Genomic DNA, 63018 nt, shown 5'->3' with positions numbered 1-63018 from the left:
ATTTTGGTATTATATATTAGTACTATATATTCAGTACTATTTGGTGCCAAATACACATTAAGAACTATACAAAGCTTCAAAACAAAGACAGCCTCTAGTATAATCCAAAGGCTTTGTATAGGAAATTTCCTGTTAACTAAACACACATTTTCCCACTAATTTAACTGAAACAACTGACAGACATGAAGTTGAAGCATAAGCAGGAGTTTTGCAGATCCAGGATTTGAGGATTTTTAAAGCCATGAATCAAGGCCCAGGGAAGTCAGTGGGAGGCTCCAACAAACCAATATTTTAGAAGTTAGGTTGAAAAGACAGTAAATTAGCAAAAAGATCCTGGCAACTGTGGCTGAGAAATGAAACTTGTAAGATATTCAATTACCTGAACACCTGGAAAAGGAAGAAAAGACTTTTTCTTGGAAAGACATAAAGTGCTCTGCAAGGCACTGAAAAAGAAGCTGTTCCCAGAGCACTGCTCAAGGATGCTCTCTGCAGTGTTACCTTCCCTTTAATACCGATATCATTACCTTCTTTGGTGTGTTACAAATAACTGAAAAACAGGGGTTTTGTTGTGGATTCTTTGTTTGTTTGTTTTAAACCCCTAGCAGAAGGAGTGCAGGTGCGTGTCGTGGCTTTCTGGGCAGCCCATCTCTCCCTGCCCGGGTGGGGATGACCTGCCCGGCAGTTCCTCATCCACCTACCGAGTCCCTCTAGTGGTGCCATCCCGCAAATTTCCCCTCCTACATTCCCAAATCAATGAAGAATAAAAGCAAATCTAACCGAACAAGTATTTTAATGCAGCCTTCCATTAGTGAGAATACTACAGCGTTGAGAAGTGCACATTTGTTTGGTCTCAGCAGCATCATGCTGCTGGAAAATCGTGTACCATGGGAAATGCTGTGCCTTCAGCTTAACTGGAGCTGAAAATGTTTTTATTTTCATTCACAGGACAGCAGAGCGGGGTCCTCAATTTTCAAGCAATTGTGAAACAAGCTAAAAATACAACATGTTTTTCAGCATGTGAAGTTTTATGCTTGGCTCTTTTTAGAAAGATAATTTAGGAAGGTTTTTGAGAAAATTAAATGTATTTCCATGGTGACCTTGTGAGGGACAAGCTCAGTATTATCAGTGTGCATATTGCAAATAGGGAGTTAGAGCCTGGGCCACCGTGTTCACAAATGGGAATGATATTTCTGCTTTTTTGAGACAATATAATGTTGGGGAGAAAAGAAAAGTGAAAGGTTGGAAATTAAATGAAAGCTGCTGAGAGTGAAATCAAAGAATTGAGAAAAGAAGGATGGTCCTTGAAGCAAGCACACCTGCAAGTGAAATGCTCAATACAGCATTGTCTTCATTTTAATTCTTCATGGGTTTGAGGTGAGGTTTTTTTGTTGTTTTGTTGGATGTTTTTTAAGCCATGTATTTAGGTAAATAGGAGAAACCACATTTGTTTGTAGAGGCTTTTTAAGCTTTCAGGGTTCAGAGCAGTCAGAGCAGATCTGAAAAATGCTTTGGCTGGCTCCAGACCCTGGAGTGGAGAGGCACAGTGCGCAGGCGGCAGCAGCCCGGCAGTGACCGAGTGACAGGGGACACATGATGGCTGTCCTGACCTGCTGTGGGCCAGGACAGCACTGCACAGCTGCTGGTGGAACCCTGCTGACAGCCAGGAAAATCCAGAGTGGTGGCAAAGGGTGTAGCAGGAGGACAGCACTGCCGCAGCAGCCAGGGCAGGGCTGGAAGCGCAGCGAGCAGGGCTGGTGCAGCTGCCGGTAAATGTGGGTGATCCCACTTTGTTCACTTCCCATTTGAACCAGGGAGGGATTGTCCATTCTGCACTGCTCTGCTTGGATCCTCAGGCACCTGAGTTGATGGACTGTGTTTCCCATTTCACACATTGCCAAGGAGCCACTGGGTAAAAGCACCTGATATTTCTCCTGGGTTAGGCACTTGTTTGATCAAAATTCAGCTTTATCTGGGAATTCATTACCTCAGTTAGTCTTAGGAATTGAGAGATGCATGTGGAGAAATCAAATTAATTTCCTTTCTTCCACCAGATTGTCAATCAAGGAATGAGAAGGAAAATGGTATAATTTTTCACTTTTTTTCCTAATACCCTGAGGTTAGAGGAGATTAAATATACTTTAACCCTGCACCCCCATGAAATGCTCTGCAGAGATACCTGACCAAAATCAGGTGAATGACAAATAAGTGAGTCTGCAGTGAAGTTTGACTTATAATAGATTTTTTCTAATCATATCTTCCTTTCAAGAGAAAGACCATTGGGAAGCCTAGAAAGGTAGTGGGCTAGAATAATAACCAAAAAAAGATCTGGATTCACAAAATATTCCTTTAATTTCAAAACATAAAGTGGAAAGCCATGATTGCCTGATGTTTGTGTTTATGCCTCTCCACGCAGAAGTGTGCTGACCAGGGATGGAAGGTTAGGGAATCAATACTGAGAACTGAAGTAGCTTTTAGATGCTCAGCTCCTGCTGTGCTTGGTCTAATTTGCAGTTTGTTTTAATCCCATTTTAAATGCTGCTGGAGGGGTCTGTTTTATCTCAGCAAGAAATCCAGGGAAGCTGGTAGTTGAAAATAATGGATCATCAGGAAATAAATGTGGGGATAATGTGTGCAGGGAAAACTTCAGCCATGAAACTTGCTTTGGAGGAGTGCAAGCCCACATCTCTGCTCATTTTTCACAATTAGAAATGAAACCCAAAACTACTATAGGAAATAATTCAGGGCAGAGCAGTGGTTCAATTTTTTTTTTTTTTTAGGCTGAAATCCCCAAAAGAACTGCCATAAATTTGTGTTAGCTGGCAGATAAAATTCATGCCCAAACTTTCAGAAGTGGTCACTGGGGGAGAGTCATGCTTCTGCCCTACATGCTGGATCTCACCTCTCACAGCGCTTTGAGAAGTCAGTCCAGCTGAGATGTCTAACTATAAAACATTCCTAGTCCATCCCAAAAATCCACAGCAGTTACTGTTTGTTCCTTTGGCAAACTGATGCTTGCAGCAAAATGCAGCAAAAGAGGTGAATGTTGAGCAGGAATCCCAGAGGGGAGGGAATGGCCCTAACCCTTCACAGAGGAGAAGGTTTTGGTCAGTGAAATGCCCTCTCACTCTGCTCCTTGACAGGAGTTTTATAGGGATTTTATAGGGATTCAGCAAAGACTGGGAAAATGTCAGCCAGTGGAAAATGGAAAGTGAACTGAGAAAGCTCGTGCAGCCTGACTCCATTCATTGCTATAGCAATAATTCCCCATGAAAGTGGAGCAAAGAAATGTTTTAGATGATAATGTAATTTTAAAATGCAATACTCCTCGCAAGAAAACTCTCTCATTTTAACTCTATCATTTTAACAGATCCACAGATCTGTGAAATCCCTCAATGACACTGATAAGCTGCTTTGGCTTCCTAAAGGATTTCTCAAGTGGGAATGAATTTAGCAACTCCTACCTTGCGGTTGCTGGTAAGAATCTAGATATATGAGTCCTTAAACAATAGAAGTTTTAAGAACATACTTTGATATGAGTGAATCCTCTGTCTTCTCTTATTTCTTCAGATTTCCAACCTCTCAAAAAGATAGAGATGCAAATGCAACTCAAAGTTGCTGTCTGTCCTTTGGATGCTAATTCCCTTTTGCACTTTTCAAAGTCCACTCCAAAGTGTTAAGGCAGGAGAAACATTCCCACAGGACTTATCCCAGCCAGAGCTATTCCATGTCAGGGCAGAGTAAAAAAGAGATTTCCTGAAATACATTTTTTTTTGCTGTTGGCAGAGTGCAGATACCTTCTTACAATAGCTGATGCTTTATGTCCATATATCCATCTCCAGCCAATCCATCTTCTTTGTTCCTGCACAAAGACAGGGCATAAGAGCTCTTTCTTCAGCCAATCCATCTTTGTTTCTTCACAAAGACAGGGCACAAGAGCTCTCTCCTGCCTGAAGGAGGTGAGGGCACTGGAGGGAGTTACATGCTGCTGGTCCTTGCAGGTGGCACAGGCCTGAGGATGAACAGCAGAGTGGTTTATTGGATTATGTCCCTCTGACCCATCCAGAAAGAATCCCTGGAGGCACATCAAGGGCTGCCTGCCTCCCCTCTGCATCTGCAAGGCATGATGAACAACAATTCTTCCATGCATTTTCTTCTACATGTTTGAAGAACACAGTCCAAGGAAACAGCATCTATTTGTGGGTACATTTTTTGTGTGAGTCACTGAGGTGTTAACCATACCTGTGATTCCCAACCTGCCAACCAACAGTGTAGTTTTACTTAAATTACCTTTGACTAGGAGAATTCGGGTACCTTGCAAAAGGAAAAACATGAAATATCTCTGTTACAGGCTGGTATTTTGGTATTAGCCTGTTTTTTTAAAGTAATTAAACAGAATCCTAGAAAGTATCTACTTTTGAAGTACATTAAAGCCTTAGAGTACTAATGAAGTATATTAGTACTCTAAGGCTTTAGAGTAGCCTTATTTCTACACCTACCTCATCTAAAAAACCACAGAAAATTCTGCTCTGCTCAACACAGATTAGGCTAGTTTTAGATTTAGATTTGTAAGGGAGAAAAACTAGGGATTTTAGATTCTTCATAGAACAAAATGGAAAAGAAATTGTTTTAATTTCTGTGGCCAGTGAAAAGAGAATTGAGAAAATAATTCCCTTTGGTTTAAAACTGAAAATTAGAGGGACTTTCTTTTCTTCTATTCAAAATGGGGGAAAATGTTGAGTAAAGGAGCCAAGTAAAAGTTTAGTTCCCCTGGAAAAAAAAGTTTTGATAAATTTTGGGGGAATTCTTATTATTTCTTAATATATCTGCATGATAGAATAATTTAGAAAGTAAATGTTGGGAATATATTTGAGTTTTCCCCTGGATTTCCCTTTGAACTGAAACTAATTGTTTAATCTAACCCAAATGCCCAAACTGTTTCATTCCTCTTGAGTCAGGATTTCTCAGAGAAGGAGCTGTCTGGGAAAAGCCTTCCTGAAGCCCAAGAAAATGGGAATTCTCAAGGGTAATGCCCACCTGGAGGCTGCCAGGAAGGACCATGTGTGTCCTCTGTATATGACAAGTATGAAGGTCCCATGGCACAGGGAGTCCAGGAGAGGAATCTGGAAGCAGTGAGGTATTTTTTTTTTTTCTTGAAGTCAAAAGATCCAACATTATAGGATACCATACATAATATAGTTCTTATAATACCTAAAAAATTCTTATAGACCTATATAATAGGATAGGTTATATAATAAAAAAAAAATCCAGTAATAACAAAATTATTCCCATAATTCATTTTAACTCTATCATTTTAACAGATCCACAGATCTGTGAAATCCCTCAATGACACTGATAAGCTGCTTTGGCTTCCTAAAGGATTTCTCAAGTGGGAATGAATTTAGCAACTCCTACCTTGCGGTTGCTGGTAAGAATCTAGATATATGAGTCCTTAAACAATAGAAGTTTTAAGAACATACTTTGATATGAGTGAATCCTTTGTCTTCTCTTATTTCTTCAGATTTCCAACCTCTCAAAAAGATAGAGATGCAAATGCAACTCAAAGTTGCTGTCTGTCCTTTGCATGCTAATTCCCTTTTGCACTTTTCAAAGTCCACTCCAAAGTGTTAAGGCAGGAGAAACATTCCCACAGGACTTATCCCAGCCAGAGCTATTCCATGTCAGGGCAGAGTAAAAAAGAGATTTCCTGAAATACATTTTTTTTTGCTGTTGGCAGAGTGCAGATACCTTCTTACAATAGCTGATGCTTTATGTCCATATATCCATCTCCAGCCAATCCATCTTCTTTGTTCCTGCACAAAGACAGGGCATAAGAGCTCTTTCTTCAGCCAATCCATCTTTGTTTCTTCACAAAGACAGGGCACAAGAGCTCTCTCCTGCCTGAAGGAGGTGAGGGCACTGGAGGGAGTTACATGCTGCTGGTCCTTGCAGGTGGCACAGGCCTGAGGATGAACAGCAGAGTGGTTTATTGGATTATGTCCCTCTGACCCATCCAGAAAGAATCCCTGGAGGCACATCAAGGGCTGCCTGCCTCCCCTCTGCATCTGCAAGGCATGATGAACAACAATTCTTCCATGCATTTTCTTCTACATGTTTGAAGAACACAGTCCAAGGAAACAGCATCTATTTGTGGGTACATTTTTTGTGTGAGTCACTGAGGTGTTAACCATACCTGTGATTCCCAACCTGCCAACCAACAGTGTAGTTTTACTTAAATTACCTTTGACTAGGAGAATTCGGGTACCTTGCAAAAGGAAAAACATGAAATATCTCTGTTACAGGCTGGTATTTTGGTATTAGCCTGTTTTTTTAAAGTAATTAAACAGAATCCTAGAAAGTATCTACTTTTGAAGTACATTAAAGCCTTAGAGTACTAATGAAGTATATTAGTACTCTAAGGCTTTAGAGTAGCCTTATTTCTACACCTACCTCATCTAAAAAACCACAGAAAATTCTGCTCTGCTCAACACAGATTAGGCTAGTTTTAGATTTAGATTTGTAAGGGAGAAAAACTAGGGATTTTAGATTCTTCATAGAACAAAATGGAAAAGAAATTGTTTTAATTTCTGTGGCCAGTGAAAAGAGAATTGAGAAAATAATTCCCTTTGGTTTAAAACTGAAAATTAGAGGGATTTTCTTTTCTTCTATTCAAAATGGGGGAAAATGTTGAGTAAAGGAGCCAAGTAAAAGTTTAGTTCCCCTGGAAAAAAAAGTTTTGATAAATTTTGGGGGAATTCTTATTATTTCTTAATATATCTGCATGATAGAATAATTTAGAAAGTAAATGTTGGGAATATATTTGAGTTTTCCCCTGGATTTCCCTTTGAACTGAAACTAATTGTTTAATCTAACCCAAATGCCCAAACTGTTTCATTCCTCTTGAGTCAGGATTTCTCAGAGAAGGAGCTGTCTGGGAAAAGCCTTCCTGAAGCCCAAGAAAATGGGAATTCTCAAGGGTAATGCCCACCTGGAGGCTGCCAGGAAGGACCATGTGTGTCCTCTGTATATGACAAGTATGAAGGTCCCATGGCAAAGGGAGTCCAGGAGAGGAATCTGGAAGCAGTGAGGTATTTTTTTTTTTCTTGAAGTCAAAAGATCCAACATTATAGGATACCATACATAATATAGTTCTTATAATACCTAAAAAATTCTTATAGACCTATATAATAGGATAGGTTATATAATAAAAAAAAAATCCAGTAATAACAAAATTATTCCCATAATATAGGATATCTGATGTCAGGATATTCCCAGCCTGAGGAATATATTTTTTTTTTTCTTGAAGTCAAAAGATCCAACATTATAGGATACCATACATAATATAGTTCTTATAATACCTAAAAAATTCTTATAGACCTATATAATAGGATAGGTTATATAATAAAAAAAAAATCCAGTAATAACAAAATTATTCCCATAATATAGGATATCTGATGTCAGGATATTCCCAGCCTGAGGAATATGAAACTATGGGTTGCAGGGTAATGAAATAATTATTTGCAGACCTCTGGTCACTTGTCATCATCTCTTTCTCTTCACTGTCAGTACTGTGATTTGTAAGGAGTATAAAGAGAGTGTGAGAGATTGCAACATCTGAGTCAGCTCAGCTCAGGCACAGCAACGTGATCCAGCCAGAAAGAGCAAATCTAAAGGTCACCTGTACCCTTCTGCATGTTCAGCTCTTCAGGTTTTTGCCTTTGTGAGTCACTGGCTGTTCCAAACTTCAGACTGAATAAAGCAAAATCATGACGTGAGCTACCACTTTGATTAGACCAGTTTCTTGAATAAGGGAAATATTCTTCCTAAATGGAAAAAACAAGTGTCTTGGCACGGGCAGGGATAGGTTTCATGAAGTGATGGTGGGAAGAGAGATAGCAAAAAATTTGTCAGCTTAGCACACAGGAGTATTAGCTGTATTTTTGTCAGAATAGCCAGCATCCTGCAGGCTATTTCACTGGTCCTCGGGGTGAAAGCCCAACAGTGGCTGCACACTTGGAGAAGGCATTCCAGGTGGAAGAGGTTATCACTCTCAGTCATGAGCATGATCATTGCCCAGTGCAGCCTCAGACAGACTTTTTCCTCATTGCAGAAATCCTTAAAGAAGAGAAAGGCCAGTACAAGCATGAAAACCCATCTAGTGGCACTAAGCCTTTCAGCAGCAGAATGTGCGCGCTGAATCTCTTTGATGTCCAGCACCAGGGTCCTTGGCAGCTTCTAGAAACAGCTGCCACATCAGAATCTCTCAGAAACAGACAGATCACTGTGGCTATGTCAAATGACACCCAACTTCCCACAGCTGATGGCCGCAGGGCAAACAGAGGGACTTGGGATCAGTGCATAACAAGAAGAGCTCTGTTGCTGCGGCTTCTCGAGCATCTCCTTGAGCTCCCTGAGTAGTTCAAGTGTTGAGTGGGATAAGCCCCTCCTCCTCATTGCAGGGCTTTCATCCTAAGGTGTAAGTTACACCTGTAAGCCAAGGGAAGGGAATCACAAGCTCCTACAGCCACGAGATTTACACACCTTGCCTCCCACATTGCTCTCAAGAAAAGGTCATCCTCCATCCACTAGGATGCCCTAGCCACTGTTTGTATGCATGAGCAGTCTTGGCAGTTCTGCCATGCTTTTTGGTGCTTTAGTACCACAGCAGGAGAGGCCAGGTGAGCAGTTTTTGAGGGCTGTATGTAACCCTCTTAATCTGTGCTGGGATTAGCTGCTTTAGAATGCTTTCTACTAAGTATGTAGCCAGCCTTTACAAGTAGAGCATACACTGCCCATATTTCTGGCCATTTAATTAATCAGTGCAATGAATGCAATTGAGACAGGTAATAAAAAGTCCTCTATTCAACCTTAAACTGGCACATAATTTTACTGTCAACAGTCTGTAGTACAGAAGGTTGTTTCTGAAAATCCTGGCTCTAAAAGTTACTGAGCTACTTACGAAAAAGCACTTAACTGCCAGTGAGTCAGCATTCAGAGGTCTGAAACTCATTTCCAGGAATTGTGTGATTTACAAGGCTTGACTTTCAAACTTGGCCACTGACACAGCAAGAGAAGAAATAAAAACATTCTGAAATAAACCCCCACATGCCTTTCAAATGCAAAGCACAATAAGAAAACTGTCAGTCTCTTGAGACATATCTGCACCTGTCATTTAAAATTAGAGGGTAGTGGAGAAATACTCTGTCTCAGTCATTTTCTCTTTGGAGTCACAGTTTCTTGACTGATGTCAAGTCCAAAGATACCACTGAAACAGAAAAAAGAAGCATTCTTTAAATTTCATAGTACAAATGAATGAAGGCAATTGCTGTTCTTTTGGATCCCTTAAATGTGGAATGACAGTGTTTAGTATATTACCAGCATCATAACAGCTGATGATATCTGCTTCAGGCTGTGTTGTTTGAGCAGAGATAACAGATTCCTGGCAGAAAAAGTTTCACTATTATTATTTAATGTTGATATTCCAGTGAAGCTCAGGAAAACTTTGACCATCTTTCCAAAGATGATTTCCAAATATTACTAATGCTATTCATGTGGAAGTAATAAAATTTGCCAGTCCTATTTAGGGAATGAGATGAATAATTTATTTAGATGGTTAAGACAAGGGAACTGACCATTCCTAGGTGACCATCAACCACTAAGCAGGATTGGTAAAAATCTCTTAGGGAGAATAACTTCTGCTCCTGGCAGTACTTTCAGCAGCCCTTGGAAATAAGTTGCTATCTCATTTTCTTAATTTCCTGGCTCTGTGTCCTACTTTTCAGACAGATCATTTTCCTTTTCATTAGGGATGTTATGGTAAAGGTGTAATTCGTACTTCTAGGAGCTAAAGCAGTCACAGGCTTATTAATCATGGAGGCAATGTAACCTTATAAGACCCCATGGCTGGAAGGGGAGTTCATTCTCCTGTCTGAAAGACAAGGCAGAGGCTGGGACTGCAGTTTGCTGGGAGGCAGAGCATCCACCCCTTGCACCAGAATCTTGGCTAACCAAATGATATTGTTCCCCTTAGTGTGGCATGTTTCTAATTGGAGTGAGGTACATGCCAGCAAAGAATTAAACAAATTTGTGGCAAGTTTCTTGTATTGTTTCTTTTGGGGTTTTGGGGGAGTTTTTTTGAGTGCTTTTATTTGCTATCTAACTATTTTGCTGCAGAAGTTACTGTCCATTTAACTGTAACTGGTAAATACTGCTGAAGAATATGCAAATACATAGACAGTACTAGTAGCTCTTATATATGTTGACTTTTTCTCTTTCTTATGGAAAAATTCATTACTTTGAAAATTCCCAGTGTCATAGTATGCAGTACCTTGTAATGCTATCAGTCCATTTTCAGACCTGGTCAGGCCATGGGGACAGCCTGGTTTTATCTTGTTAGAGCAGATGATGTTTTCATGTTTGTGGATACAGGTAAAGCCCCCATAATGACTGTCTGAAATGTTTTGGAGATTCTATTTACTGAAGTAGATGTTTAGGCTGCTATATGTGATTTGCCTTGACTTGAAAATTTGCCGGAAAACAGATTTTTTTATGCCCTTGACAGAAATATGAGTTTGCAGTGAGAAAGTGATTATTCTTCTTAAGATCTATTCTTTATTTCCTTCTTGTTCATAAATTCTTCACATATTTCTTTTGTTTATTCAATACAAACTCAATTATATTTGACAAATTAAAAGCCCTTCTGTGCAAGGTACGAGAACATATGAAATAATTTGGAACAACTTTCTTGGGTTTTATCAGCACACAAGAGGAGCTGTTTTCCAAGGTTGATGCAAGGTCAGTAAATAAAGAGGAATAGTTCAGTGGTAGTATGCCACTGCAGTTTTATTTAAAACTGCAGTATCCCAAGCCAAATATTTATGTTCCATCTGGAATCCAACAGGTGACCTGCCTAGGTTTTTCTGCACAGATGGTATAAAACTCTCTAAGTGTTTTATGGGTGGGGAAAAAAAAAAGAACCTTACCATGTAGAAATTAGGAAATTCTCAAAGCAGTAAAATTCTGTATTGTGGTAGCAATATCCTAACTAAGGTAAAAAGAGTTGAGAAATATTCATGGGCACTACTCTATGGGGACAGTGTGGCACCAGCCAGAGGTCTGACAGAGCTCCACATTTGCTTGTTTTCCAGAGCAAACTGCTATTCATCATTATAATTTTGAATTGAATTGACTTCTGGGGCTTTTCCTGGGCTGAGGTAAGAGGAAAAGAAAAATGCATTTGAAATGAACAAGTATTAAAAGTTACTTAGTCTAAACTCAATGTACAGATGGGTGTTAGGCATGAAGGATCCCTATTTTTCCACACTGGTTTTCTGATTGTCTAGTTAGATCTCAACAGTATGGTGCAGAGTGGGCTGCTTACAAGTAACAACATGAAATTGCACACATAAAAAGTGGTGAAAATATTATCTCTCTGAAGATTATTGTATTGGAAATACACCAAAATAGGCAAAGAAAATACTCTCATGTATAAGCAGACAAATGCATACGCATAAGTATAATGATCTTTATCACATATGTTCTTAAAATCCTAAGTAATCAAATGATGATCAAAAATCACTAGCCTGCTATATTAGGCCTCTGTGCCTTTACACATTTGGAGGAAAGCATTTTATTTCAATAGACATTGCATACAGTTAATAAAGCACTTGAAAAAGGCAGCTGTAAATCATTTCTTCTCGTGGCCTCAATAGACTATTTATGTTTTATCAGGAGATGAGAATTTGAGTAGATGTGATTACCTGAGTTCAAAGAAGAAAACATTTTAACCAGGACACCTTTCCATCTACTTTTGTTTTGGTGAGAGTTATTTGTGTTCTTATTAAATCATCTAATAGCAATCAAATGAGAAAAGACAGGTGGGTAAACAAGCTGAAAATTAGACCAGAAAGCATTAAGAAAGATGTCCTTATTGTGTTTTGCAGGCTGCAGAATTTGGCTTTAATGTTGCAGCAAGTTGGGAGGTACTTGCCTGTACAAAATCAGAGTCCAACTGACTTCACTGGAGTATATGTGGGCAGCCACTGAGCCACACACCTTCAATCCTGGAAGGATTTACTCCCAGACAAGAAGAAAAAAGGTGAAAATCAGATGTGAGGACTGTTTCACCAGGGACTCTGGGAGCTCTGGATTGAAGGAGTGTCACTGCATGGAGGTATTGCCACGTTTTGCTCCTGTGCTGGGGGGAAAGAGATGTTGTTGCAGTGCTTGATCTTTGTTTTTCTTTTTTGTTTCAGAATTTTTCCAGTGAGAGATTTTCGCATCTTCTCACCTAAAAAAAAAGTCTTACTCAATGAACAATATTTTTAAGTAATTCTTTGAAAAGATACATAGGATCCTTTTGTTTTATGTATGTCCCATTATAGTATTGGATATTTTGGTGTCGTTTTTTCCCAGCATGTCTATCCAATGTATAAATAACTTCCTGTGGTTAAGCAGCTGTCTTGTTAACAATGGATCATATGGAATATGAGTTAAACACCAGTACAAATGATTATGTATTTTAGCAATTCTGCAGGGCTGCTTGTTTCTAATCTTTCCCTGTTACATTATGGGACTTACTGTTACAACAAATCACTGGAATTGGTCTTGCAATGGGAATGCTAGACATCAACCAGATGCTCAATTGCACACCAGAGAGCTACTGAGGAACAGGCACAAAAGGCACGACAGCTCAAAGAGGTGACTCTACTCTCAGAGCTAAGGCAAGCCACTATGGCTGCAAACCATTGAAATACTTAAAAAAACCCAATTAAAAGCTTTTGTATAAAAATATTTTAAAAAACATTAGATAATTGTGTTGAGTTCTTGATATAAAAAGGAAAAATTAAAAAACCTCCAAAACCTCCATGAAATACTGTTTATTGTGACTGTCCCAGTTGTCTCTCATAAATGTTATGATCTCATTTCTCACTTTTTATGCTCACTGGGGCTCTCAAGAGACCAGTGAGCAACAGGCCATTTTGGGGCTGCTATCACTGAGGGCATACATTGCTTAATTCCTAAAACAAAGGTGTTGCATAGCATGCTCTAAATGTCACTGCTGCCACTTAGAAACTGAGGTGATTTGCATTCCTTTTAATAAATTAGGCATTTAATTACATTATAAATGTAACCTCTAATTGAAGCACCTGCTCCCAGTGGGCATAACTTCATGATGATTTTGCATGAGCTACCTAGAAGTAGATGCATGCTGCTGCAGGAGTGGGTATCTCACTAATTGGCACTTAAAAATTATTCTTGAGTATTTTTGCATCTTAATGGATCTTCCCCCAGGGTATCTCTTAGGACGATATTTGTTTTGATGTAGTGTGCTGCCTTTTGTTCTTGTCCTCCACTTGTGGACATTTGTGTGCCTGCACTTTTCTCTTTGAGAGCTTTAATTTTGCATGCCCTGATACCCTTTCCTATCTCACAGTATATAAAGGTGGGTGCAAGTCCCAAGTCCAAGTGGGTGTTTCATGCCAGTGGTGGTACTGTCTGGTTCTAAACCTATCTAACTACAGCTTCTACTATGGGTTCTATACCTATTTATACAGCAGAGATTTTTAAATATCTGTAGTGCTACTGAAGCTGTTACTTGAGCTCTGATACCTCAGTTTGTTCTGTGTAGTAAATCATGAACCGAATGTAGAAAAGCAGTTCTCTTCTGAGGATGCCACATAAAATTTCATTGTAAGCTGAAGTCCCATATCAGTCTGATTATTAAAGATTTAAAAACTTTAAATATTTTTAGTTAGCATAGCCTCTTTGATAAGGTCTAGTCTAAGCAGTTATTTTCTTCTTATCTGTGATTTTTTTCACATGAGTAAGAAATTTTATTTCTTGTTATTTCACTTATGTTTTATAAGGAACATAGGGAATTCAGTTCTTCACACTGTTTCTTGTCAATTTAACTCTCAAGGTGGCTGAATTAATGCATTTAAATAACACCTGCCTGTGTTTCATATATCTAGAGAATGTTGTGAAATTATAACATTTAACTGTTGTTACTGTTTAATTGCAGATCATCAAGGTATTGGGCAGATCAGATACAAATGACAATAATTTGTGCCAGATGATTGAAGAGCAGCTTTGCAGTTTTCTTCCCTGATTCATGTTTCCAAGACTACCCCTGGATTTGCCTCTGTGTTTCTGACCAGTTTTCCTGTCAGCTTCCAAGGGAAGGTGCAAACCTGGCGCTCAAACTGAACAAGCAAGGCACGCTCGCAGCAGTCAGGAGTTTGGGGCCAATCCCTGCAGCAGCTGGGCAGTTTGGCTGCTGAAAAAGTGATGAAAGCTCTGAGGAACAGCAAAAGATATTAAGAATTGTTCAGATTTTAGGCAGTTTCAAGGGTTCACTCTTGCTCTCAAATAGTACAAAAATTCCAGCAGCACGTTAAATTCTGGAATCCATGGCCTATAGTAACTTCTGTCAAGACACAGTACCAGGCACCACAGAGAGGACTCAGAAATAAAAGACAAAAAGATTATTTGTGTATTGCTTACAATTTAGTTTCTTCCCAACTCCCTTAGGATCTTTTCCTTTTATAATCATTAAGCTCTCACTTCATTACTAATGTAAGTTTTCTGCATGCATTTGAACTTGGTCTTTGTTCTTGACACTGGCTGAACATACAGTATTGGGGATGTATTCCTTGGGGTTTAATTTACTCTCACCATGCTTCTCCTGGTTCTCATAGCAGAAGAAAGATGATCAGGCATTTGCCATCTAAAAAAAAGTCTGATACTTAAATTCAAAACTATGCAGTTTGTGGGACTAGGACTGATAATGTAAATTAGAAGTGTGTGACCTTAGAAAAGTCTTCTCTCTTACAGAGAACTTGAACAAGGTCCTGTTAAAGAAGTACAAAATATAACCATTTCTGGTTACTCTCTGTATTCTACAGACATGAGAACCTTCTCAGTTTCTCTGGGAGACATCCAAAGATTAATTCAGACTCTTATATATATCTATGTAGCTGATAGACCATAATATTCTTCCCTCCTCAGACCTCTCATGTTGAAAGATGAAGCCTGAATTTTATATCTGAGATAAGCAGCCTATTTAATTAGTTTGGGACTCTACTACGTGTGGACAGATGAATTCTATTTGTTTTGCTGAAGTACCATAATTCCTTTTCACATAAGCTGAGAATGCAATGCCATTAATTTTTCGTCCTATAAATTGTGCCACTAAATACCTCATTAATTTCGTTAGGAGAATAAATGAAGATGTATGGCAATACTCTTTCTGGAGGAGAAACTACACCAAAACAGTCTGGCTGCAAAATGTATGTTTGTAAACACTGGATCACATTCTCAACCGTGCAGTTTCATTGACTTTGATTAATAAAGATCTGGTCTATCAGTTTTCTCTCAGATAAATACAAATGTACTCTTCCTTGTGTCTCAAAATGGCTCTCTCAGATACCAAATGCAGGAGGGAGGACAGCTGGATCAAGGCTGCCTGCCTAAGACTTCTAACGGAGGCCGTGGTATTTTCAAAAATATTAAAGAATAAACTGTGCATATGGGGCTGTGAAAAAGGGGCAGCTATCTTTATGTGGGGAATTACCTCCAAACTTCCAGGGTTTGCTAGAGATGTGGGGAGAACCTGCTGCAGAGTTGTGGAATATCACAGTAAGTCTTTCTCACTCCTTATCTGCTGCTACCGACTACTTAACCTGATCTTGATAAAATAACCGCAGTATTGTTGGATCAAGAGAAGGGCTTGCTTTTTGGCTGGGCCTGCTGTAGAGTTTGGTAATTGTCAAAATTAGTAGCTTTTTCTTGATGGTCCCTGTGGACATTCAGTGGAAAACAAATTTCTCCTCTTCTGCACCACCAGCCCAGTGTAGGTATTCCTGCTCTTAGCACCATTTTCATCTGTCAGAAATAGCATTTCTCTGGTTATCCACATTAAATTTTCTGTTAAATCCCTGTGCTGACAGAAAATAGCATTACAGAATTCAGCACAGCTGTGAGGTCATAGTGTAATGAGCATTTGGAAGACAGACGTGAGCTGCAAGGTAGGAAGCTCCCAGTAAATACTGCAGGGATAAATAAGCAATCTGTACATCTGTGGTGGGAAAGGAGAAGCTGTCACCTGATGCTGGCCATGGGAAGCTCAGGGATAGCCGTGATACTTCAGGCTGCTGGCAGGATGAGTTCTTTCAGCTGATTTCCCCCTAAGGTATCTGGCAGGGGCACCTTGTGCTTTTTGTGGGGTATTAAAAAAAAAAAAAAAGACTAAATCATCATGCTCTACTTGATTCCCTATTGGTGTGCTCCATGTGTTTTTGGTACTTCACATATGGCTTTATTATGAGACTCACCTTCAGTTTGGGAAGTGTCTTTTTGCTGCCTGGGACTTGTTTCAAGCCCCTCTGCCATCTGGATCTGTGACAGTTAAAATCCTGTTGGCCTGGACTATGTTCAGTGTTGGTGAAAAACCTCAGAGCTGAAGTTGGTCTGTTTCATCAGTAAAAGCCAAAACAAATGTTCTTATGGGAGAGGTGAGTTACTGCTTTGCTGAGCACAGTGGTTTCCTCATGATAATTTTTGTTTTTCACAAAAAATAAGAATCTTCAATGCTGTGTGACTTGCCTTACACCTGATTTCTGTAAAGACTGATTGAATGCGCTTTGCCTTCCCTAAAGAACTTTTGATAGACTTCTCTTAGTTTTCTACTTTAATTCAAATGAAAAGAAGACAGTTACTTGGGCTAATTAATTTATTTGTGTTAATGAATTTTACTGACTCATCCTTCCATATTGCACTGATATTTGAGGTGTGCTGCAAATCAGGCATGGTTTTGCACACCAACAAGGCAAAATATTTGGGGGCTCTGGGTTGGTTTTATGTCTACCATAAATAAAGGCACTTAGAAAACTGAAAACGTTGCCTGGAGGTCCCTGGTTAGAGAAAAGCCCTTATTTTCAGCCTGAGATGTGGCACAGCTGTGTTTGTGGCACTGGCTATTTACAGCCACTTAAACTCAAAGACAGATTTATAAATAGTTTACAGAAATATTGCTTCAGTTGAACAAAGTAATTTTTTGGTTTTTTTCCAGAAGTGATGTTTCCCCACTGAAGGCTGGGGAAATTGTTGATAAAATGTCAGAAAGAAGGAGTGAAGGAAAACTATCTGTAACAAATTCAGGCAGCCATGAGGAGATGAGTGAGGACATCCATCCAGGGTGTGGAATTTGGTTGCCCTTGAGTATCTGTTAGACTGGACCAGCAGGACCATAACCTCTCCTTGATTCAGGAGGTCAGAGGGAGGGCAAAAGAGGTATAGTTTGGATGTCCTGGGGTGAAAACAATTTTGTTGGATCTTCCCCAAAACTCCTGCCACTGGCAGAACAGTTTTTCAGCATGGCTGAGGCAAAATGCCCAAGATGGGCATGAAAAGACTGAGAGACTGAGCTTGCCAGGAGAATCATCAGCTCCTTCTTTCCTAGAATTGAGACAGCTTGGAGGGCTGCAAGAGGGTTTGGTGGGCTCTTCATGTCATTTCTACCTTTCTCAGGTACCAAGTCATAGGTAAATGATGTTTTCTTGAAGATCCAGTCAATGCAGACATGGGTCTTGTGAAGCTGATGAGAAAAAAAAAAAAACCCAAACCAAAGCAGCTACTGCTCTCAGTTAGCATTTGTGTTGGTTATTTTACCTTTTTTGCCCACATGTCTTGGTACCAGACCATGAAAAGCCCTGCTTGCTCCTGGCAGGTGTCTGCAGTGATTGGATGGAGGCTGAAGCTTGGTTCTGGGACCAGCAAGTTGCCTGCAGGTGGAAGTCACAGAGGGCAGCTCTCCTGTACCTTTCCTCCAGGTACACTTTAGGACTGAAGAATGGGAAAGGTTTGGGATATGTGAAAAGGGGGAAAATGTTCATGTGAAGTAAAGGAGGAGCCACAAAAGGGCCAGAGGATGGATCCCCTCTATGGAGGTTTCTCTTGGTTATCGCCTCCCGACGCTCTGCTGTCCTGGGAGGGGAAATACCACAGTGAAAAAAGAAAAACAATGATTTCTGTCAGGATGTCCATTCTGAGAAGAACAAAAAATTCTCAAACATGGACAGTCTAGGAGAATACTCTCTTTCCCTTCCCACCTTTAACTTGGAGGATATTGAGAAAATGTGAGTAGCAGCATGAGCGTGCAAAACCGTGCCAGATGTATGGCAGAGTTTAAGCCCAACTGTTGACAACAAAGCCAAACGGCACAAACCAAATGATGCTTGCTAGCATCCTACACTCTGGGCAGGTTTCCAGGCTGGGTGGGAAGGGAGCTGGAAAATTGCCAGGCAAGTACAAAGTGCAGACATGCCGACAAGAGTCTCAGGGCTTTACTTTGCAAGGAACTTAGCAGGGTCTCCAACAGGCACTCAGGAGGTGCTGCATTCACCAGCTGCTGCAAAAACCTTCCCTCTGTGCATAAAGTCAGATATTGGCAGCAAACAATGGTTTCCTTCTGCTGTGGGTGACCAAACCTGAAGGTATTTCAAAGCCCTCAGCTTTGTGGCAGGATCCAAAAGTGAATTCCTTCCTCTGGCCCTCCTTCCTGGGTTACCTTCCCAGAACAGGGGCAGGTTCTTTATGACAAAGGCAGTCCTGCTTTGTGGTTTTTTGCTCTTTTAAAAACTGATTAAAATACTTGTGGAGGTGGGTTTTCTCAGGTGGAAAGGGCATCTCTCCTCATCAGATAGTTTGGTTAAACTGAACATCATTGTTTGGGTGAGTCTGCCTAAATGCTCACTTGGGGATGTAAACCAGCAGCTTTTGTTTCCAAATTGCTTTATATTTTGTGGAATTACTTCCATCTGTGAGGCTTTCAAGCAGCATCAAATTAAAATGGTGGCATTTATTTTGGCCAAATGTAAAGGTTTAAGCTGTTAGGCAGCAAACTCAGGCCCAGAATTAAAATTTTAATGCTTATCTCTTATTGAAGAAAAAGCCCCTGAGGTAATACAGTCATAATTTTATCTGTATATAAAATTTTCACTTTCTCTTTAATAATATTTCTTGCAAACTTCCTCTCTTTCTGCCAAATGAGTATGGTTTTGGCTTTTTTTGTTCTTGGCTTTTTTTTTCCCCCCAGTTACTTCAGTAGAAAAATTGGCATTAAAACTGTGTTTGGCTAAATCTGTTGCAGGGAAAGAAATCAGTCTGTTACTACCTCTAGAAATCAAAGTCATACTAGGTTATCTTTTGCATACAGCTGGCAGAATTTCAAACTTTTTCTTGCCAGGAGATGTAGTATTTGAACTTAGTCATTTTCTGGGAATGTCACTTTTTCCTTACACTGCAAAGCATGTGAATGCATTCATATTTATGGAACAAATCAGTGATTTGCTTGAGTATTGATTAGCTAGCTTCAGAATTTGCTTTAGGGAGGTAAAATGTGCACTTGAGGTTCAACAGTGCAATAAATAAATAGTTAGGTTTTGTCTGATTTTTGAAATCACATTGTTTGAATATTTAGTGAATTGCTAAGGTTTTGTTTGTGTAAATTCCTCAGAGAAAATGCTTATGATGTTTCAAACTGTATAAATAGAGAGTTACAGAATGTTTTCTCCTTGGAAGCAGCTCAAGGCCTTTGATACATCTGCTTTGTGACTTGAAGGCTTGATTGCCATTTAATTGGCTTTAGTGCCCCATAGCCTTTGGGTTGTCAGCATGGAACTGCTCTCATTTTATTGCTATATTTAAGGATATAGAAATGAAAGATGAAAGTAGCACTTCAACTCCATACTTCTGATTTTTTCCAGATTTTTTCATATGATGGAAAGTGAGTACATTTCCAGAACATAAATTTGAAGCTTTGGAAGCAGAACTAGCAAGGAGACTGCTGTATACATATTCTGTGTATGTTTGAACCATGCAGGGATTGAATGAGTCAGTTCACAGTCACTGTGGGATTACCTTTTCATGGCTTTTTGCTCAGACAACCATGCAATGGTATTGCAACCATACAGAGGCAGGAATTGCTACTGATTTTTGGAAAAGTGGGAACTCTTGTCCATGTATTGGTAGCTACTTGTGCAGGTGTGAATCCCAACCACTTCTATCATATGATAAATGGAAATATTTATCACAGAACAAACTCAATTTAAATTACCCAGAGTTTACATGAACTTAAGATCTATTAGAACTTACTTGTTCTCTAGATGAAGACACAGTTGTTTCACAATTAAAATATATATCTAAGTTTCATCTATAGGAATATAAGGGCATAGTTATGCTTATGCGTCATTAGATTTTAATTCTGGAGGAGATGCTGTTGTTCATTGTGGTAGTAAATACAGCCATGGCTTATATGCAATATAAAGTGGGCAGGCTGGTTTAAAAATAAGAAGGATTATGTAAAAATTATTATTAGATGAGGTGGTCTGTTTTTTATCAGCCTGAAAATATTGGGAACTAAATTGCTGCAGGAGCAGAGCCTCATTTCACTTGCACAGGTGGCTGAGGAACAGTTGGATCATGGCCTGGTATGTACAAGTTAATCAGGTAGAACAAGGGGCTTTATCACTCCCTTCCAAAAAGAGGGATTTGTATCATCAGTGGTCTGTTGGAGATTATTATCAAACATCATGTGCTAGCAAAGTCATTAGGCTGTTCAAACTTGATCAGTGCTTGGCTGCTGCAGACTTTCTTTTAATCAGAGAGGCCTAATTGTAGCTTCTCCACAGGCAGAAGGAAATCTGGGCTCTGAAGCTGCATTCTGTGTGTTTGCATTTATCTCACGCTGCTCCAGCTCTTGTCGATGGAGATGTGGGAGTGGAGAACCAGCAGGCTGGAAAGTTCAAAAACATTTCAGGTAGTTCTTCCTAGCTATGTGGAAGATATGGTCCCCTGGACATAAAAGAAAAATATAGCCTAAATCTCTTTCTGTAGTCATTAAACAAAAGGTACCTTCACCTCTATTGATGTAAATATCTGCTCTTCAAGGATGTTGGTTTAAATACAAGGCACACAAAACCTGGGCTTTTGTAAGGGATTTTAAGCCCACAAAACTAAAGTCTTTGCTAAATCTCTAAATCTTTCCTAAATCAAGGAAAATGGCAGATGTCCCTAAATCATCTCTAGGACATTAAAGTGCAAGGACAGTGACATGCAAGCAATGAATGCTCTTTGGATACCAAGTGTGTTTGTATTACTGTACAAATTTGGCTAGCAGATGGAAACACATTGAATTTCAAATCAAGTCAGATCTTCAAAACCACTGTTTGTTACCAAATTGAAGGATGGATTATGATGGATTAGGAGTCTCTGTGAGGAATCCCTTGTTCAAGCTGGCAGGCAGTTGCTCACCTAAATAGCTGCAATGATTTCAGAGTACAGGCTTTCTCCCCAGTGCAAGGCAAGTGCAAAACCTGGTCCAAATCATTAGTTATAAATCAATGTGCAGGTAAGAATATTTTCTCTGAGGACTGGCAGATGATAAGAGTTATCAGTAATTGCATGCATATGCTTAACCCATGATTAGAGAAGGGTTATATGAAGTGGCAACGAGCTCTGTTGAGATTTTACTCTGTTTGAAACAAACTAAAAACATGCACATATAAAGCTACCACAGCCCAGCTGATGCATGGTAAATCTTTAACCTCTTCCTGGCATGAAAGAGTCTTTTTAATAGGAAAATCCCTCTTCAGAAAGTGGAGGAATTTCAGGCAGAAAAGCACAGAGCCTGCTACAATAAATAGCTTCAGAGCGGGAGGACATGTAAGAAGTGTGCCTGGGATGCAAAAAGACATCGAGAAACCTAGAGAAATCCTTTCAAGAGCTGTTGGGAAAGAACAGGAGAAAGTCCAAGTGATTTAGGGTCATCACAAACTACAGTAGTGCTATTTCCTCAGTTCCTGGAACTCATGGCATTCTCTGAAAATCCTGCATATTGTGCATTGCTGTTGAAGGGCAGAGCACTGATGAGTCCATTGCTGTGTTCTTCATCAGTAGAGGCCATGAAAAAATTGTAGAAGTTTTCTTGGAATAGTTACTTTCTGTTAAAATCCTTGTTAGATAAATTTAGGGAAAAACTGAGAAGTGGTATCTATTAGCCCAGCTAAAGTTTTGTTCTGTCTTTGTTTCAGGCCAAGATTTTTTGCATATTCAGGTATTTTTTAACTCCTTTCATGGTGACTTACGTGAAAATAACAGTTTAAAAATCATCCATGTGTGCGGCTTGTGCAAGGGTCTCTCAGGTCATTCTGTTCCTTGAGAGTTTGAGTTTCCATTGGACAAAATGTAAAACGTGAAGAGAGAGAAACTGCAAAACATTGAGTAAGAGATGGCTATTTTAAAACCTCTGAATGCCATCCAGGCCTTCAGTAATAATAATACATAATAATAGTTATTATGGAGTGAATGCTCAAAACTTTTGGAGGAATGTCAAAAGAAGCATCTGTAGAAAACAAAAATGTCGGTCTGAGATGCTGTAGGACTTTTCACAACCCTATATTTTGCCTATGTTTTTTCTAGGTTGGATTTTCCTTTGTCTCTCATTTCTTAGGAAGACCTTGACTATTTCTGGGACTTCTGAACTCACTGCTATTCCAGGCAAAGCTTACTGCAGGTGCTTTATTCCCTGGGGAGCTGTGCATTCACTGCTTTGCAGACATTGACACTGGCACAACTCTGTGAAACTGCTTCCATGGATAAAGGCACAAAAAGAGGTGGGAGAGGAAGGGAAGAGCAGGTTAACAAAGTGATATGGCCAAAAAGTTTTGAAACACTTAGAAATAACATTTTGGAGATAATCTCAGGCCTCCAGCAATCCCTTATACACATTCAGAGTTGATAGCTCTTTGTCTCAACCCTCACTTTCAGACATGACTCCTCCTTAGTCTTAAGGTTCATCTGAGGATTTGACAATGCAAAATTATGATATGAAAATTATGATCAAATTATTTTACATTTTTGCTTGGACTTGATGAAATCACAAGACTTTTAGGTTTGCTTTTAAAAATCTGCTGGTTTTTTTCCCTGTTTCCACTTTCAGTAAGGTTTGGTGGATGCATGTGTATGAATGTACCTCTAGGTTTCTCATGCCCCTTACATGAAGGGGGTTGGCTTCATTAACAGTGATTGCTTTCTACAAGGAAGACCCATGTTTCTCCTTGCTTCTTTTTTTCCAAATAGTGATCCCAAAGAGTACTTATAGCAAAAAGGTCAGATACACAGAATCACACAATAATTCAGGTCAGAAGGGACCTGTGTAGTTGTCTAGTCCAACACCCTGCTCAGAGCAGAAGCCCGGCTTCAGAGACCATTGAGCTAATGGTCATATAGCTGAGTTTTGAGTATTTCCAAGGCTGGATATTCCACAGTTGCAGTGCTTGTTTTCACACTTTATCTCCTTGCTCTTAAGTTTTCTCTCCAAGCATCTAGCTGGAGTTTCCCTGTTTTTTTGGTTTTTTTTTTTCACCTTGTCACAGTTTCCTCACATCCTGCTGTTATACATCTTGGCAAGAGCCTGGCTCTGTGTTTTGCTTCCCTCCATTTTAGATAGTTGAGCCCAGCAGCCAGCGCTGCTCCTGGCCATGCTGAGGAGGGGGAGCTGCCTCAGCCTTGTCTCACACATTGTACTCCAGCCCCAGGCTGCCTGCAGGGGAGGCTGCTCAGGTTTGTGCAGCTTCCTCCTGTACTGGGAGCCCAGAGCTGGACACATGTGGCATTCATATCCTCTGAAAAAATCCCTTCACCCAGGATTTTACTCCTGGGAATCTGAGAAGCCTCAGAGAAAAGGAAAACAATTCTTATCTCATTTGCTTCTCCTGTGTTGTGCTCGTGTGGAATGTGTTTGGAGATTATTTACCCACAGGTGATTGTGTCATTGGATTCTGCTGTGAGTTGTTTTGACTCTTTGGCCAATTGGGGCCAAGCTGTGTCGGGACTCCGGAAAGAGTCACGAGTTTTCATTATTATCTTTTTAGCATTCAGTAAGTATCCTTTCTGTATTCTTTAGTATAGTGTAGTGTAGTATTCTTTAATATAATATGGTATAATAAAGTAATAAATTAACTTTCTAAGAACATGGAGTCAGATGCATCATTCCTGCCTTCGTCGGAGCATCCCCACAAATTCAATAGACACAGACTGCCAGATGTGGCCTGATCAATGCCAAACAGGCAGCAGTAACAAACTGCTTCTTTTGAGACTGTTGCATGATACAAAATATGATTCCATAAACAAATAAACAAATAGAATCCTTTAAAATTACTTTTGGAACAAAGCATAGCCATGGAAGGTTTCTAAGGAAAAAAAATGCGTAGCTTTATTTACTGGCTTCCAAAGTTTGTGCCATAATATCCTTCTCTCATAACAGGAACGAGGTATTCTGTGATTAAAAACTAGTTAAGAGTGGAGATTATGATCAAAATAATTTAGGATTTGTACTTTGCCAACAAAATGCAAGAAATTGAACACTGAAGTAGGAAGCATAGCAATGGATGTGGAAGAAAGGTAAGTTTGCATGCTTGACATTATCACTGATATGACAGTGTGGTCTCTAAATTCATGCATTTATGAAATGGAGATAAAAGTAGGTGGGTTCTTTTCTGACTTCATTATGGGAATATTGCAGTTCACTGCCAATATTTTCCACCAAGGGCTAATGTAACCATTAACTCTTGAAATTGTCAACCTTTATGAGCAAATTGCCAGCCAGTGTAAGGATCAGAGCCACTATTTAAGGGGTGTCAGTTCATTGCCTCCCTTCAGTGAGGCAGAAGTGGAGGTATGTTCAAGAGCTGTCACATGTGACTGTTCCTAGATCCTTCTAAGGACAGCAAATCTCACCAATCTCCTGCTTTCAAACATTTCAAATTTGGAAGCCTAAAACTAGGTGTGTAATTCCACAGGCATGAGGTCTGCAAGTGCAGCAGAGAGTCAGAGGAGTAAATATCACAGCCACAGCTGTCAGTGTTGATTGATGGGATTGCCCTGGACCCAGCTGTCCCTATTAAAAGAGGCATTATTAAAGAATATGGGCTGATAAAATGCATATTAATTTGAGCTTCCCAGAGAGTCATCATGTGTGCAGGGGGCTGGGGAAATTCAGTGCACTACAATAGCCTGCAACTCTCTACCTACCTTCAGCAATGTTTTCTGGTGTTCTGTATTGCAGCACACACTTATCTTTCCTTCCTGTATGGTTCCCAGTGCTTTTACAGCTACATGAAGCCTTATGCCACTGCACAGGCATGCAAAAGCTGAGTGCTGCACACCAGGACTCACAGGAAAGGATTTCTGAGCAAATTGTATGACAGCCAGAAATACATCTCTGCTGCAATTGCTGCTCCTGTGGAGTACACTGCAAAGCCTGTAGGTACAATGCAAAGTTGTGTGAGCTTCTGTTTTTGATCCTCAGGTATCAGAAAAAAAAAATCACATGTGAGGAGAACTTTGCTATGATAGAAATGGTTTCAATTTTTGTAGTGAAAGAAGAAAATTCACAAGGGAACTTCCAAATTCAAATTAATTTAAATCTGATCATGAAAGGCTCATGGAGGGCATCTGATCTTGTGGAGGGGGGTCCAGGGGAAAGGCATGGCAGAGTCACCATCTTGTTTTCATGTTCAGTTTGAGAGACATCACTGGAAATTACCCTCGTCAGTCTGATAGGATTCCTGTGGCTAACAAAAAGGGGAACAATTCAATACAATAAAGTATTTATACATCCCCAAGGCACATTTACAGATGTCCTTGGCAACATCAATTTCCAGCCTGTTAATAGCTTTAAAAGCTAAAAGCAAAACTGTAGACCTTTTCTAGGCACTAAAAAGCAGAAAATGCTGACAGACAAGTAGTGAGTAGGCAGATCGCTCTCTGCCCACCTCTGATAACAATCAAGGTGCTGTAGTGTGCATTAGCTTCAGGGAATGGATTAGCCCTTTTGGCAGCCCACTATAAAGCACTTTGCAGTAATCTCATTTTGAGATCTCAAAGGCATGAATCATCCAGGTCAAGTTTAAATAGAGCTTTGAGAGCCAGATTCCTATCTTGCTTATACCACCATGAATAGAGAGCTGCTGCTGTCAGACCAGTGTTGTTACACAAATGTGTGCCATCAGTGTGAAGGTAATCAGAACTGGGCCCTAAGGGTGAAAAATTGTATGCTAACAAAAATTAGCTGAGGGAGGAAGTATGGCTTTCTATATATAGCAATAAAGAAACAACTAGTTCTAATACCAAATGAGAGACTTTATTACAATAAAGTCTTTCAATTTCAACTAAATATTTAAGGCCTTCACTGAAGAGGTTTCTACTTCTCCACTGAGTTCACTGGGCCTCTTGTCTGACCAAACTGTGAGCATTTCCCTGGCAGACATGAACATCCCGTCACATAAATCCACGCCCCCCTGGTTTGGGATGAAGTCTCTTACTTCTGCCCACCTCTTGTTAGTATGAAGAAGAGGTGGCAGACAGTGGGTGGCTAAATTGCTTTATCCAGCAAATATCTTCCTCTCAAGTGCCTTCTGAGGGACCCCAGAAAGGGCTGAAGTGATGCTGGGGAGCTGTTCTTGGAGGGCCATATTGGCCTTGGAGGCAGCATCTTTGGCATTTTCCTCATTTGTCAGCTCTCTGAGTACACTGCAGGCTGCATCTTCAGGAGGCATACATTTTCCAGTTTTGCACCATTTAAATAAGATCTCTTACACTGAGCTGCTTCTCAGACACAAATATTTAGGGTGAAAAACCTGAGTACTTCAGCCTCTTCAGACCTGCTCTAAGTGGCAGGACACAGGTTAATTCATTTTTGAGGCAGCTGACCCTTTGGCCTTTCTCCCTTCTCATCTCTACCTTTCTATTTAAGTTGTTTGCACTTTTCCCATTTGTCAGTGCCGGCAAGCAGAGCAGTTTTATTCCACTGCTAATGCAAGGATATCCTGAAGAGTTGCACAAAGCTTTTCCTCTGCAAACTGCTCATTTAATGTGTCCACCCTTTTTCTGCAAGTTTCCTTTGGAAAGAATGTGCTTAAAATCTGCCTGGATCTCAACAGCTTCAAATGCAGAGGATGTAACCAGCATCCAGAAATCCGAAATGGAACTAAACGGTGCTCTGTCCAGTGACCTGGAAAAGAGTCAGCATGGCTCAGAGGAGCTTGCAGAGGTCAGGTAGTCTCTGCCCTGTGTTGCAACAAGCTCAGCTCTTCCTATAACATTTCTGACAAATCTACCCTATCCTTAAAAAGTCTTCTGTGGGAGAGATTCTAGCACCTCCTGAAGCAAACAGCTCTTGTTTTTCTCAGCTGCCCATTGATAGGTAACAGCCCTGAGAAGCTGGACAGGTCTGAACCCATAGGATCCACAGTGTGACTCCTCTTGCTCTGAAGACAGCTCTTGTCTGCACTGGAATAGTTTTGGAAGACATATGGGTCTGGATTCAAATGTCAAGTATAACCCCTGAACTTGACTGCAGTATGAAGAGGGTGCCCCAGTGATTCTGAGCCCAAAATACATGCAAGGCAAACTTATGGAAAGTGAATTTTTGCAAATACTGGTCAAGATCAGACTTCCAGGACTGTTAGACACCTGGCTGCCTGGTGGGGAGCCTGTCAGTCCTGTGAAAAGCATCTTTTAGGCTCTGCCACAGGCAGTGCAGGCAAGGTGGTGGAAGGGCAGGGACATTTACCTTGCAAGGCTGAATAAAACCAGTGTGCTCCTGCTAAAAATGCAAATTATTTAATGCATATTCACAGAATCATAGACTCATTAGGGTCCAAAAAGACTTCCAAGATCATCAAGCCCAACCTTCACATAGAGGGGAATAAATCCTATTAAAAATTGCTAGCCAACCTTTTAGGAAATCGCCCTCCTACCATGTGTTTATCAGATATGCTAATCCTTTCCCCTCAAATAGTCTGACAGGTGCTTTTGCATGGATTTGCTGGGTCACAGCATAGATGCCAGACTCTTTTAGGTCATTTGTCAAGAGCATTTCTGTTTGTGTTTTCTTGTGGAAGGCCTCTGTATGGACAGACTCCCATCTGGAAGATTGCCAGACAAGAGCCTTTCTGCAGGTGGATTTTTTAGGAAGTGATGTAAGAAATGAAGGAAAGTACTGATCTTTGTATGTGTGTACAGTTTTGTGATGGTATACCCCTTATTACCTGCAGTATAATCAGCTTTCATTATGATTAACACTGTTCTGCTGAAGAAAGAAGCTGACATTTTGGGAAGCAGCTCCTCCAGTGGGTTCACAGCTCTGAGGTTCACTCCCCAAGAACTTTAGAGAAGTTAGGCCTTTTTAGCTTGTCTGTTTTACAGCCACAACACAAATATTTACATTCTACACATTCTCTGATGCTTCTGTCAATGTCTCCACAGTGACTGACAATGTTTTTTTGCAAAAGTTAAAAGCAGAGCCGTAGCAAAAGCTTTGCCTCTGGTAATAAACACTGCTGCAAGCAGCACTGCTACTCAGCTGCCATTCAAGCCCAGGGTTATGAGGAATGCAGAAAAATGCACCCAGAATGAGAATGCACTTTCTTTTCTGCTTACACTTTGTTCCCTCTCTCAACACTTGGAATTTAAATGCTTCAGTCAGAAGTTCTTCTTTGTTTTGCTGGAAAATTTTAATCTTCCCCCCAGAAGCCTGCATCATCTACAAAACCACAAGTGCTGTCTTTACAAAAGATGGAAGGCAAAGCTATTCTGTCTGATGCTTGGGCAAGAGGAGGCACAGACAAAAGCTGCTCAATTACAAAAAATGAATTGAATGTGAAGGCAGGAGACATCTTAGCAGAGTGCAGACATCTCAGGATGGAGACAGGATGTTCTTTACTGTGCAGTTGTTGCAAGATGTTCCCTCTCCACAGAAGTGGAGAGACAGAGATGCAGCTGTTGGGCAGGCTCACTTTCATCCTCACCACCTTCATCCTCACCACCTTCATCCCCAGCAACAGAAAACATGCTCTTAAAATATACACATTCACCAGTTCTTCAGCAGAGGATGTCTGTGTTAATTTATCTAAGATCTCTTTTAAGTAATTCAGCTCCTTTCTGGAGGATATCAAGGGTCTCCACTGCAGCATCTCACAAAGCACCAGTAAGGAGTACCTGGGTGGTGGTTGTTGGCTGTTCATATGAAATCTTGCACTCATGAAAGGGGCAGAGAAACAAATGGATCAAGAGAAAATACTGGGGAGGTAAGATCAAGAAAATATCCAGAACAGGTGTGAATGGATCATGAAAATGACTGCAAGCACTCAGGGTAGATTTCAGAACCCCAGCTAAATAAATCACTGGCAAGTGGATGTCTCTGCCTGAATGAGGTGCTTAAAAGCCTGCTAAAGTTAATGGAGGGGAGAGGGCTGTGCAGCTGGACAGACAGAGGTGTTGAGGGAAAGCATTTGCCCTGAAGCTTCTCTGCCACAAAAAGGCTGGTGAGTCTAAACCACTTCACCTGGTAGTTGAATTTTTGCCATGTATTTCATTCTCCTTCTCTTCCCCTTTACATTTGCATTTGATATGGTTTAATAAGTACATAGCTGAAATGGATTGGAGGCCTACAAAGACAACTTCTGCCATCAGCTGACTACACTGCTGCTACATCACCAACCTTCAAGAGTTTGCAGACTATGCGTCCTCTTTACCTACAATATGTCAGTCATGTTTTGAGGAAAAGACGTTTTCCATACACAGCATTCCACTGGGAAAATTTGGTTTTCACCAGCCTGTTTGGTCACTTGCCTGTAACTGAGCTTATACACTTGTATTTTGTAACTGATTATACATCACCTCTCAATGTGATCCATAAGGTGAAACGCTGCTAGGCATCTAGGATGAGGAGAATGGATCCGCTCAGTACCCAAAATCAGGCCTGTATTAGGTGAATACTTGCTTTGCTTACCAGAAAAAGTGTGTTACAGTCCTGGAAGATGTGTCCTGCTCTGGGAAATGCTCTCAAAGTAATTGCAAGAGCCTTTTATGCATCCCATGATTATTGTTTTCTCTCAGTGTTCTCTAGCCTAAACAACTGCATTTCTTTCAACTGCCCCTGAGAAGCCATTTTTCCTTGGGCTCTGATTATCCTTGTCACTCTCTGATTTGTATTCCAGGGCTCCCATCTTTCTCTAATTATCATATTCTGGATGAGAGGCAGGATTACTGCTGAGACCATGCCAAAGCTGGAGGGAAGGTGAGGATTTCTTCCCATCTTTCGTAAAACCCACCTGCTTCTAAATGTCAGAAGGAGGTAGGTAGAAACAGTGCAGGTGTGTGACACTGCAAACCCTTCAATTTGCAGATCTGAACCTTTTCTCCAAAGCTTAATTTCATCTAGTGGTTTTCCATCTTCTATTTGTGCAGCCGACTATTCCTACCTTTTCACCTGTCCTTGCCAAAGTGCATCCTATTTATTTCAGACTCCATCTGATGAATTTTAATTCTACACCTGTAGAGCTTGAAACTCACATTAAACTTCAGATTGTATACAAATTTCATAAGGAGCACTCCAAGCTCTTGCATGAGTCATAAATGGAAATACTGAGAAATGCCAGAAATGGGACAGATTTTTGCAGGAAGTCACAGGACATCCTTCTAGTTTGACAGTGAACACTGACAGCTCTTGGCATTAGGTTTTCAGGCAATTGTATATAGCTTCAAACAATTTCAGCTAGAGCAGTCGTTTAGCAAAAAAAACCTCTAGGAGGGTATTCAAGCTACTTTAAATCCCTTAATGTTAGACAGCAAAATGCCTCTTGTTTACCCACATGCTGCTCAGGACAGCAGTCAGAGACTTTTTGCTATTAATGGCAGGACTAGCTTAGGAAACTGAGCCTGAGACCACTCATCTACAGGATATTCCCCAAGCTGATTTAAACAAAAAAGTCAAATTAGTAGCTTTTCATGGTCTTTAAGGTAAAAACACAGCATATCACATCTATTTCTTTTAAGAGTTTTGGATCCATTTTAGCATAAAATGCATTGTTTGACACCACTTGGCCTTGAGATATTAATTCTGCTGTTGCTGGCTTTTTAGGGGCTTGTAAAATAGTTTTTTGTTGCAGTATTTTTAGTGTTAGAGCTAGCCTGACAAGGTTAATGTTCTGTCATTTCTGCCTTCCTACTCCACCCACTTTAAAAAAAATGGATATGCAACAACATCTTTCCAAGGTTTCTGTTTTCACCTGTCCCCCATAATTCTCAAAAGCAATACTTGTGAACTGCTTGAGATTGCACCACTCAATTCTTGATGCACGTCAGAGTGAGTTCCACTGGGTCAGTCTGAGCCAGGAAATGCTATTTAGAGAAATGTAGTATAATTTAGGCAGCAAATAAGTCTGGAGTTCATCTACTGCAATCCCAGCTCACAGGGACAACTTGAATTTACCAAAGTATTTTCTGAGTTTTTTGGTTGGTTTTTGTGGCTTTTTTTTTTTGTTTGTTTGTTTGTTTTTGGGGTTTTTTCCTATCTTATTCAAGCTTAAGCATTCTCCTTTTTATTACTAAGGTTAATAGTTGTAGTCCCCTGATTACAGGAAAGACTAAACAAGACAGAATGCCAGAAACCTGTGCAGCTTTCCAGTCTCACAGAGTGATGAACCAGGTCCTTTCATTGTCTTTTGAAACCTGTGTTCCTTGAATATTTCCCTGTTTCTGTCTGTTATTTGTCAAAGAAGGAAATCAAGTAGCTTCTGGGTTTGTTTTGGGTTTTTATGGTCAGGTTTTAGTAGCAGGGGAGATACAGGGGTGGCTTTTGTGAGAAGCTGCCAGAAACTTCCCCCATGACCAGCGGAGCCAACACAGAAGAGTGACCCACGTTGGGTCCAAGAGGGAAGAGCAGTTTGGGGAGGACTGATGCCCTGGTGATGGACTCATGTTGGAGATGTTCATGGAGGACTCTCTCCCATGGGAGGGACCCCAGGGTGGAGCAGAGGCACAACTCCTCTCCCAGGAACAATGTGTGATGGGCTGACCAGAACCCCCATTCCGTCTCTGTGTGCTTCTGGGGGAGGAGGTAGAGCTGGGAATGAGGGAGGGCTGAGAGGAAGTTTTTTTAAGGTTTGTTTCTCATTATTGTGCTCTAATGTTGTTAGTAATAAGTTCAATTAATATCACTAATTCAAGTCTGCTCTGCCTGTGATGGTATTTGGTGAGTGATCTCTCCCAGTCTTTATCTCAGCCTATGAAATTTTCGTTATTATTTTCTCTCCCTCATAGGGCTGCAGAGGGGAGGGATAGAGGGACTTTGGTGTGTGCCTGGAATCCAGCCAGGGTTAGCCCACTACACATCTACATAATGCAGGAACTATCTCACATTCTTCCTGACTCACTTTGCTCCTGACCAACTTGAACTATCAGAATAATCTTTTCATGTCATTCACAGATTAAAAGTGTTTAGAAGTGCAGCTAAACTATTTTTAATAGTGGTCATTCCTATTTCACTCCATATTTGTTTCTTGAAGGAAAAGTTATTGAACAATTCACATTCTCTTCCATGCAAAGACAGCTGCCACTTCACTTATATACTTCATTAGGAACCCTACTGCTTCTTCTTGCTAATTTTTCTCTTTCTACATTGTTACTCAATGCAGTCCCCAAAAATGTGTCAAGAACATGCCTCTCAAAAGAAGTCTGACCATAAAACTAAAGCAATTTTTTACTGGGGTAGCTTTAAAACTAGAAATGGCTTTCAATATTTATATTTGGCTTTGCTACACTGCTAGCTCTTAATGTGTTTGAATCTACAACACAGAGGTCATTTTCCCAGAATTACTAATCCCTATTTCTCCCTTTCATCAGAAAAGAGTTATTTCCTGGTCTATCACCTTCTGACACTGACGCTATAATAGCAAATTTCATTGGTATTAACCTCTTGAATATGGTAGAAAAGAATGTTACAGTGCAGGGTTTGCAAGCTCTTTCTCAGGTTTATTCTCTTTCAGAAAGAAATCAATAAAATTTCTAATGATTTGATTTTGAATTAAGTCTCTAAGCATTATCTTTATTAATGGAACATATTATCACTGGCATTGATTTCTGCCTGGGAAGGGAGGCTGGCACACAGTCTGCACTGCTCTGGGTGTCCCCTGGGAATGGCACCACTCTGACCTGTAGGCAGCTGATGCACACACCCAGAGAAGTGAGTGAACACTTCTGCTGCTAAGGAGCTGAACCAGCTGACATGAGCCACTGGCAAAAGTCTCAGGGCTGGATTTTAAAGTGCATTTATGTGCCTAAGTGTTTGTGTAAATGTTGATATTATCTAGGCTGTGGTTTCTAAAACCCAGAGAATGTGTCTAGACTGATCACCGTGATGTGCAAGAGAGTTTAAAGTAAACTAGCATGCAAAGATAGGATTTTGAGTCCTGAAAGTAATAGAGCTGTGTTAGAATTACACTATACTGGACTAAATACTACTATTTCTCTACAAGGCAGTTTCCCTGGTGTGAGTCTTTGCTGACAGGGTTGTGGCTGCTGAAGCTGTAGAAGGCTGAGAGTGGGGCTGAGTCCCCTGCCCTGTTCCACTGCCCACTGTGAGCTCATGGAGTCAGTGGGGCCAGATCATGATTACAGATATTTCAGTTCATGAAAGCTGTGGACTTTCAAAATAGCTATTGATGAAAACACAGAGTTGCTTTCTGTTTTTTTGGGTTTTTTTTGTCAATAAGTCTTCACATGTGGCTAAAAACTTCTTTACAAGTGCTGTTTCTTGGGCAATATTACTAAAAAAGAACATTAATTAGGATTTGACACACCTCTGAAATATTGAGTGTTTGCAAATGCATCAAAGAACCCTGCCCAGTCAGGAGATGTGTCATGTTTGTGTGCTTCAAATGCCTCTTCAGCACAATCATGTGTTCAGTGATACATTTTCATGTCTCACAGAATAAACACAAAAGCTTTTCCATTTAAACAAATCACTTTCTGTTACATGGGCATCCAAAGTAATTTACCTGTACATCTATAAAGCAAGTGCAATAAATACATTTGTCTTGTATTTGGATTCAGCTCCACAGAATAATTTTCTCTTTTCAGCTAAGCAAAAAAACGAAAGATGACTACAAGTGAATGTTGCACTATTGCATTGTGCCAAATTCATTCAATTCAATTTTCTAAGGGAAAATATTGTGACATCAATATTCAACTCCATGCCTTGGAGTGCTATCCTTGGGGGGCTATTCTATACAAGTCATGTATAGAATTGTATTTTTTTCTTGTAAGACATAAAAATGCAGCTACATTCAATGATTCTTCATGAAAATACTTTTTCCCCTCCTCTTTCTTATTTTGCCTTCTTACTTCTTTCTTCCTTCATTCTTCTCTCTTATCCCTTCTCCTCTCTCATATATTCTGTTTTCCTTTATTTTTTCTTAAACATAATGTAAGCATGAACATTATAATTGCCAATAAAACATGCAATAAAGGGAAGGAAATTCACAGAAAATGCCATTATCAAATGGTCGTGTATGTCAGACCAACAGGGAAACCATTTTGGAAAACACACCCAGAGACAGGAGAGCGAGTGGGTGGCCTTAAAGTGATTACACCTTGCTTGTGAAATAAATGCACAAAACTGTGCATAGATTTAAACAAGTAAAAGCTTCATGAATTTGTTCTATACTGCAGGACTGTTTTCTCCTGTACTCACTCACTGCTTCCTAGCAGTCAAAAGAGACAATTATTCTACTACAAGGCTTCATCTACTCCAATTTTTAATTGTGAATGAAAGCATCGAAAAAAGTAGCATGGAACAAGTCTAAAAGCATTAGAACCCAATATTCATTAGTGTTGAAAAAGCCTCAGTTACAGACATCCATGGCTGGCTGAACAAACCTGAATGCACTGTTGTGGTCATGCTTCTGCAATGAGCCCTCAATGCAGCTCTGCATGAAAAGGAATCCAATGCTTTACTCAAAACTCTGGAAATCAAATCAATTGATTGTAGGTTATCCCCAAAAATTTCTGAGAATGTAGTCCAGTTTGTAATAAGTAGCTGTAACAATCTTAAGGCTTCAGGAACTAAGTTGGAGTGCCAAGCTCCCATCAAATGTATAATTAGGGAAATAAAGTTGAATCTTTGCAAAAGTATCTTACAAACTGTATTGTGGCTATGGCAAAAAAAAAAAAAGCTCTGTCAGGTATTTAGACTATGAGGAAAGTGGGCCAATTTCTGCAGTTGAAGAAGCTCTTAGAAAGCTCTTTAAAAATTAGGCCAAATTCTTCTGCTACAAAGCAAGTGCAATGCTCACTGATTTTAGAGTGCTGCTCATGTACAGTTGGAGAAGTGATGTGATCAAAATAAAAAAAAATAGATCAGCTTTTTTGTCTAATAGTACTGGAACATCAACTGGTGCTCATGTGTGAGTGTGCAATGATGCAAACTTTTAAGCAATTCAACTGACTATTCAATATAACTTTTAATAATTTACAGTGTTTGATTTCAGACTTCATCTTTCTCCCTTATGCTATGCCATACCTCAAGTTTCACAGAGATGGCAATGAAGTTTTGGAGGAAGAGGAATCTAGCTCTGTGATTGCAGCTTCTGCTTTACAAAACATAAGAGTTTTTTGCCTTGGAAGGCAAAGTTACACAGTATCTGCACAAAGATTTCCAACTTTCCTCTAAAGAAACTCTTACATGTTTTCAGAAGTGAGATTTTAATGACAGAATATGATTCTGAATTTGTGTGAAATGGTTTTTATTCCATGTAGTTGTAATGTAGACTGTGTATGTTATCATTCAAGGTATACATTCACCCTTATTCTGAAAGAATGGACAGCTCAATTTTTTTTCCTTTCAGGAATACTAGGCTTTTCATTATTGTTTGGATTTGGATATCAATCCTAAAGCCTTTTCCTAGCCAACAATCTTCTGGAGTTTCTAATCTGTTGTTGGATTGCTGTGATATTTTTTATTTACCTGTGTCAGAAACTTCTCATTTGAATGGCTTGTCTTCAGTCAGCTCTGGTTGCTGGCACTGGTGACATCCTTGATGAGTGCTGAGAATGCCACAGTCTATGTAAAAACATTTTGGAAAAATTGGCAGCCATGAAAGACAGACATTTTGTTGTTTTATAGAATGGAAGTTAAAAGATTTTTTAATTTCAAAACAAAATGAAAACAAACAAAAAAGACCCCCAAGAAAACCCAAAACCAAACCCAAATAATTATATTGGAATAAGTGCATTAATGTATTTTAATATAATCGTTTGATAAATAAACTAAAATGTGTAGTTGTTTGTTTTCCAATGTATATATAAAAAAGGTTTTTTTAGAGACATTGATATAGCTTATTACAAATGAGATGCTGGGAGAAGTCTCAATCAGATAAATTTACCAGGCAGGTGAAATGTTCACCTCCTGTGTTGCTGACATTCAATAACCTAACTCTCCACTATGTAAGTTATGGAGAGTTAGGTTATTCACAGGTTATTATTTATATATCATCATACGTTAGGTGGATGCTCCTCCACCTAACTCTCATCTACGTAAGCTGTAATTTAGGAATAGCTATTGCCTTTAAAACTAATGACTTTTGTCTTTATTAACAGCTATCAAATTTAAGCAAGTGCTTGTTAATCACTGAAACATCAAGCTTTCGACTAAGCGATGTGTTACAACAATTAGACAAAAGCACACCAGAACAAGATTAAATGTAGCAGGTATGAGCTCAGGTATTTCTGAATCCCAGAACATTTGTGCCAGGGCTGTTTTAAAATCCACCACCAGCAGTTAAGTGCATGCCTCAGTCCTGATGCAGTTTATCCCCTCAGCAGTCTGGCCTGCCACTCACATCTGATTTTTGCATTTGCTTTTTGTAAGGTTTACCTCCAGTCCAAGGTCTTGCCCTTACCTTCAAGAGCCTCCAGGCAGCATTCATCAGACCAGCTGTAGACTCCTACATCTGAGTGAGTCATCACAGGCCCACTGTACTGTCAGAGAAGAGAAATAGGTGCTTGGTGACAGAAATCTCATCCTGAGGTCAGTGCCTAAAATAGAGCAGGAAAATCTTGCCCAGCAGTGCTTATTTCTTTCTGTGGACTATATTTGGGTAAGATGAATTCCACCCACGCACAACTGAACTTCTGCAGCAGAGGGAAAAAGTGGTCTGCAGACTCTAAATACCAGCTGGATTATTACAGAAGACACCCTACTGCAAATATTTCCCCTGCTGGGGCTGACTAAGTGAGCAGACAAGTGAGGGCCACGTTACAAGACCTAATGGATGCTGGAGGAGGTGCTGGCTGCAGGGAGAGCTGGGTGTGAATGTACAGGACGTGGCAATGCAGAGGGAGATATGAGCCCAAGTGCTTTTCCCAATTAGGTAATCTGCCACACAGCTCTTGCTTTATCTAAGCATGAATGTTCTCCTGTTCAATGTAAAGGCTATATTTAATGAGGCTGTGACATCGGCATCCTACTCCTTTTCTCAGAACAATTAAAATATTTCATATTAAATCAGTGCATATGTTGTTCCTGGTTATCTCTGAGATCACTTAGTGCTCCATATGATCTGAAAATAACTGCCTGGGACATTACAGCTGCTGATTTTCATGGTACAGAGTCCTGCTGGGGATAGTGAGTTTTCACATGAAATCTTTTGCTTTTAGGATTTGGTTCTCTATCAAGCCTACCAGAGAGTGTTTTCTGATTTCTGTGGCAATAAAAATGTGCTTATTGATAATTTTTCTCTGTACTATCACTTGTCAAGAAAAGATGGGTGTTCCTGTATCTCCTCGGAGGGATTTTAAAAGCCAATACATAGGGAATTTCCTTTCTTACCTAAACAGCTTCTGGCTACAAAATGGGGTATTACTATTTTTTGCACATCAGCTAGGGGCCTTTCATAAAAGTATGCTGCTGTTTATGAAAACATATCGGTCAATTTAATAATTAGGCAGATATCTGCTTTCACTCAGTGGATCAGAAAAAATGTACTGATTTTCTAATGCTACATTGTTTTGCAGACTGATTGAAACACTGTCGTGGACTCTCAGCTTTCTGATCTCATTATCATGGATGCAATTTTCTGTTCAGATTTTTTTTTTCCTAATAGCTGTTGGTGCTTACAGGTTTATTATCATGGTTGTGCAATCTATGCCAATGCTAGGATTTGCATGTCTTTTCACCATCACATCATTCTACAAGGTTTTGGATGAGAGACATGAGAATTAGTAGATGTTTAACTGATCATAATCAAGTTTTCAGTGATTTAACTGATTCTCTTCTAATTCACAGTGGCAACACTGGACAAAAATTTTACTGACTTAAAAAAAGTTATCTTGGCCTGTGTTACAAATGAGTGGTTTTGGCCACTTAAAGGATCACCATCAAGGTGATTAACAAAAAATATGTTTCAATAGGAATTTATGAAAGTACAACCTCAACAGACCTCGATGACAAGGTCACTCTGTTACTCTATATAGATCAAGCATGGATAGGAAAATCAGATTGGAATAAATTTGTGATTATTTACATTGAGATCAGGATGGGAAAGGGTAAGAGTACAAAGGATACTGATACATAAATATAAAGGTGCAAGAGTCAGAGAGGTATAGATCTTTATTTGTGCACAAAGGAACCTATCAAAAACTCACCTCGAATTTGGTGAAATGCATCAAATCCCTCTGTGTTTCTCATCAGACATGGCTTGCACCTTGAGGAATGTCCTGTGGGGTATCAGCCTAAATCTTGTCATCAGCAATGGGCTTTCAAATATTGCCAGCTGAAGGGTTTGTGAGTTCCAAGGGGTGTCTCAGGCTGAGGGAGGTGCCTGTGGTCCAGGAGAGCTCAAAGGGGCTCAGTTAGGACAGATGTTTGTAGGGTCTCCAGAAGATTGGTCTTAGTCATCTGTAAAATCTCTGTCCTCAGACAGTAATTAGTGGAGTCTACAACCGGTTTGAAATTTGTTTCCTAAACTCCAGCAGCAATGGTAAATGGATAGAAAAGCCTGGACACAGTCTAGAGATGAGCTACTGCTCATAGATAGAAAAGCAAACCAAGCAGGAAGATCTCTCTTCTACCTCTTTACAAAAGAGTTTCCTGGGCTTGCCAACATTCTAATGGGAGAAGGGCCATTGTAGAGCAGGCACTCAACATTTGTTGAAATTTGACTTGCATCCATCTCTTGGTCTACCATTCCATCTTCTAAACCCACCTTGGGTTTATGAACATTTTGAATACTATTTTAGGACATCTCATGTCCTCTACATACAACTCAGAGTTCAACCACCTGACTACACACTCAGCTCTCTTCTCAGGAACTTCCCTTGTGGGTTCCTGACTAGTGATAGTAGACTCAGCAAAATTAGGGGCTTGTAAGTTAGTCAACAGTTTGTATATAAGAAAGACAGTTCCATCTCCATGGCATCTTCACCCTATGATGTCTTTATTTGTGAAGACATGGAATGGCAGAATCTACTCAGATAAAATTTGCAAGTTTTCTTGCTTGAAAATAACAGAAGTTTTCAAATTTTTCCTAAATTTCAGTGAGCACACAAACTTTCATCAGGTGCATCTCTTCTTATTGCTGAACTTCAGTCAAACACATTCTAGACATCCAACAATTAAAGCATTAAGCTGAGCTTAGCATCTAATAGGAGAGAATTTTCCTGGCAAGTACAAAGTGTCACTGCCTTCAGTCATGTTACCTTTCAGTAATGGAGACAGGTAAACCAATCCTTTCTTTCCAGCCAGACTACTCTGAAAATAGGCCAGGTCCCACTGGGAGCAAGAGATGCTCCTAGACAACCTGTAATTAGACAACTTCAACTTCTCTACACAAATGTCTCATTAAAGTTCCACTATGATCAAGCCTGCTGATGCATAATACAGACATTAACACCTCAGCTGAAAGCTGCATTTTCTATGATTCATTCTCTGAAGCAAATATTGCAGAGACTGATTATCTCTTTAATCCAAACATATAGCCATTCTTCTTCATTGATAACCCAGTCAAATGCCTATGGCAGCTAACAGAAAATTTTCTAATAATTTAGAAGGATCCAATAATTTGGATTAGGCCCTGAGAAAGTCTCATGCAGGACCTGCAAAACGACCCCTCATAACACTTAGGTCATTCATCTCAGATGTAGGCACAGCTTGCAGTGCCCAGTCAATTTTAGTCAAAGTTTATATTTATATGCTGAGGTTAAGTCTGATATTTCAGAAAGTAATGTCAAAGGGAGAAAGAAAAGTAAACATGGTAATTTGGTTAATTTATTTTCTAATTTATTCACAGAATTCTGAATTGTCTGCCTTTTTGCAATACAGCTGTCTTCAAGCAAAAGTCAAAATATCTCTTCTGAAATGAAGATTATGGTGATTAAGCCCTTAAATCTTAATTTTTGACACCAATTCCTGATATTTCACTTCCCATCCCATAAAAACCTACCCACTGAAAGCAATAATGGTTTCTACTGGGCACAAGATCACAAGGTAGCCCTGGTTAACTTGCTGCTTCTGTGTGATTCACTGTGAGATTACAAAATCAATTTTCCCCTTTTAAGGCTGATGGTGTCAACTCCTGGCAGTAGCTTATATCCAGACTGTTTCTTTTGCATAAAAAGGGAGGCAGAATAGTGATATTCCTCCCTGCATTTTGGTTAAATAACCAGCAGTGTTAGAGAAATTTTGTTTTTCAATAGACAAACCCTTGAAGACCAATGATATGCAGTTATGTGAGATATGGCTTGCTCACTGTAATTTTTCCTAACTGATTCAGCACCTCTTTGGAAAGAACCTTGACCTTATTAAAATGAACTGGGAGAAATGGGAGGGAAAAGTGAAGCCTATAGCTGAAAATCTGAAATTTTACTTTAAGATATTCACAGAGAAAACATATTATTTTGATGTCAATTAAGGTAATCAAAATAAATTTTGAGGAAAGAGTTGCATCTGCAGTCAAAGAGGAACAGAGAACAGTCCATGTATATGAATTTTTTTTTGCATAGGAAACAATACAAGGTTTTATTTTTAATACAGCTATTTCCACACTATCTCTAGCTATTTTCTTCTAGGGATTTGCCAGAGTTTTGATGTTCAAGGTTTGTTTTGAAGCTCTCTGTGCTGCAGTTTTCTGTTTCAGATCCTGGGGACTGACAGATGCTCTGATTCCTCTTGGTGCAGTGCCAGCAGTGGCAGCAGGTAGTGAGCTGCCCTGCATGCTGCCAGCCCAGATGGCATGTCCACACATTAATTGGTTCTCAAGAGTCAGTCCTCCTGAGTCCACCCATTTGTTGCTTTCATTGACTACTGCCTTGTCTCATTAATCAGTGTTTGCTTCAGCACACTTCTGTAAAGCCAGTCTGCTGACCTGTAGCAAGTAAAACTAGAAATATGGCTTTGTGTAGCATTGGAGTTCAAAACTTAATGGTCTGCAAAATAAGGATGACTTCCTGACTTTTACAGTTAGCACGCTGGAGACTGAACTGCTGTCTCAGAAAATGATCACAGGCACTGAGGGACTGGAACCTGAATAACTGACGGAAAGACTGGAGTCTGTCCTCCCAGACATGTTCTCTCCCTTCATCCTTACTGTGCAGATTGAGTTCCTGCCATAATATCTTAATTTGAAGTTGGGAAACATGTGCCTTTCTCTAGAAATATGGGTGGAGAGGAGCAGCGCTGGTCATTTCACTTTCTTCAGGCAAAAGTAGGAAGAGCTATGAAAAATAAATCTGTTAGATTTATCAGTTTATTTTCAGAGACATTTTTTGCTTTAAAGCCATCCAACTAGAATGCAATTCTCATTATCTGCTTTAAACTGTAAGGAGCCTTTCAAAACTCCTAGAAGTCCTTCAAATAAACTGCTAGAAGTCTTTCAAATACTCTGGGCTTTTATTTTTCTTTATGCTCATTAATTATCTCAAGACACACCTATCTCCCCACCTCAGTTTTTCTTAAATCTTTCTAAATAAGCCATTTTTACTGTTAGCAAGCATTGATCCTGGCTGACAGCAGATAGGGATACACCCAGGAGGGGATGAATGGGCTGGAACCAGGCTCTCCCTCCTCTCCAACCTCCAGCTGCAGCACTGCTGTGAGGGCAGTGAGAATGCAAAGTGCAGCACCATGGTTTGGTTCTCTCTGGCTCCTTTGCCCTTGAAGTCCCTCTCCCACAGGGCTGCTTCTGTCCTGCTGCAGTGCCTGTCTGCTGTGCTGCTCCTTCTGTGGCTGGGGAAAATCACTTCAATTCCCATCACTGTTAGAAATCACTTGATCTAGATTACTTTCCCTATTGACTCCAGGTTCTGTACATGCTTTCCCATGTTGGAAGAGTGTTATGTGGAAGGAGTTGGTCACTGTGAGGGCTCTTGTGTTTGGGGTGTTGGAAGAAAGATTACAGCATTGAATAAAAGGATACTGGCTGCTGGTGACTTGGTTGTGAAGTCCTCCCTTCCCCTTCTATTAATAAAATTGTTTTTATCTTCTCAGAAGAAAGGAAAAGAGATGGAGACAAGAGGGTCCTTTGCCAGGTCCTCACAGTTCTGCTGGTGAGGTTACTTTCTATTAAAAACTGTTTTTCTATTAATTCACAGAGTCTCTATTCTTCTTTCAAGAACATTACCCTGACAGAGGTTCTGTACACCAACAGATCTTCAGAGAACTGTTCACATATCTCTTAAAAAGGTATCCCTGAGAATTCACTTTGATATTACATGTCAAGAGATGCCCACTGTGGTCTCAGGATTTATTTGAACTTGTGAAGAAGAACATGGAGCAGAGAAGAGAGTTTGTCCTAGCTAAACTGAGAGGAGATTCCATCAGTCCACCAGTGTTGTTTCTACAACCTCTGCGTGATCTATCACCACGTGAGCAGTGGGTGTTTGCTATCTTCAGAACCACAATACTGGCTCAGTTCTGTCTCAGCTCAGTTATTTCCAGGGCAGGGCTGGGTCATATCCAGTGAGCTTTGGTCCTCAAGGAGTTGTATCATGTCTGTACCCACCAGAGTTGTCCATCTTTACACCTGAATTGATCTGAGATAATCATTCACATGGAATCTGCTTTGTGTGTAAAAACATTTTTGAACCTCAGGTATCTTCTGCACAACTAATAGCAGATCTAAGTGTGATGACTGTATCACCTGGGAAAGCCAGCTCTGGAGAGAGGGTATCTGATGTTTGCACGTCTGGTGTTTGATCAGGGAGGTCTTTCTTCTGCTCTCAGTGCCAGAAGGAGAGGTGAGATGAGAGGGTGAGACATTTGCCCAGAGCAGCCCTGAGCCATTCTGACCCTCAGTTGCAGTTTGGCCCTTTGGTCTTGCTGGTGGAAGCCAGAGCAGCATTTGAGAGCTCTGAGTTGAAAATAAGAGCAGGTCTAATAAGGAACACAGAAACCACCCCAGTAAATGTCCATACTGGGATTACAGGACCTTCCATGTACAGGACAATTTAAACCCAATTTATTGCTCTGTAAACTCAATTTTATCATATCCTTAAATTCTTAGGTTACTGTCAGCCTTAAACCTACTCCTTCCCCTCTAAATTATTACCTCAGTATGTAAAACCTTTTACTAAAAAAGGTCTCTCAGGCACATATATCCCCTCTGACATGAAGACATACTCTTGCTAAAAACAAATGGAAAACCTTACGTGAATAAAGGAACTTGTGATTTTGTCTCTCTGAGCTGTGCATGTGCAAGCTCACCAATGTGGGACACCCTGGGGAGATTTTCAACAAGAAAGGAACTTGTCTGCAGCTCAGAGCCCTGTGGGAGCCTGAGACTTGGGTTTGTTTGTGTCCAGCTCAACAAACTTACACCCCTGTAGATACAGCATGGGCTCTGTGTGTCAGGGTCACTGCTCATGTGTCATGTATTCATGCATAGCATGCTGAAAATGTACATCCAAAAAAAGTATAATTTTTATAAGATACAGCGAAATGAGAAAGTCATGTGGTATTGGGATATACAAGGACAAAAATACCTACATAATCAAATAAAAATGAAGTCAAATCAGGTACAGAGCACAATTATTTTTTGTCACTCTGAATTTCAATACTCATTACTTTTCTTTCTTAAAAGAGAAAATTGTGCCCACACAATGCAGAGTTTCACACAATGTTTTTTCCCCTGTACTGATGTTGTATCCACACTCTTGTTTGGCTCTGAGCAAGGGCTGGTAGACATTTTGAAAGGAGCCCTGGGAAGTTATTCACATTACCATCAAAAAATAGGATTTCCTATCTTCACAGTCTCTCTGTCCTCCAGCAAGACCTTTTGCTGGAAATTAAGGGACATCTCCTGTAGTTCTCAAAGCAGCAGCACAGGCTCCCTGGAGGTAGAACTTAGGAAATAAAAAAAAGCCACAGAGAAGATCATGGGACAGAAAGGGCAAGAATGCAGTGGAAGAGGGAGAAAACTTAGCAGCAAGACTATACATCTGCTCAGCTGGGACAAGTGCAGGGTTGAATGAAGAAGATCTGAGAGAGAAAAGAAATGACTGTCAAGGTAAATGTGTGTTTTGGTGTTTTGCCAAAGGAGTGGGTGTTAACAGCACACTAAGGAGGGTGTAAGTGATTTTGTGGGTGGTTCTAGGAAATCAAAGAGAGCCTGGGGATGGTGGTGAGAGGAGTGGATGTTCAGGAGTTTGAGACTTTATTGCAATCTGGGTAAAAACAAACAAACAAAACAAAGAAACCCAGAAATTTGAAATCTGAACAGGAATTTGCTCAGACTTCTTAAGGATAAGTCCCACTTGCTACTGTGGTAGTAGACAACAAGATAGAAAAGTTCTTTGTAGATTCATTTGTAAGAAAGGAACTACCTGGATGTTTTAGCAATGTAAAGAGACAAGAAACGAAAGCCAGTTGAGGGATGGAGAATTTCCAGTCCTGTGTGGATTTTCTTTTATTTTGTAATTAACCTCACTTGAAAATCTCAAATTCTCATTTCTGGTTTGAGTTTTCCAAACTTAACTTTCAGCTGCCAGCCACTGAATAGTACTGTGCTTTTTAGCTGATGCCTTACAGATCTTACAAGTACCTTTGCATGGTCTTGGGTGATACTTTTTTTGTTTGGTTGGTATGGTTTGGTTTTGATATATTTGTCTCATGTCCATAAAAAAAATATTTTCTCCCTCAGTTAATTTGTTTTTGTTTTGGGAGGCATTTGGATTATCTTTTACCCCTAGAAAAGCTCCTAAACCTTTTCAAGTTTCTCAGAGGTGGACAAATCCTTGTATAAAGTGGGGTGAGGTAAAAGGAAGCTGATTGTTGTTTCTTAACTAATTCTAACACTTGAGAGCAAGTGCTGTAAAAACTGGGGCTGACTTTGACCTATTCACACTCTTGTGCTTCGATCTCCTATTTCTACAATCTGCGCCTGATGTGAGATATATAATGTAAATTTGAATAAATAAGAGTTCACTTCTCATCTCATATTATGGTTCATGAACAAAATATAGATCACAATACAAAAATGAGAACCCTTAAAATCCTGATTTGATGTGGTTAGCTTTTGTACTTCAGGACAAAGCTTGGCAGGTTGAGCATATTTATTTGCTGAAAGCCATCTGCTGAAAAAGATTGGATGTCAAACAGTAATTCTAGGTTATTACTGCAGTTCTGCGAAGGAAGGAAGTGGGAATTGACTACTTCTTTTTCAGCTCCTCTGGACTAAATGAGAATGACAAGCACTGGGAAAAGAAACATGATTTCAAGCTCTGGGTGCTCTCTCATGGGAAAGAAGCAGAAATAATTGATGTCTACCAGTAAAGTACTCATTAGGATGGACATATGTGGTAGGGCACTTATGGCTGAACAACAAGATTGATTTGAGTCAGAATTTCTTCTCCCAGTGTATGAAAATATCAGCAGTGAACAAAGTAGATCTGCAGTGAAGGCAGCAGCACAGGCCACTCCTTAGGAGAGACAATTTTCTACACAAGTTTTCTTGACAAGTTGCCAGAGTTATTTCTGTGGTCCCTGGCTTGTCCTTCACTGGGACAAGGCTGTTCACAGAGGTGAAGGTAGGAACACAATCCTCTTTTGTCATGCAGAGTTGTGCTGTTCATTAAAAGTGTGCCTGTGTCTCTGGCTATTGCTCTGAGCCTGCCTTGATTATCTTTTGTGTTCCTTTGTATTGCCTCCAGCTCTCTGAGGGTAAACACAACTAAATGGGCAGTGTGCTTGCTGCTCCACTGCAGAGCAAGGCAGAAAATAAGTATATATGTTTACATTATATGTGTACAGACCCTCTTTACACTGTGAGGGGTTGCATGGGCTGGGAACCAGGACAGAGCCCTGTGTACAGGCTGGCCCCAGCCCCCAGCAGCAAACCCAGCAAGGGATGGGTGCCCTCTGGGCCTTCACAGCATCTTTCCAAATGATGAAAGGGCACACCATCATCCTAACGGCAAGCCAGTACAACCAGCTTTAAAGCAGGAGCTTTATTCCTACTTTAGATCAAGGACACAAGGACAAAAAAGTCAAACTTAATATGACCCTTGGCAGCAGTTCCAGGGGTACAGCTCTTGGCAAGCAGAGATTTCCTCAACAAAACACCATCTTGGTTTGTAAACCACAGAATTTGGTGACTGATGTCCAAAATTAAATCAGACTATCTCTTCTCAAGTGTCTCCATAAAGCAGCTTTTTCAGTCATTTCCCCATCAAGGCAAACAAATCAGTAATTTACTCGATTTATTTTCCAGTGCTCCCTATTAATCAAAGAGGCCATAGGGAGAGGGCTGGCTCTGTCACATCTGCTCTGCACCCAGAAGGAAGCTGTGTTACCCTACCTGTGAGAACACAGCCCAAAGCTGCTTTCTGTGCTCAGCCAAGCCCCTGTGGCTGCTGATGACCCCAGATAAGGAAAGTGGCTTCTCCTGCCTCTACAGCCCTGCCATGCTCTGCCCTGTGGGCACTAAAAGGCACAGAGAACACCCAGCTGTGGCCCGGGCCAGGAACCTGAGCAGGCAGCATCCAAGAACTATTGAGAACACCTTCCACTGTTGCCTAAAAGGAGTTGTCCAAAAAGGAGTGAAAAACACTGTTGTCTAAAAAGGAGTTAAAGCTTTACCTCTTTCATGGGCACAAGTTAAAACCCACATCCCAGGGGATTTAAGCCGACTTCTTTGAGCAGAATTATGTCTACAAATACCTGAATTTAAAAATGGCAGAGAAGTAGCCTTTACAATTTCTTTGCTGCCTTCCCACTCACACATGCATTTTTGAAATCCAGGGAAAAAAGTTAATCATGCAGCTCAGGCAGTATAGGTACAAACTGGAACTTTCTGTTTTAAAAACTGCCATAAATACATTATGCAGGTGTATGAATAAGCACTCTTACAGAGCCATGATTGCTTATTATGTTTTCCAAGGAGTTTATTTCTGCAGAAAGGTGGCAATTCATTCACCTCAACCTCTGTTGGTCTTTAATTTCAGTAATCATTATAATCAGATTTATTTTGGATCTTTTTCTGATTTAGGTGACTAAGCAGCATGTACATAGCCTGTATTGCTATTAACTAGTGCTCTGGAACCCTTTTTAAGACTTCAACTTTTACTTGTAAAGTCAGAGCATACATTCTTTGTGGACAAGACCATTAAATGGGGAAATCTCCTTGTCATTTTCCTGGACCAGTGATGCCAGAAACAACTGGATTTTCTAAGCTGTTGTGAGTGAGGTTGTTAGTAACAGCTCAGTTTAACTGCATTTCTGTTTAGTAGGAAATTCTGGCATTTGGAAACTTGTTCTCATTCTAACCAGAATGATTTACAATGCCTTTGGAAATCATGAAAAGGTCTGGATCATTTTAAAAAACATCATTCCCCATTTCTAGGAAATCTTGTATTGCATACTTAAAATACAGTAATTTCAACATCAGTGTCATTATCTTTTTGGTAATGCTTTTTATATGCAAATTGCTGCTGAAAAGAGTAAACATCCCAGAGTCAGGCTGAATATCTTCTCTTTAACTTTCTTTTCTTGTGGTCCCAGAGGGGAGCTATGGTGTGCCAGGGAAAAGTGAGCATTGCAGAAACTGCTGCTTTTCCCTCCCACAAAATTATTTAGCACAGAGCAGGAGAAGTGCTGGCTTTTCCCATGATAGTAAGACACTTTTTTATTCTCTGCCACTAGCAAAGTGATGCTGTGATACTGAATCAGATGCCACATGGGATCAAAGATCTTGAGGAGCAGAAGAGGACACTGGTGGAGGGAGGGAAAGCACAGTCTGCAGTAAGAGATCCCAAACAGGGAAGATGACAGTGGAAAATGAAGGGAGAACCAATGTAGCACACAGTGATGACACCTCGAAGACAGCAAGAAAAAGAAGCGCCTGTCACCAAAAAAAAAAAAAGAAAAAAAAAGGGGGTTTTGGTTGATGTTAGTTCGAGGACATTTCTTGGAAGTAATATTTTCCTTCCTTTTAGGGAACCTGAAAATTTCCATTATTCTGTTACTGTGGGGGAAGAACCTTAATTGTCCAGAATTATCCTCCCACCCCAAAGTGGCCACTGTTGAGCTTGCTCTTGCAGTCTCCTACAGAAAAAAAATCTCTCCTCTTCTCAAGAATATGTTAAACCAGTGTCTGATTTCATCCTTATTTGGTGTCTCAAATTGTCTCCAGCAATTTTTGTAGAAGCGGGTAACCAGAGAGGAGAGAACTGGGGTAATAGACAGTGTCAAGTTTACTCCAATAAATTCTGATCATTATTTTCATGAACTCCTCATTCTCTTGTCTTCTTCTTCAGTAGGATGACTTTGCAAAGCATAATACCTTTGCTTCAAAATTATACAAAGCCACGTAAGGCAAAGAATCCTTCAGTGAACAGCTCAAGAAAAGACTGACATTCCCATCCCCTGTCCCCCTACATGGCCCCAGATGTCATAAAGCAATTTATGATGGACATTGAGAAGACAGAAATTAGAATTTGGCATATCTTTTGTGGTGTCTCTGATGTGGGCTGTGTGTGCAAAGAGGATCCTGGCAGGTGAATGGAGGAGACTGTCCAACAGCTCAGCTTCTACCTGCCATGCCAAGCAGAGCTGCTGCACAACCTCTCTGGGTGTGGGGGGACACCAGGAATGTTCTCCTCCATCAAACCCACCTCTGCCCACAGTGATACTCTCCTTTTACTGACTTGCTGCCTCCAGTGATGTAAAACTCTGGTCCTATTTTCAAAACTGTTGCAGTCCTTATTACTAACCCCGATTCCCCTGATTCAACTCTCTCTTTTTTGCAGGTGTATTTCCTTCCACAGCTGACCCTCCTGTCCACATCTGCTTCCAACAACAGAGTGGGCTGAATGCTTGCTCTGAGCTTGAAAACTGTCAGCCTGTAACCTGTTTTACTCATCTGAGACTTAAATCTTTGATGTCAGCCATTAGTTCCTTCCTGTACAGCATCCTCCAAGCACACTTGCTTTCTTGTTTCCTCTATTCATCTTTAAATATAATGGCTGATAATTATAGCTAAAAGTGTATTTTTGCCATGTTTTCAGTTCACCTGTCCACAGAATATTCACCAACTTTTCCCAAAAATTTTTAATCTAATGTAAATAATTACTCTGTAAATATTAGAATAAACCCAAGCCTATCTCACTGTAATCCACTTATACTGGCATTTTTCTCTTTGTTGGCTTTTTTCAGGTTTACCTGAGAAGATTTGAAGTCTTTTTCTTCCACTTCTTATGAAACTAAGTGCTGTCATTTCAGGCTCATGCCATGAAAACCAGGACTGAAAGTATTGCTTTTTAGAAAGAACTCTCATTCATTAATCATGATGACATCTCATATTAACTAGTTAATGTATAAAAGCCTTTGGGCACTTATGAATCTGTAATTTCAGATCTAAAATGAAGCAATAGTTTTTCAGGCAACTAAAGAAAAATTCACCAAGGGCAAAATTTAACATTATGCAACTATTCCAAAAATATTCATTCTATACACGGAACAATACACTTTTTAGAGGTAAAAATCAAAACACACTGGAGAATTTACATATGAAAGGCTGGCTGCTTTCTAGGCAGAATGTCAGCTCTGTATTGAATCCTTATCATTCAGAAGGCCTCTTTCTTGCAATCAAAGAGCCCTTTAAAAAAAAAAAATTGGAAAACATGCCTTTTACATATCTCAGGAGCTTTTATAAGGTGTGTATATGTATATTCAATTTATAGCAGAGCAGCATATCATATGGATGACTCTAATACTTTTATGATAATCTCAATGATGCCCTACTGAACAAGTAATCCCAGAGATTTTTAAGGGGTTTTGTGTTACTTAATTTAAGTAAATTTTATGATCTGGGTGAATATTACTAGCCTGTAAACATAATAAATCAGTTTTTGAATCTCATGTGAAGTTTGTCACGATAATTAGAAAAAAATCCTTCTGATACACTCAATACACAAATACTACAAAAGGGATGAAAATATTCTTTGTCACCAAGAAAGTCACTTATACTGGAAAAAGGATGTATTGGACAAATTGTGATAAATGATTTGAAAATATTCAAATGAGATGGAAGCACAGAATGTCCAAAAGAAGAATCAGAAAAGTGATGTAAAGAAAATGTTGGAAGAGTGACCTGAGATGTGACCTGGCAGCACCTCATGCCATGACCACTGAGTCCTGTTGTTAAATTATCTTTCTGACACATGCAGAGCATCTGGTCACTTCTTCTTTGTTTGGTTTTTGTTGGTTTTTTTTGTTTGTTTTGTTTTTTGTCACTTGTTGTTTGTTAGTTTGTTTGTGTTTTAAAAAAGAAAAATGCCTCTTTTGAACAAGTTTTCAGGTAGCTGTGCAATAGCAGTGCATAGGAAATGAGCCTGTGACCTCCAAACAGGGTGACCCACCTGCAGGCTTGCTAGAATTTCTATGTGCCTCTGCTACACATCTCTGTGCAGTCCCTAATACCTGTCCAGGTGCATGATAAAGAGTTCAGTATGCTATTACAAGTCAAATAAATTATTTAGTCTGTGTCAGTCTTGAATTCATTGCCTTGCGTCTCCATGGAGCACAGGGGTATGGCTACACAAATAAATTACTGTGAGATAAGATAGGTTGTGTGCTTAAAAACTACCAGCTGGTCCATGGAACTTGTCCACCTGCACACTTTTGTTCTTGGAGCATACAAAGAAATTTGGCATAACTTGCTTCTCAAAGTTTATAGTTGGACCTGGTGGTCTTAAGAGTCTTTTCTAACCTGAGTTTATGATTCTGTGATTCAAAACATGTGAAGTGCTTTGCAGGAGAGTCCCTTAGAGAGGTTACCATGAGGCAGCTGAAATGCTTTGTATTCACAGTGGTCTCAATATTTTTATGACTTTGCAATGTTTCCCAAGGAATGAAAACTGCACACTGTTCTTACCCCAATGAATGATGTTTTACTTAATTCAGAGCTGTCCACCAAAGAACTGAGTATTATTTATGAGTAGAACATTTTCTGGCAAATACGATATTCACAAATGACAATTTAAACTATGGTTAACATGGTTGAAAATTACATGTGAAGCTCATATAATCCATTCCCTGCCTAAAGACAGGATCAACAATGTCATCCTTCACAGAAGTGTGCCTAACTTTTAAAATTACCTTCAGTGTGGAAACAGTGTGTGTTTCTTTCAGAGTTTCTTTCCCTTTCATTGTGAGTTGAAAATCCTTGCAAATCAGAGTTGTAATTAGCAAGTTTCCCTGACATCTGAATATTCTTTGTCCTATCTGCCATATATATGAATAACACAATCTGTTGTTCCCCACCCTGCCCAGCCTACCACATTTTTATCTTTAGACCCTTGCACTTGATGAATTTCACATACCCTGAATTTCATCCTAGTTTTGGACCATTGCATTTGTCAGGGTCATTATTAACTTGTTATCCCCTCCTACAGCCTATGCACAGTCATTTCTAGCTTTGTATTATCTGCATTTTTAAAGGGCTTACTGAACATTCATCATCCAGATTATCAAGTGAAGCATTATGCAAACTTCTGGAGAACCCTGCTTGACAAGCCTTTCCATTCTGTCAGTGAATCCAATGAATAATTCTCTGGAAATGAGTAGCCAAACTCTTTTTTTAGGATTTTCATTTAGAACACTGAGAGTCTGCCCTAAAGCAAAATTAATAGATTTGTAAAACCTAGATATGTGGTTCATACTTTGTCTTTCCATCCACAAAGAATGATGATCCTGTTCTACAAGGGATTTTTTTTATTTTTGCTAGAATAAATAAAGATTATACTTAACAACTCTGTGTTATATGCTCCTTGTTTCCTTACTAAGACACAGCTGGCTAATCAATACCTTCTTTGCAGCTTTCTTTTTAAAGATAGACATGGTATTTGGTTTTATAGAGTGTTTTGGTGCTATAACTATTGCTGCTGAGTCCTATAAGCATCATTAGTTGTTCTGAAATTCCAGCCAAATCCGGACAACAGGATGTTGTTCTGTGTATTGAAGAATTAAGTGCTCAACTTCTGTGCTCCACTGAGCAGCTCAGTGAACAGGAATGTTGAAAATTAATCTGTTCCTCTTGATTTACATTGAAGAACCTTGAAAGACAAAATCTGTTTCCATTTGGATGTTGCCTTTGCTCTGCTGATAAGAAAGCATTGCATAAGCGAAAAGAAAAGTGTTATTCATTTTCAAGATGGTGCTGAGATCAAATTAAAAAGTAAAATCTCTTCTGCCCTTCCCAGGATGGTTCTTTCTGTGGCAATTTGCTCATTTTCTGGCTATAGTTAATTGTTTTTATTCATTAGTTACAGAATATTTTAGCTAATTTCTTTCATGCACACCCAGACAAAAAGTCAATCCCCCATCAGTATATTAAAGAGTCTAGTCCACATCTTACTGCATTAACCTGCAGTAGAGTTGGAAACAAAGAGGTAAAACACTTCTAATCCCTGATTCTCACAGCCATTCACAGCTAAGGTAACTTAGATCTCTGCTTGGCCTTCTCTAAATTGAGTAATTAATATTGGGTATTTTGTGTCTCTGCTCATTGACTAGGCTCCCATGGCACTCTTGTTCAGAAATTACAGACCATAAAACCAAGAGTTGATTGTGGCATATTTGGGTCACTTCAGAGGTCAGTCAATTTTGGCAACTGAATTCTCCAAGGGAAATCTAAATCTATTGAAGAGTGGCCTCTTTTACATTATTATTTGTTCCAGCATTCTGTAACATATCAGAATGACTGATCTTAAACCTTTTTTTGTTCTTTTAGCTTTGCCAGTACGTTGTACTTTTGACTTATTTAGTCTTTTATAAGTTTTATAATCCTGTAAAAAACATGACTGCATTCCCCATGCCATTGAAATTTTTGTTAGTTCCTCAATTGTTCACCTTCCCTCCTCCATATGCCTCAACCTCTGAAACTCTCAAGTGACTCCTTCAATATTTTTTGGTCCATGAAAACTCCCATACAGCCACCTTGGAATGTTACAATTCCTTTGTTCTTTCATGGTATAGTGCTTGTTTTCCCCTGTGTTTGAGGGGTGAATGTACTTACCTTTGATCAGCCCTCTGCTCTGAACTTCATCAGAATTTCTCATAAACCTGGTTCCTCTACATATGTTTTAAAATGTTGACTGCCCTCTCCTCAGGGCTGTTCCACCTGGCCCTCCTTACAGATAATCCTCTATCTCTACACTCCAGGGGCTGTTTTATTTGACAGAGCTGAATGAATGGGAAATACCACTATATCCATGGTATGGTCCACAAAAGCATTGCATTCCAGTTGAATTCATGCTGGTTTGAAGGTGAATGAAAACAGTGGTCATTATACAACCAGACAGAAGAGTTCATAAGGCTTTGGGGACCAGTTTAATTTTAAAGGGTGTTTCAAATATGTCTTGTGAAGATTTTCTGTCTCTGCAGCCAACATAAGAGTTTCAGACCTCCCTGGAGTTGTGCTCTGCTTCAGCAAAGCACAAGTCTCTGCCAACATGAAAACATCCAGGATCTGCTCTTCTCACTGTCTTCCCTTATAGGTTGTGATTGTAGTAACCCCACTTGCATCCCATTATGTATGGTACATGTATTGTTATGTTAGTTTAGATCATATGTATTGTTATGTTAGTTTAGATCATTCTTCTTCAGCTAGAGGCCTTTGGTGTATTTAACAGAACCATAGAATCCTAGAATGGTTTGGTTTGGAGAGGACCTTAAATATGACCTAACCCCAACCCCCCTTGCATGGGCAGGGACACCTTCCACTGCACCAAGTAGCTCTGAGCCCCATCCAGCCTGGCCCTGAGTACTTCCAGGGATGGGGCAGTGTAAAACTACTTTATGACTCAAGGCCCTTGTTTATCTGTCCTACCAATATGAGTATGTAAAGATTAAAACATCATTGTCTTCTGTAAATACATTAAGGAGAGATATGCAGCCCTTATAAGCAGTAAGTTGTGTGAAGGAAATACTATTTAAGCTGAAGGCAATGTGGGTATTAATGCACTGATGAGGTCAATTATTGCATTAGTTTTTATAAGTGTGACTCTGGAGTGACTTGTCTGCAGGAATACTGGAGATAGGAAGCAAACTGGATTGCAAATGGGACCTGAGACACTTCTGAAGCTGTTTCTGTTGAGTTTTTTTGTAGTGGTGGGAAAACAGTTGTTTTGACCAAGAATATTTCTCCCAGTCTGTGTTTTTTATTCCCAAATCCTTAGTGACACCAGAGACTCTAATGTATTCAGGAAACAGTGAGGCAGTGCCCTACACTGCTGAAAATTTGAAGTTAGCTCAGTTTTGTGAAGGAGATTATCTACATTTCTGGAGTACCTTTAAAACGACGTTTTTTTCTGTGTTTCTACATTTTCCTCTTTATAAAACAAAAATAAATAAATAAATAAGAATTTTTTCTAAGGAGAATGAGAATTTTGTCTCTGTTGTTTTTGGTTTTGTTTGGTTTTGTTTTTTGGGGTTTTGTGGGCGTTTTTTGTTGTTGTTTAGTTTTTTGTTTTTGTTTGGTTGTTGTTGTTGTTGTTGTTCTTTGTATTTTTTGGGGGGGAGGGTTGTTTTTTGTTGGTTTGCTTTTTCTTTTTTTCCCAAAACCAGGAGCTGGTTTTATGCAGTTTTTTGGTGCCCTTTGAAGAACAGGACTGCAGGCAGGGGCAAGAGTTCACTGGGTCAGGGAGGAGAAGTGAGGGTAGATGTGATGGTATCATAGAGCTACCTGCTGACCTGCACTCCCAACCATGGGCTGTGCTTCCTGGTGGATCCTGATAGCAAAGGTTTAACCAGGCTGACCTGGGTCCCTGAAGCTATTTTGGGGCCACTGAGTCAAAAGATAATATAATTTCCTGATATACATTCATTTGATATTTTTTAACTTGGGCAAAATTCCAAACAATTAGTTTTGAGGAAGGCGAGGTAATAATAATGTTGGAAGATACAAATCTTAAACAGCAGGAGCACAGATCTGACATTTCTACCATCTATGACAGTAGCTTCTTCTCAGCCCAAGCTGAAACTAAAATAAGCATGTCTAAGAAGTAGTCAGATGTAGGTGTGCCTTTAAACTGCCAGGAAGCAAGATACAATTAGTAACTATCCCCTGGGGTTCCTCAAGAGGCAGGTTCTTGCTGGAGTGTGTAAAATATGATGTGATGTTATGATGCTACTGTGAATCTTGGATTGTTTCAACAAAGAATTTGTGTGGCTGTTTTAGCAACATCAGGATTTCAATAAAACTACTGTATTTCTGGTCTGGGAGAATCCTGAGAAAATTGGTCCTGTATTTTATTTAATTGTTCTTAGCAGCTTAAGGAAGTGAGTGACAGCTCTTCAAACTTCTTTTCTAAAAAAGTTTATTGAGGAATGTTTTACTGGTGGACTTAGCAACTGGCATTTTCTGTCACATATGTGACAATTAAATAAATGCCTTGTACTTTCAGAGTGTATCAGCACTCAAGTGTAAATCAGAGATGAGCTGCTCCAGTTTATTGTCATTCTTGCAATAAGAAACCATTTTTGAAGCAGAACTCATCCTATTTTATTTTAACTGCTGCTCATCTCTGCTACATTTGGAAAAACTTTGTGAGATACTATATTTACTTCTTTGAGAGCAGTAGATAATTCTGTAATGGCTTGGCAAGTAAACAGCATTTCATTATTTCTGGACTTTGTGTCATTACATCATGTCAATCCTCTTACAGAGGCACAAACAATCATGAATTCAACACTGGAAAACAGTATGTGCTGAAAGACTGAAAGACTCTTCCTTTTGAAATATTACAACAGGTTATTATAAAGTGAAGAGAGTTTGGCATACAATGGGCCTGAGTTTCTAAACAGAGGCAATTTTTTAAGGACATTGGCTTTTAGTCTAAGGAAAAATGGGGTTTTAAAACTAAGAATTCTCTAAATTTTCCTTCAGATATCAATGACTTCAGATATCAATCACTTCAAAGGATTTGAAGTGTTGAACTCTTTTAAAGAACCTATCATTCATTTCAATTCTTGCTCTTTCAAAACTTGTCCCTAAACTGTTCATTCTTTGTGGTTTAATTACCTTTGTCTCACACGTGTGAATTGCTATTTTCATGGAGATCCAGAGCTATAAAACTGTTCTGATACAAGGCTTAATGCCTTTGAAATTGCATTATTGTGTGAACAAATGTGCCTAAATAGCATCCTTGGAAGTGGAGGACTTGGTATCTCATGTATTTGTTTTCACTTTGTCATTTTCTTTCACGAAATCCTCCAAGGAGCGACAAACTCAGAGATAAACAGCAATTAATAATTCACTGTGGCCAGAGGGAAGGAACAGGCAGTTGCACTTCATTGCTCAGATCTAACAGCTAAGACAGAGCTTGGACACAAAATTGAAGGAGTTGGTCACTGGCTGATTCTTCCTCAATTCAGTCCCAGTTTGAATAAAATGAACAAGCACAAATGAGTAAGCATAAATGTCTTCACAAGGCAGTGTAAAGAATAGTATTTCTGCAACCATTGTCTTATGAATACATAAAACAACACAGAACCTATTCTACAAGGAACATTGGTGTTCTACCTCACCATCAACAGATTCATTTTAATAATCTGGTGTGCAAAGAGAAAAACCCCACTCTGAATTCCAGTCTGTTTCATGTATTTTCTATCTTGTTGAGTCTCATTGTGGTTTTTGTCCTATATGTTGTAGCTGAAATTTATTTCATGGAATTCACCACCAAGGGAAGCAACTATTGCACCATGTAGTTATTGCACATGCAGTGACTCTCACATTCAGGCTCTGTCTGTGCCTTTGATCTTGGCTACTGAGGGTGAACTTGGGAACCTTTCTGTTCACCTGTATGGACTAAAAAACCTTTTTTTAAGCATGGAGTTCAAATCAGTTGAAACCCATCCAAAATGTTCTGCTTGGTTGCATACCACCTAGAATTGTCTTTTCTGCCTTTTACATCAAATTCAGGTTTAGTAGTCACAGATTCTTCTGATCCACAACAGAAAATCATATTGTAACGAGACAGACCTGCAGTGATTTTGCAGCAAGCTGCTCTCCAGTCCCAGTGGTTTGTATTTTCTTTCTTTCCTTGAGACCTATCCATGTAGTTTTCTTCTATTAATTTTTAAGGTCTCCTCTGGAGTGAGGTGGAAATTCTAGCACTCTTGATAGCTCCTCTGTGACAAGGAGTTTCACAGTTTCCTCTGCTATTGCTTCAGGTGATTTCCATCCTGCCACATGCTCTTTCCATTTGGTTCGCTTTGTTGTTTTACATCCCTACTCTGTTGGCTTGTCCCCTCCCATCTGAAACACATTTTTCTGTTGTATTTCTTCCTTACTTCTGTCTTTTTAATTTATAGGTTACTGATCTGGTTTATCAGTCCTCATGCATAAACTATTTGCTTTTCCTTATCCTTTTTGCTTTATTGAAATGAGCTGTTTCCAGATTCTTATACACTATAGAGATGCAACTTAGCCACTCTTTTACCTCAGTTAGGGAAAGCATACATGAAAAATATCTCTACATCTGGAAAAGGTGACTGATATTCTTGAACTATTCAACCCACATTAAAATATAAGCTGCATAATCTGGGTACCAGATGCTAATTTTCCTTTTAAGTACACCTGCATTAAGTACTGAATAACAATGAGTAATTGAATATGTAATTAATGTTTAAAAGTCACATCCATTATGCAGAGAGTTTTCCTAGAAAACAGGTAAACTAGTTAGTCATAGAGTTCCACAAAGGCAGAACCAGCTTGATTTCTTGTATAGTAGCAGTAGTTTAAAATTCTGAACAATCAAGAGTGAAGTTTTTTTAAGCTAATGCATTTATTTCTGCTATTAATCTGGAATTAAGCAGGTGTTTAATGGCAAGAATTTAGCACTTTCAGCTTTCACTGAAAATCAGAAACATGCTGGGAAAGTGCAAAAAGATCAGCTTAGCTCAGATTCTTTGGCAGGAATTTAAGGGTGAATTTTGCACCAGCTCGGGGCAATGATTAAATTTCCACTAAATACAATATTTCTCACTTCTGGTAACACATTTTTTATATAAATATATTTACATAGTAAGGACTATGCCCTTTTCTGGGCTATAACTAGATTATTTTGAGGATTCTGAACTTACACTATTCAATACCTCCCTATATTTAGTAAAAATCTTTCTCCCTTTTTTTCATCTGGTTACTTTCTTTTCCATAAACATGCTGTTTCTTGTTCCATACACTTTTCCATTTCCCTGAGCTTTCAAGGAAATGCATTATTTATTTTTATTTGTCAAAATTCAACTTATTGTGCAATGTGTTGAATTATAGATAGACTGTAAGGTTAGCTGAGCTGTCTCAAACCACTGAGATATCTCATCTATTCTCATGCTGTTTCAGGAAAAAGCTGGGCTCTGTTAAGGTAGTTTTAGCTAAAGTCAGCATTCAGAACATTAATATAACTGGAAAATATTGATAATAACTACAGCCTCAGGTGTCCCTGGGATACCATGAAGAAGAAAGGGTGGAAGATGCATATTCCCGTCATAGGACAGCAATTTCAAGTAGGTTTGTTTTTTTCCAGAGATGAAGACATGAGACCCTTTCAGGAGCCAGTGAGCAGTGAGCAAATGTTAAAATCAGGTTAACTTTAGGTGTTTGAGAAAGCAGAAGAGTCTACCAACCCAAATTATTTGTCTGTTGTGTTGGCTTTTTCTCAAAATGTCTGAGACGTGCTCCATGAAAACTGTGGATAAAACCTTCATAGGTTGTACCAAGCCTTCAGCTGCTTTATGGGTCTTGTTTGGCTTTCTTTTGTTTTGTTTGGCCTATTTGTTTTCTGTGGGGGTTCTTTTGTGTGTTTTGGATTTGTTTTTTTTCATTTTGTTTGTGGTTTTTGATTGGCTTTGGTTTTTTGTTTGGTTTTCTTGTTCTTTTGGTAGTTTTTTTTGGTTTTGTTTTTATTATTATTTTTATCTTTTTTTATTTGTACTCCTCTTGTTCAGTGAGCAGTGAGAAACAAATTCTATATTTGCAGTTAAAGAAATATGCTTGGAATCAAAAGTTTCAATGTTGAAGTAGTAAATTTGATCATGTCTGAATTACCATTAATAAGCTACAAACGACTTCAGAGCTCTTCTTAGGCTGTACAGCACCAGGGAGGTGATGGGGTCACTGCTGGAATTTTTTATGTAAATTCTGTGGAGCTTGGTGTGATGGCTACAATGAAAGTGCTTTAGTCTGTGATTTGTGTTGTAGAAACACACTGACTACATGTAAAAAACATAAGCATCTCTCTTGTGGAGTGACATTTTCAGAGAGGTAGCGCACATAAGTAAACAGACATGAAAAGGTAATTTTGACATCTTGTAAACCCGCTGTTGGTCAGCAATTTCCAAAATTATTACAATATGGATAATATCTTAAAACCCACAAAATCCCCTGGCTCGTCTCTGTAAATTTGCAAGTGTATACAATTATTCTTCAATATTTTTAAGATACAGTGATGTCACATTTCTTATAAAAAGTATAATTTAATTTTTTTTCTGTCGTCGGACCCGCTGCATGTTTCATATCTTTCCTCCCTTAAGTGCTTCTCTGCCATGTGGGTTACTTTTGGTTTTTCTTCCTATTTCTGCACACTGGATACCAAGTTTCTCTCTATAAATACAACATATTTTCTGCTATAAGTTCATACTACCTCTTTAAGTGTCCATGGGAAAATAATCTAACTTCTTTTTCATCTGAGAACATCATAGCAAAAAGAACAGCAAAGGTCATCAAATCCTGTCCCCTGCACCTGCAGGAAGCCCTGCACTGGGCATATAATTCAAAAAGATGTGCTGAACATTCAGTCCCCTGGCCTCGACTTTCTAGAGGATTTTCAACACCTTACAAAAACCCTCAAATACAAATCCCTGACCTTTCTGGCCAGTAGGTTTTGGGCCACAAAGTTGTAACCTTAGACTGACAGGAAATAGTCATTTAATAGCTGCAGGTAAAGAAATTTGCTTTGTGGGACAGAAAACCTGACACCTTCCATTTTAAAATCAGTGGAAGCACGACCTCCTGGGCAGAGCTTGGAGTTGGATGGCATTGAGCTGATGGCTGATGACACTTAAATTCACTGTTCCACAACTGAAAACAGCAGAAACCTGGCCATGCAAAGTATCCTAATGAATGTTTTGCCATCAAGCAACAGAGGGTTTTGCACCACTTGATGGTGTTAGGAGGGGAAGTTGCTCAGCTTTATACAGGAAAAGATAGGGAAGGGATTTTCCTGTGGTTTGGAGACTCTAGCCACGTGTTGCTTTCAGCTTGTCTCCTTGCTTCTTTTGGAACTGTCCCTAGACAGCAAGGAAGATTATATTTTGACTACAATTAATACCACTTCATCCATTACCACATCAATATTTTTAGCACTATTTACAGCCTTCGCTATTTTTAAATTCTTCCAATGCCAATTTTGCAGGCGCATTGATTAAAAGTTGATTATAATCCATAAACCTCTTTCCCATTACTATAAACTAAAACAAAATTAACAAAATAACACAAAGAGCAACATTTAAAAATATTCATTACTTTCAGCCAAACAATGTATCTCTCAGAGACAATGTTTGTCAGCAGAAATGTCAACCCTTCTGCAACTTTTGTCACGTTTTCCAGCGGTTTCTACAAGAGCTTGGGAGGATAGTGGGAAGTGTGCAACAGACCATGTACCTTTGCAAATGTGCCTCAGACCTCAAGCAGTACTGATTCAGAGACATCATCCTGCTAAGGAAAATGTACAAATCAAAACTTGAGCCTTTGCCCCTCATTGTCTCTGGCTCTTTCCTATTTTTTGAAAGATTACTTGATATTGCCTTATTTGTGCTCATCTTTATCCTTACTTCTCATGGTAAAAGTGAATAGTTAATTCAGGAGGTTTCTAGAAAAAGAGAACATAATAGGTTGAAATGTAAAGATTTTATTTGGTAATAATGCTGTTGATGATATACAAGTTAGACATGTCTGAATTTGTTATTTAAAATAATGTAACTCCCCCTTGCTTTAATGGACTCAGTAGCTGACACATTCAGATTGCATTTCATTTATTGAATTCTTTTTGGTTCTACTTATTGCTTTAATTTCACCCTTCACCAACAGAAACACTCTAAAACTTGCTCATCTTTAAATTATTTTCCATCTTTTCTCATTACCACAGTACTTGTGCAAACCTCCATTTGCAGAATATTCTGAGAAGCCAATGTAAGTTTGACAGAAAAAGGCATCACTGGAGGAAAAAGCAATATATTGGGACCTTTACTAGGATTCTCCCTCTTTATTGTATCGAGGATTAAACCTTCATAGCTGGCTTCTCAATTCACTTATAATAGCATGAGCTCTAAATGTACAAAACATCCTCAAATCTTTCTTTAGGTGTTAAAATCTTTGGATTCCTGGGACAGAGGTTTTAGTCTGAGGTGCCACATTATTTAGACATCCACTTTTAGCTGCAGATGGTGTTTCATACGTCAAATCCCATGTTTCTAACATCATGGTGCCTGACCTCTGAGGTCAATGGGAGTTTTACACGGCTGAAGAAAGTGGCATGATGTAATTAGGGAAAAAAAAGCACATTTCTGGTTTGAGTAAGAGACAGATTGCAAAGTAGCATGAGTTAAGGAACTGAATTAATCATTCTGGAAAGACTGATCTGTGCTCCCTGATTTTAGTGTGAAACAATAGAGTTATTTCCAAACTTTTAATGTTTGGATCATTTGTGCTTATACAGAATCATTGAATCATTAAGGTTGGAAAAGACCTTTAAGATCATCGAGTCCAACCACAAACACAGCACTGCCAAGTTCACCACCAAACCATGTCCCTAAGCATCACACCTACACACCCACCTACAGGGATGGTGACTTTTCCACTTCCTTGGGCCTCCTTCTGGTGAAGACATTTCCCTGCCCAATCTCAGTGTCCCCTGGTACAAGCTGAGGCCATTTCCTCTCATCCTGTAGTGAATTACCTGGAGAGGAGGCAAGCTCACCTGGCTGCAGCTTCCTTTCAGGGGCTTGTAGAGAGTGAGCCTCCTCTTCTCCAGGCTGAGCACCCACAGCTCCCTCAGCTGCTCCCCGTTGGACTTTTGCTCCAGACCCTTCAGCTCCACCGTCCTTCTCTGGACATTCTCCAGCATCTCAGTGTTCTCCTTGTAGTGAGAGACCCCAAATCAAAACTAGGATTTGAGTGTGATTTTACAAGTTGTGAGTACAGGGAGACAATCACTGTCCTGGTCCTGCTGACCATCCTATCTCTGGTCCAAGCCAGGTGCCACTGGCCTGCCTGGCCAGCTGGGCACAAATTCCGGCTCACGCTCAGCTGCAGCACCAAGTTCCACCAGTCAGGGTTCCAGTCACACTGTCCCAAGCCTGTAGCATTGCAGGGGATTATAGATCTGGCTAAAGGTATTTACTTGCAAAATAAAATAATGGATTTTCCTGGAAATCTAGTCCCCACTAAAGTTCTTAGGGAAGGCTCGAGCATCTGTCAGCTGTTGAAGCATTTGCACTGAACAAGAGCAGACTCTAGTAAGTTAATATCCTGAAAAAAAAAAGGCTAGAATATCCAATAGGCAGTGGGAAACAATCTTCTAGAATTATGTCTTCACCAAAAGCCACTCTGGCCACCATCCTATGGTGACATT

The 63018-nt window shown here is 39.6% G+C and overlaps 1 long non-coding RNA gene across 1 annotated transcript; it reads right to left on the bottom strand.

Annotated features, from left to right (window-relative positions):
* Window positions 1–9185: 9185 nt before the first annotated feature.
* LOC115948302 lies at window positions 9186–37199 on the bottom strand. Its single transcript, XR_004082134.1, has 4 exons — window positions 37166–37199; window positions 36801–36874; window positions 35867–35962; window positions 9186–9262 (listed from the first exon to the last, which is right to left on the bottom strand). It is a non-coding gene; the product is annotated as an uncharacterized LOC115948302 (long non-coding RNA).
* Window positions 37200–63018: the final 25819 nt, after the last annotated feature.

This window comes from Geospiza fortis, unplaced genomic scaffold (genome assembly GCF_000277835.1).
Source record: "Geospiza fortis unplaced genomic scaffold, GeoFor_1.0 scaffold147, whole genome shotgun sequence".
Classification (NCBI taxonomy): Eukaryota; Metazoa; Chordata; class Aves; order Passeriformes; family Thraupidae; genus Geospiza; species Geospiza fortis.
Note: the sequence above shows the minus strand (reverse complement) of the source record. Positions and strands in the feature narration are given on the sequence as shown.